Genomic DNA, 72089 nt, shown 5'->3' on the forward strand with positions numbered 1-72089 from the left:
CACTCCACTCCACTACATTCCATTACATCTGATTCCATTCCACTCCTTTTCACTCCTCTCCACTCCACTGCACTCCACTCCACTCCTTTCCATTCCATCCCATTCCATTCCACTCATTTCCACTGCAATCCACCCCAGCCCACTCCACTCCACTTCATTCCATTCCATTCCATCCCATCCCATTCCATTCCTCTCCATTCCACTCCATGCCACTTCACTCCACTCCATTCCATTCCAGTCCACTCCATTCCATTCCATTCCGTTCCATTCCACTGCATTCCGTTATATTCCTTTCTTTCAAAAGTATCTCACTCTGTCACCCAGCCTGGAGTGCAGTGGCACAATCTCAGCTCCCATTCCATTCCATTCCATTACATTCCATTACATTCCGTTCGATGATGATTCCATTTGATGATGATTCCATTCGATTCCATTCGATGATGATTCTTTTTGATTCCATTCTATGGTTCCATTCGATTCCATTGTGCGCCGTGGAACAATCTCAGCACACATTTCTTTTCTCCATTTCATTCCATTCCATTCCACTCCACTCCACTCCATTCCACTCCATTCCACTCCACTCCACTTCAATCCACTCCACTCCACTCCACTACATTCCAATCCATTCCATTCCACTCTACTCCATTCCATTCCACTCCACTCCACTGCACTCCACTCCACTCCATTCCACTCCTCTCCACTACACTCCACTCCATTCCTCTCCACTCCATTCCACTACACTGCATTCCACTACACTCCCTGCACTTCGCTCCACTCCACTCTTGTCCACTCCACTCCATTCCATTTCATTCCACTCCATACCACTCCCACCCACTCCACTCCACTCCATTCCACTCCACTCCACTCCACTTTACTCCACTCCATTCCATTCCACTCCATTCCACTCCACTCCACTTCACCGCATTCCATTCGATTCCCTTCAATGCCATTCTATTCCATTCCATTTGATTCCATTCCATTCCATTGGATTCCATTCCATTCCATTCCATTCTATTCCATTCCATTCCACTCCATTCTATTCCACTCCATTCCACTCCACTCCACTCCACTCCATTCCACTGCACTCCATTCCAGTCTACTCCACTCCACTCCATTCCATTCCATTCCACTCCATTCCATTCCACTCCACTCCACTACATTCCACTCCACTGCAGTACATTCCATTCCATTCCACTCCACTCGATTGCACTCCATTCCATTCCACTCCACTCCATTCCATTCCAGTCCATTCCACTCCACTCCACTCCACTCCTTTCCATTACATTCCAATCTAAGTCCATTCCATTACACTCCATTCTAAATCCATTGAATTCCCTTCCTTTCTTTCAACAGGATCTAACTCTGTTACCCTGGCTGGAGTGCAGTTCACAATCTCAGCTCACATTTCATTTCACAATTCCATTCTATTGCATTCCATTCCACTCCACTCCACTCCCCTCCACTCCGTTCAATTCCCTTCCCTCCCATTCCATTCCACTCCACTCCATTCCACTCCACTCCACTATACTCCATTCCACTCCACTCCCTTCCATTCAATTCCATTCCACCCCATTCCATTCCACTCGATTACACTCCACTCCACTTTCCCGCATTCCATTCAATTCCATTTGATGCCATTCGATTCCATTCCATTCACTTCCATTCCATTCCATTCCACTCCACTCCACTCCATTCCACTCCGCTCCACTCCAATCCATTCCATTTCACTCAACTCCATTCCATTCCACTCCACTCCACTCAACTCCACTCCATTCCACTCCACTCCCCTCCACTCCGCTCCACCCCTTTCCATTCCACTCCACTCCACTCTACACCATTCCACTCCATTCCATTCCACGCCACTCCATTCCATTCCACTCCACTCCACTCCACTCCATTTCACTCCACTCCATTCCACTCTACTCCATTCCATTCCACTCCATTCCATTCCACTCCATTCCACTCCACTCCACTCTATTCCACTCCACTAAATTCCACTCCACCCCTCTCCACTCCACTCCACTCCACTCGATTCCATTCCACTCCATTCCATTACATTCCACTCCATTCCATTCCATTCCTTTCTTTCCACAGGATCTCACTCTGTCACAAAGGCTGGAGTACAGAGGCACAATCTCTGCTCACATTTCTTTTCACCATTTCATTGCATTCCATTCCATCCCCTTCCATTCCACTCTATTTCACTCCACTAGACTCCACTCCACTCCATTCCATTCCACTCCATCCCATTCCATTCGACTCCATTCCACTTCACTCCAATCCACTCCACTCCACTCTATTCCATTCCATTTCACTCCATTGCATTCCATTCCTTTCTTTCGACAGGATATCACTGTGTCACCCACGCTGAAGTGCACTGGCACAATCTCAGCTCACATTACATGTCAACTTTCCATTGCATTGCATTCTATTCCATTGCATTCCATTGCATTCCTTTCCATTCCATTCCATTCCACTCCATTCAATTCCATTCTATTCCACTCCGTTCCACTCCACTCAACTCCACTCCACTATATTCCATTACATCCGATTCCATTCCACTCCATTCCACTCCTCTCCACTCCACTGCAGTCCACTCCACTCCGTTCCACTCCATCGCATTGCATTCTGCTCCATTCCACTGCACTCCACTCCACCCCATGCCACTCCGCTTCATTCCTTCCCATTCCATTCCTGTCCATTCCACTCCACCCCACTTCACTCCACTCCAGTCCACTCCATTCTATTCCATTCCACTGCATTCCATTCCATTCCTTTCTTTCGAGATTATATGACTCTGTCACCCAGCCTGGAGCGCAGTGGCACCATCTCAGCTCACATTTCATTTCACCATTCCATTCCATTCCATTCCATTCCACTCCTCTCCACTCCACTCCACTCCACTTCATTCCACTCCACTCCCCTCCAATCCATTCCACTCCTTTCCATTCCATCCCATTCCATTCCACTCCTTTCCACTCCACTCCACTCCATTCCACTCCACTCCATTACATTCCCTTCTAAATCCATTCCATTCCATCCCTTTTTTTCCACAGGATCTCACTCTGTCTCCCAGGCTGGTGTGCAGCGGCACAATCTCAGCTCACATTTCCTTTCACCGTTCCATTCCATTCCACTGCACTCCACTCCACTCAATTCCACTCCACTCCACTCCAATCCATTCCATTTCATTCCATTCGAATCCCTTCAATTCCACTCCTTTCTTTCGACAGGATTTCCCTCTTTCACACAGGTTGTAGCACAGTGGCACAATCTCAGCACACATTTCTTTTCTCCATTCCATTCCACTCCACTCCACTCCACTCCATTCCATTCCATTCCATTCCACTATGTCCCATTCCATTTCACTCCATTGCATTCCATTCCTTTCTTTCGACAGGATATCACTATGTCACCCAGGCTGGAGTGCAGTGGCACAATCTCATCTCATATTACATGTCAACTTTCGTTTGCATTGCATTCTATTCCATTGCATTCCATTCTATTCGGTTCCATTCCATTTAATTCAGTTCTATTCCATTCTTCTCTGTTCCACTCCACCCCACTACATTCCATTACATCCGATTCCATTCCACACCATTCCCCTCCACTGCACTCCACTGACCTCCACTCCACTCCATTTCACTCCGTCCCATTCCTTTCCGCTCCTTTCCACTGCACTCCAGTCCACCCCTCTCCACTCCACTTCATTCCATTCCATTCCATCCCATTCCATTCCTCTCCATTCCACTCCACTCCACTCCACTCCAGTCCACTACATTTCATTCCATTCCATTCCATTCCACTGCATTCCATTCCATTCCTTTCTTTCGAGAGTATCTCACTCTGTCACCCAGCCTGGAGCACAGTGGCACAATCTCAGCTCACATTTCATTTCACCATTCCATTCCATTCCATTCCACTCCACTCCACTCCACTCCATTCCAGTCCACTCCACTCCTTTCCATTCCATCCCATTCCATTCCACTCCATTCCTCTCCACTCCACTCCATTCCATTCTATTCCACTCCATTCCATTCCATTCCTTTCTTTGGACAGGATCTCACTCTGTCATCCAGGCTCGTGTGCAGTGGCACAATCTCAGCTCACATTTCATTTCACCATTCCATTCCATTCCACTGCACTCCACTCCACTCCACTCAATTCCACTCCACTCCACTCAATTCCACTCCACTCAACTCCAATCCATTCCATTCCATTTCATTCCAATCCCTTCCATTCCACTCCTTTCTTTTGACAGGATCTCCCTCTGTCACACAGGCTGTAGTGCAGTGGCACAGTCTCAGCACACATTTCTTTTCTCCATTCCATTCCATTCCATTCCATTCCGCTCCACTCCAGTCCATTCCACTCCACTCCATTCCACTCCATTCCATTCCATTTCTGTTTTTCCACAGGATCACACTCTGTCACAAAGGCTGGAGTGCAGTGGCACAATCTCAGCTCACATTTCTTTTCACCATTCCACTACATTCCATTCCATCCCCTTCCATTCCAGTCTGTTTCACTCCACTCCACTCCACTCCATTCCATTCCACTCCATCCCATTCCACTCCATCCCATTCCATTCGACTCCATTCTACTCCACTCCACTCCACTCCAGTCCATTCCATTCCATTTCACTCCATTGCATTCCATTCCTTTCTTTTGACAGGATATCACTGTGTCACTGAGGCTGGAGTGCAGTGGCACATTCTCAGCTCACATTACATGTCAACTTTCCATTGCATTGCATTGTAATCCATTGCGTTCCATTGCATTCCATTCCATTCCATTCCTTTACATTCAATTCCACTCCGTTCCACTCCACTCCACTCCAGTATATTCCATTACATCCTATTCCATTCCACTCCTCTCCACTCCACTCCACCCCACTCCACTCCACTTCATTCCATCCCATTCCATCCCTTTCCATTCCACTCCACTCCACTTCACTCCACTCCACTTCACTCCAGTCCACTCCAGTCCATTCCATTCCATTCCACTGCATTCCATTCCATTTCTTTCTTTTGAGAATATCTCACTCTGTCACCCAGCTTGTAGCACAGTGGCACAACCTCATCTCACATTTCATTTTACTATTTCTTTCCATTCCAATCCACTCCACTCCAATCCATTCCACTCCACTCCACTCCATTCCAGTCTACTCCACTCCTTTCCACTCCATCCCATTCCATTCCACTCCTTTCCACTCCACTCCACTCCATTCCTTTCCATTACACTCCATTCCATTCCATTCCTTTCTCTTGACAGGATCTCACTCTGTCACCCAGGCTGGTGTGCAGTGGCACAATCTCAGCTCACGTTTCATTTCACCATTCCATTCCATTCCACTGCACTCCACTCCACTCAATTCCACTCCACTCCATTCCAATCCCTTCCATTCCACTCGTTTCTTTCGACAGGATCTCCCTCTGTCACACAGGCTGTAGCGCAGTGGCACAATCTCAGCACACATTTCTTTTCTCCATTTGATTCCATTCCATTCCATTCCTTTCCACTCCACTCCACTACAGTCCACTCTACCCCATTCCACTCCACTCTACTCCACCCCATTCCACTACACTCCATTCTACTCCACTCCACTCCACTCCACTCCACTCCACCCCATTCCTCTCCATTCCACTCCACCCCATTCCTCTCCATTCCACTATATCCCATTCCATTCCATTCCATTTCACTCCACTGCATTTCTTTCCTTTCTTTCAACAGGATATCACTGTGTCACCCAGGCTGGAGTGCAGTGGCACAATCTCAGCTCACATTACATGTCAACTTTCCTTTGCATTGCATTCTACTCCATTGCATTCCATTGCATTCCATTCCGTTCCGTTCCATTCAATTCCATTCCATTCCACTCTGTTCCACTCCACTGCACTCCACTACATTCCATTACATCCGATTCCATTCCACTCCATTCCCCTCCTCTGCACTCCACTGACCTCCACTCCACTCCATTCCACTCCGTCCCATTCCTTTCCGCTCCTTTCCACTACACTGCAGTCCACCCCACTCCACTCCACTTCATTCCATTCCATTCCATCACATTCCATTCCTCTCCATTCCACTCCACTCCACTTCACTCCAATACACTTCACTCCAGTCCACTCCATTCCATTCCATTCCATTCCTCTGCATTCCATTCCATTTTTTTTTGTTTTGAGAATATCTCACTCAGTCACCCAGCCTTGAACTTAACAGTTAAGATTCAAGTAGTGAAAAATGATAGTATTTAGGAAGATCTAGAAAATTTAATCTGTATCTGTGATGTGTGAGAAGTATTAGAATAATGCTTGAATTCCTGGTTGGGCAAAGATTTCTATTGAGACTGGAAACAATAGAAGTGAGCAAAAAAGAATTTAAATTATAGATACTTGAGTTTTATACCTAGGCGTTCGAGAAATACATTTTGTTAATATCAAAGCAGTTCTCACAAGAGTGTACAAAATTCCCTAATTGTGTCTATGTGGAGAAGACATAGACAAACAGAGAATAGCAAAACAGAAATAGCAAAAAAGCACAAATAAACTTTACCTGTATTTTTATGTAAAAGCCAATTAGAGTAGGAACACATGAAATTTGTGTTTTATCAAAATTTTTTTCTCATAATATAGTTGATTATATTACTGGAAAAAAATTGAAGCATTGATATGTTCACAAAAAATAGTAAAATATAATATCAAAACCATGGGAATGCAGCGAGCAGACAAAATATACCTAAACACCGAAACTGATTTTGCCCTACGGACATGTACCAAAATGAATGAGTGCAGATTCCTACTGTCATACATCACATAGGACAGTAAAGAGAAACATAGTTTTTCCCAAGATAGGGCATCACACAGGAGCTCCTCCCTAAAGCTAGGACCAAAATTTCTATCCTCAGTATAAAGAAGAATCAGAGGTAAATTAATCCCATTTCACATTCCCTGGAAATGGCAAATAAAAATGTCTTGAGATTGAACAGATTTGAAGAAACCCAATCATTAATGATTTACAGCAATTAATTTAAAAATAGTTTAGATATGCAGTCCGAACATACGTCCAAACACCTTTAGGCCAAGAATTAACATAATGAGGTCCCAGAATGGTGGTGCCTTTAGTAGACTCACAAAAAAATTCAAATTCTCTTTGGCAAGTTTTCTTCTTACTAATACTCAAAAGTGCACAAAAATAATTTTCAGAGAAAAATAAATCTTTGTCATTCAAAGGCATCTAAGTACACAAGGAAATGATATTCCACCATTTGAAAGGAAAGCAGAAAAAGAATACAAACAGATCCACAAAGGTTCATTAGTAGAAAGATCACTGTTAGATTATAAAGCACATTTGCTTTAAAAAATTTTAAAATAAAGAGAATATATTTTAGAAGACCAAATATTGATGTAGCAAATTTGAAAAGTAGTTTGTATAAAAATATAGTATTTTAAATTAAAAACTCAAAAATGAACTCATCAGATTAGACATGGCCATGGTGAGAGTTCATAAATATTTCAGAACGCATTACAGAAAATTTAAAAAAATGCAAAATGTGGACAGAATAATTAAGAGACATGGAAGACACAGTGAGAAAGTGTAGCATGTGTTTAGTGAGTGTTCTCATAGAAGAAGGGAACTGGGAAGGGACAATATGTGATGGTATTTTGGCTGAAAGTTCTCCAGACTTTTGTAAGACACTAATCTGCATATTCAAAAATTCCATGCATGCTAAGCAAGCTACAATGGAGATAAACCTACACCTACCTATCTCCTAGAGAAATAGTAAACAATCAGGAAGGGAAAAATATCTCAATTAGCACTAGAAAAATCAAATTACTTTTAATCAAATTGAAATCTGAAAGAATGAAAGGTAAAATAAACAATATTATTTGTTAAGAATAATAATGCCATTCTGAAATTCTTAACCAAGAAAAATATTCATCAACCTATGGCTAAATAACATATTTAGAGACAAAAAACAAAACGCCTCCAGCAGAATTCCACCAAAGAAACTAAAAAGAAACTCTGAAAACATGCTTCAGAAAAGTTAAAGTTCTGAAATCGAAGTATGAACACAGAGCAAAATATATTGTAAACATACAGACAGATCTAAATAAAAAATTAGGTGTTGAAACAAAAATATATTTAAAATTAGATAAGCACTGCAATATGTATGCTAGGAAGCAAATTATTAGGGCTGAAGTATTCAAAGACCCCTTAATTGTCTGACAAGAGCAGAAAGGTGAGTATGACGTTGCAACTCTTTATTTATTTATTTATTTATTTTAAGAAGGAGTCTCACTCTTTCGCCCAGGCTGGAGTGCAGTGGCACCATCTCGGCTCACTGCAACCTCTGCCTTCCAGGTTCAAGCAATTCTCCTGCCTCAGCCTCCTGAGTAGCGGGGATTACAGCCACGTGCCACAATGCCTGGCTAATTTCTGTATTTTTAGTAGAGACGGGGTTTCACCATGTTGGTCAGGCTAGTCTCCAACTCCTGACCTCGTGATCCACACGCCTCGGCCTCCCGAAGTGTTGAGATTACAGGCATGAGCCATGCGGGCGACCGACTTTGGAACTTTAATAAATTCACTGGACATTATGCATTTCTCTGTTGTTATTTTTGAAAACAATAAAAATAAAGTCATAATTTAAAAACAAGAAGACAGAAACTGATAGGAGAAAATGAGACATTATATATATATATGCAACAAATTAATAAAACGAATTAAGTATAAATGATCAAAGATTAACTTAAACCTAAGTAGACAATGTTTTTGTTAAAATACAAAGATTGGCATAATTAAAAAAACCATCTCTATCATAATTACAAGAGAGGTAACTAATATATAAATTTACAGAAACTTTGAAGTTCAAACAATACAGATACTGTGTATATATGATATACATACAAACATACTACATGAATATAATTTTTTAAAACTTGCTATATAGACAAAATAGAATGTAAGTTAGAAACACTTATTAAAATAAGTTAGTCTAACCAGTGTGACAAAAGTTTTAAGTTATTAAGAAGATGTGATGACTTAAATGTGCATTAGCCTGATACATATATACATATATACACACACACCACACACTCTCTCACATACACGCACACACGTATTTAGAGAGAGAGTCAAATTATATAAAGCAAAAATATCAGAAAGTAAGTAGAAATGAATAAGCTCTCAAATCATTATAGACATTTCAAACACATCTTTCAGTAATACATAAAAGAAAAAATTAAAAGAGTAAGTTTTAAAAAAAGCTAGTGGATTTTAAAAAGGGCAAATGTTATATAAGAAACATGAATATTATAATTCATGTTATTTTCATGTTCATAGAGAATACTTACAAAAATTAACATTTTCTAGACCATACCACAAATTCAAACAATTTTCACGGAAATGACGTGACACAGAATATATTTCTTAAACAAACAGCAATGAAGGTAGATAACAATACAAAAAAGAAAGCTAGAAACTTAGGTCTAATAATATTGGTTCGAAGCTATTTTAATGAATATTGAAATATTTTAAAGTCAATACAAATGAACCAAACACTTTTGTAAGGCCACTAAGATGCATGTGTAATGTGTAATGCCTCCTTTTATAAGGAGTAAATCTGTAACATCACCTGGGCTATTTGACAACTGCAAAGTGAATGTGAGAAGGAGAGAAACAGTGAGAGAGAGAGAGAGATAAAACCAGTAAAATAAACATAAAGAATGAAGGAAATAGCCAGGCGCCATGGTTCACACCTGTAATCCCAGCACTTTGGGAGGCCGAGTCAGGTGGATCACCTGAGGTCAGGAGTTTGACAACAGCCTGGTCCAACATGGAGAAACCCACTCTCTACTAAATATACAAAAATTAGCCTGGCATGGTGGCATGTACCTGTAATCCCAGCTACTCGGGAGGCTGAGGTGGGAGAATTGCTTGAACCTGGGGGTTGGAGGTTGCAGTGAGTTGAGATCATGCCACAGCACTCCAGCTTGGGTGACAGAGCAAGACTCCGCCTCAAAAAAAAAAAAAAAAAAAAAAAGGAGGAACCAGTACATGAAAAAGCAGAATTAAAGCAACTGAGTATATATTTAAAAATGCAAAAGCCCACTTTTTCAGAAAAATATTAAAATATTAAATATAGCAAATATCTAGGTAGAGTGATGGAGAAAAATACAGAAAATGCACAAAAAACCAATTACCTGGAATGCGAAGGTTACAAAACGTCAGCAGTTGTAGATTTTAAATAAGCAATGACTTTGAGTTCAACCATGATTGGGCATATTGAAAAGAATCTCTCAGAAAAAAAGAAAAAGAAAACTGTTATAAAGCTATGTACAAAATGTTAAGCACTATTAAAGTCTTCCAATTCTACCAGTTATGGAGTTATTGGTCTTGGACTAACTCTCCTGAAAAGAAAAAAACAAAACAAAACTAAACTAAACTAAAAACCTGGATAAAATAGCCTACCGTGGGCACTGGCAATGCAACCAAGCAGGTAGGGCATGGGTGCTACATTCTCTTTGTCAGAACACAAAGCATTCATACGTTCTTCTCACCCTCACTCTCACCTTTTAATCTTAGATCTACTATTAAATGTATTCAACATTACTATCAATCCTTTGGTCAAAATTTCTTTACTCACATTTTGCTTGATGCACTTGGATAGACTGTTCAAGAAAGTGTGAGTAGTGAATTCCTCAAACTCTTGCATATTTAAAATTACATTTTTGAACTTTGATACTTGAAGTGTATCTTGGGTAACGGGTGGGCTTTAAGCCAATTTTGGCATACAAGGGGTTGAGTTTATTAGGCATCAGCAACTCTGAAAATCGTGGGGATGCAGGCTTAATTTCAACACTATTCTAAATACTTGAAAGATATTACATAATTCCTTAATAAACTCCTGTGTCTATCAATGGTTCACATTAGCTCAATATCCATGATTAAACATTTATAAAATCAAGGCACTCTTATTTAGTGGAGACTTGCTGGCTATTCTATGAGAGGAGGTATTGTTATTGTAATCTCATCCTCTCATAAAAGTGTATCATATTACTCATAACCAGCCCTTCATATTCTATTCCTATTTTGGTATTTTAAAATAAGATATCTTTGAAACACTTCAATTCAAAGAGGTAATCTGAATAGTTTTTAAAATGTCAATGAAATGCCATTTCTTCATGCTTGAACAAATAAAAATTGACTAAAGTGCTTATCTTCAAACTTTCTGGAACATTTTTTATCTAAATTCTAAGAACAATCACAATAGGTTTTAACCACAAATGTGAGAATGTTCTAAATGTTAGGGTGGAAAATTTTTAAAATAATTTTATAGTAATTTTTTTCATCATAGTGATAGTGTGCTAAATTTTTTCAAGTCAAATATTTCTGTGGACATTTAAATCAAGATCCTAAGAAGCTGTTTTAAGTCCAAAATTTAGTTTCATATACAATGATATTATATATATATTTGCATATAAAATTAATATATGTGAGCCATATTTCATAGTTGAGAGATTATTATTTCAAAGATTCTTGATTATATAAAATGCCAATTACTTATAGGCACACATGCTTTAAATAATTACAAAGGCAGCTGTGGTTGATTCTACTCTTGCTACTGGCATTTATATGGACATCATATTATGGTCTGAAGAATATTTAGGCAAATTTATCCCTCATATGATCAGAAGAACAATGCAAGATAGTTTATATCTGAAAGAAAAAAAATCTTTATATGGCTCTGAAAGCCTAAATCATTAACAACTTGAATAATAATTAGCATAAAAATACACAAACATGCCCTCTTCCTAGCATTAAGTACACAGTGATAAGAGAATCAAAGCATGTGGCTATGTGCATGTTTATATTTCAAGACGCAGAGCACTCCATTCCTCTTCTCTGCCCTTTCTAGATGGCACAATTCCTCATGAATCTAAGTGCAGTCATAGGGTGGATTAGAGTGACCTGCCATTTGTTTGCAACTGATCTCTATTTTGGAAGTAATTAAAGTAAAAATACATTTTTAAAAGATAATTTCAAATTTCAGTGCAAACTAGCATGGTTTCACCCCTTTTCTTTGTAACATTTTTTCTAAGGTTGGAAAAGTAAGGTAGGCTTTAGTACGATTTTTAATAATGAGTTTTCAAAGTGAGACGCAAAATGGTGGCGCCAACACATTTCAGGTCTGCTACATTTTGAATACGCTTACTGGAGAAAAGACCTTCTCCTCATTTTTCTCTTACAGGAAAGGAAATAACATGTACAGTTGACCCTTAAGCAACATGGAGATTGGGGTGCTGGCCCCACTGCACAGTAGAAAATCCACTATAACTTTGACACCCCCAAAACTTAACTACTAATAGCCTACTGTAAGCCTTACAAATAACACAAGCACTCAATTAACCCACATTTAATACGTTATATGTCTTATATACTGTATTCTTAACAAACATGCCAGAGACAAGAAAAAGAAAATCAGAAGGAAAATATATTTACTAGTTATTAAATGGAAGTAGATGATCAAACAGGTCTTCATCCTCATCCTTTTCATGGGTAGGGTGTGGAGAAGGATGTAGAATTGTTGGTTTTGCTAAGTGGACCTGCACAGTTCAAACCCCTATGGTGCAAAGGCCACCTGTATAGCCATTGAATAGCAATTTATTTTTAGAAATTAACCTCACTAAAATACTCTCAGAAGGATGCCAAGAAAAAAATGAATAAGTATTTTTGGTTCATCTATTTCATCATTCCATTTCATTTCCTCATTTCATCATTTCATTTCATTCATCTTTTCATTTCATCATTTCATTTGATCATTTCATCTCATCATTTCATCTCATCACTTCATTTCATCATTCCGTTGCATCGTTTCATCTCAACATTTCATTTCATCATTTCACTTCATCTCGTTTCATCATTTCATTTCATGATTTCATTTCATCTCATCATTTCACTTCCTCTCATCATTTCATTTCATCTTTTCATCTCGTCATTTCATTTCATCAATTCATCATTTCATTTCATTTATTTCATCATTTCATCATTTCATTTCATCATTGCATCATTTGACTTCATTTCATCATTTCATATCATTTCATCATTTAGTCTTTTCATTTAACCATTTCATCATTTCACCTCATCATTTCATTTCATCATTTCATTTCCTCATTTCATCATTTCATTTCATTTCATCCTTTCATCATTTCATCTCATCATTTCATCCTTTCATTTCATTATTTCATTTCATCATTTCATCTCATCATTTGCATTTACTCATTTCATCATTTCATTTCATTTCATCATTTCACTTCATCTCATCTTTCCATTAATTCATCTCATGATTTCATTTCATCTCATCATTTCATTTCATCTCATTTCACTTCATCTTTTAATCTCTTTTCATTTCATCATTTCATTTCATTTCATCTTTTATCTCATCATTTCATTTGATCATTTCATCTCCATCATTTCATCATTTCATTTCATTATTTCATCATTTAATCATTTCACTTCATTTCATCATTTGATTTCATTTCACCATTTCATATCTTTTTTTCATTTTATCATTTGAACTTTTCATTTCATTTGATCATTTCATCATTTCATTTCATTTCATTTCATTTCATCATTTTACTTCATCATTTCATTTCATCATTTCATTTCATCATTTCATTTCATTTCCTCATTTCATTTCACCATTTCATCATTTCATCATTTCATTTCATCATTTCATTTCATCATTTCATTTCATCTCATCATTTCATCCTTTCATTTCCTTATTTCATTTCAAGTCATCTCATCGTTTCATTTCATCATTTCACTTGATCTCATCATTTCATCATTTCATCTCATGATTTCATTTCTTCTCATCATTTCACCTCATGACTTCATTTCATCTCATCAATTCAACTTTTCATCTCCTCATTTCATTATTTCATTTCATTTCATCTTTTCATCTCGTCATTCATTTCATTTCATCATTTCATTTCATCAATTCATCATTTCATTTCCTCATTTCATCATTTCATTATTTCACTTCATCATTTCATTCCATCATTTCATATCATTTCTTCGTTTCACCATTTCATTTCATCATTTCACTTCATTTCATCATTTCATTTCACCATTTCATCATTTCATCATTTCATTTCTTCATTTCATCATGTCGTTTCATCATTTCATCATTTCATTTCATTTCGTGTTTTCATCATTTCATTACATTTCAGTGATACATGTATTTAAGTGCTAATGCGATGCCCAGGAGACACCCTATTTCCCTTTGTAAAACACCTCCTTCAACAAAAAGCAACCTCTCATGGCTGGCTAAGTCTACAGGGATACCAGCCTCTCTTCAACCACCCAATTTCATTTAGAATCTCAAACAGCACCTCAGTTTCATAAAAACCTAAAACATAAACACAACACTTGGTTGTAAGTGAGCCAACAATTTCTTGTCTCTTTCTCTGCTCAAGGCTTAAGGCCATGTCTCCCCAACTACTTTCAGTGGAAGAAAAGATCCCCTGAACAAATAAATTTGAGAACTGTTGTTGCAGGGCTTCTCAGAACCTTCAAAACACAAATCCTCATCTGCAGGGATCTTCAGGAGGGAGATGGCTGATGCAGCACAACTTTCTTTCACAGAAGCATCTTGCAGAATACAGTATGAGATACAGAAAGGCTGCACTGAGTCTTTTTAAGGGCCTGGGCCTTGGTGGGGGTGGGGTAGGAGCTCTCCAGATAGCATCTAATCAGTGGAAACATTCAGGTTGCATTTTTTTTTCCTTACTGGCAAAACTGTGCGTGCACCATGAATGAAGCTGGTCTCCCTTATCCATATCAAAACTAAACCCTAATTATTTGGCTAAATTGAGACTCAACACCTCCAGGAGCCATGCAGAAGAAAGCCCCACCACACTTTAAAGTAGCTTACCTCATCATATTTGAGGAAAGCAAAACGCTTATGACCAGTATGCTACTAATACATGTCTACAGATAATGACGTAGGAAAAATTATTTTTCCCAATCATAGGTGGCATAGTCCGCATTTTGCATTATGCTTCCCCCCCTTTTTTAAATTTGAAACACAGGTCTTTTCCTCTTCTTTTTTTAAATTTTAATTTAATTATACAAGACAGAGTCTCAGTATGTTGCCCAGGCTGGTCTTCAACTCCTGAGCTCAAGCGATACATCCATCTCTGCCTCCCAGAGTGCTGAGATTACAGGCCTGAGACACTGTGCCCGGCCTTAAACACAAATCTTAATTCATTCTTACAATTATCCTGAAGTTAGAAAAATGAAAGGGGAAGAAACATGGCAAGCAGGTAGGCTGACTTCGGCTTCATTATTTGAAGGACAGTTTGCTCGGTTAAAACACACTACTGCCCACAAACGCCAAGACAACAGAAAAATACAGACTTACATAAATAGATTTTATATGTGACAGCAGTTTGAATGGAGACTTTTTCAATGCAGATGACAAACAGCTGTGCTTGGGAATAAATGACAACGAATATTTTTTGTCTCAACAGCTGTCCTGAGAGCATGTCTCTACATCTCTACCTGCATTCTGGAATCAGGGAGAAAGCCAAAATGGACAACAAGACACTAGAACAGCCGTGTCCAACCCTTTGACTACAAGGACTTTTCCGCCTATCTGTGGTGGTGGGTATCATGAAAATTATGCACAAACCTTTTTTTATTTTTTAAGCTCATCAGCTATCATTAGCAGTAGTGTATTTTATCTGTGGCCCAGGAGAATTCTTCTTCCAATGTGGCCCTGAGAAGCCAAAAGACTGGACACCTGTGCACTAGATCAAAAGGCTACTCCATCTGGAAGCAATTGTAAAGAATTTCTGACATTATCTTGGCATGAAAACCAATGGATAGTGGGACAGAACGCAAAATCTTCAAGAATATATATCTATTTTTTTTTTTGAGTCAAGGTCTTGCTCAGTGGCCCAGGCTGGAGTACACTGGTGAGATCACAGCTCAGTGCAGGCTCAAGTGCTTCTCCCACCTCAGCCACAGTAGTAGCTGGGACTACAGATGCGCACAACCACCTCTGGTTAATATTTTATTTTTTGTAGAGACGTGGTCTCACTATGTTGTCCAGGTTGGTCTCAAACTCCTTGACTCAAGGGATCCAGGACAGGGTAACAGGTGTGAGCCACCACACCTGGCCATGTGCATGAACTTTTAAGACAAACACAAGGCCCCATGAAAGTTAAGGTTTTCTCAACTAATTTCCAGGGGATCTTTTGGTGCAAGGATGAGAAGCCCTTAAAAGTACACAGACAACTCCAAAGATTCAAGACAGTTCATTCGGGCTGAGCCAGCCCACTGGGCACACTGACCTTCAAAAAAGGCCCACCCATGACATACACCAGATGGCTCTCCAAGAATCTCTTCAGTCCTCAGGGTCCCTAAGGTACTGGACAGAGCTAGGAAAGCAAACCCATCTGCTTCTTCCTGCAGGAAACCCCTTGAGGTCAAGACCCCCACAATCAGACAAGGATGGAGTGGCTCAGCCTCAGTCAACAGGCCAGACTCAAAGTCGTATAATGTCTTAACCAAGGGTGCGGGCCTCCAGGTCTGACTCCCAACTCAGTTCTCCTTTAATAACCACACTTTGTTAATTCTCCTTAACAGGGGTTCCTGGCAAGTTAGTTCTCACTCAGGCCTTCAGTTTCCTCACCTACAAGATGAGAGGGCTGGACCAGATGGAAATTCTGGGGGTAAGGGGATGTCCGTGTGCAGCCAAACCCCTCCACGGGACCCTGGAGCCTCTATCCCAGTTCCCACCATGCACCCGCCCCACAAATCCTGCCCAAGGTGAGGGCTGGCCCCGGGTCCTCCAGCTGCAGCATCAGCGAGTGCAGGAGGGAGGGAAAGTCTCCAAGGGAGTGACGCGGGCTCAAGGATGCAACTCGGCCAGGAGTGAACTGGGGCCCTGAGGGTGGTGTCCGGGCTGCTCCTAGAGCCCAGCCAGGGTCCCCAAACCCCTTATCTCCAGGGTCTGTATCTCCTGCTGGGTGAGGTCATTGGACACAGCGCACTTGGTGCACAGCCCGTGTAGGCTGCCAATGGAGAGGCCGATGAGCTTTTGGAGTTGCCCCTACTGCTGCAGCGCCCGGCTGGCCGCGGCCCTTGCGCCACCCTCCGAGGCCTTCGTATCACCCCCGCCACTGCCCTACTTCTCTCCCATCGCCTCCGCGCACAGCGCTGCTCTATGCAGGCCACAGCAGCCAAGGCAGGGAGCCCAGGACTCGGGCGCCTAGGCAAGGAACCCCCGAGTTGGTAGAGCTGGACCAGGAGTGCCCCTCAGCACTACCATTGCCAGGACGCCAGTAGAGCTGGCAGCGGAGTCTGCCCTTCCCTCCCTCAGAGCCGCGGTGGCTGAGGCAAAAAGCCGAGGTGGAATAAAGCCCCGTCAGTGGGCACAAAAAGCAGCAGCGGTGGGGGCAAAAAGCCAGGGCGGCGGGGGCAAAAAGCCGCATCGGTGGGGGCAAAAAGCCACGATGGCAAAAAGCCATAGCGGCGAGGGCAAAAAGCCACAAAAAGCCACGGCAGCGGGGGCAAAAAGACGCAAAAAGCCGGGCCGGCGGGGGAAAAAGTTGCGGTGGCAAAATCCGTGGCGGTGGGGGCAAAAAGCCATGGCAGCGGGGAAAAAAGATGCAAAAACTGTGGCAGTGGGGGCAAAAAGCCTCAAAAAGCCACGGCAGCGAGGGCAAAAAGCCGTGGCTTAGGGGACAAAAAGCCGCGATGTCAAAAAGCAGCAAAGGCTGGGGCAAAAAGCCGCGGCGGCAAAAAGCCGCGGCGGCAAAAAGCCACAGCAGCAGGGGGCAAAAAGATGCAAAAAGCCACGGCGGCGGCGGCAAAAAGCCACGGAGGCGTGGGCAAAGTGCCGCAGTGGTGGGGATCAAAAAGCCACGGTGGCGGGGCCAAAAAGCCAGGGCGGTGGGGGCAAAAAGCCGTGGCGGCAAAAAGCCGCGGCGGCAGAGGCAAAAAGCTGCCACGGGAGAAAGCCACGGCGGCGGGGGCAAAATAGTGGAAATGGGGTAGAAGGCCCGCACAGCTTGGCATTGCTGTAGTGTGATGTGATAGGAAAAGTGCAGCTGAAGACAAAAAAAGATGTAAGTAGGCTTGACTCAGTGCAGCTAAGAACCCAGATGTTATCTTGAGGGAATTAACTAATAAGCAGTTTAAATCAGAATGGTGTGTTCTGATTTGTTTTTTGTACGTTCACATTTGGCAGGCATAGATACTGTTTGAAGAGAGGAAAGTCAGTAGATAGAGGTAACAAACTTAAATATGTGCCAAGTCTAGAAACAACAGACTAGGGGGATAAGGACCTTTCAAAATAAAATGCAAGATTTGAAAACTGATTGGCTGGGGGATGAAAAAAAGGCAGGTCTTTAAGGTAAATCCCTGTTTTGCTTTAAGTTGTCAGGTGGTGGTTTTATCACATACTGTAGAATATGTCATCTCTGTTTTGAACATCTTGAGTTAAATTGTCCTAACATATCTTATGAATTTGATTTTCTTCCCTGGGAAGCTAATATTTCAAAAACTTAAAGAGTACAGACTTCCAACTTGTATTCAATTTATAAAATTATCCCTAGGCTGCTGGTTTCAGGAGGAGGCTCATGAATATTCTATTTGCAGAGAATGTATCAGGAGTTAACAACAGCTTCAATATTTGTGGACGACCAGTTAACTAAGCCACCTCTTAGTGTCTTCAGATGGGAAATCTTAGCTGAAGATATTCAATAATGAACCAACAGTGACTAAAAAATTCAATATTTAGGTATATTTCATTGTAATTAATTTGAATTTAAGTAGCCATGTACAGCTAGTGTTTACTACATTAAACAATGCAAATAAGAGGAAAAATTAATAACCATCTCTAATACCACATGCCAAAATCCTCATCAATTTATTCTAGCTAAAGGAGTTTATCAGAAGCAGCAATTGAAAGCACCAACTAAACCAGCTGGGGTCAATTCACTGTCATTCTCTCAGAACCATCTCTTCTCTGAACAAAAGAAGTAGAAGAGTTAATTGTGAATCTGCATTTTCCTTGCCTATTTTAAGGTTTTGATGTTGACACTAATTTGTGAAATCCCTCCTGTGGTGTGATATTTCATTTTCCTTGCTTTTTGTTAGGACAAGACTGCTTCAGCTCTTAATTTAAAATTATGTTTCTCCCTCCTAGGTTGAGTGAACTTAGAATGCATTCTCTGAGATATCCAAGTTTTTGTTAATATGAATTTGGGGGAAAAAGCATACTTAATTAGCTAAGACTTCTTATTCTAGGCTTGACCCTGTGTTCAACATCTTTTGAATTCGTAGTTGCATAGGCTGCTCTCTGACACTGGTTAGTGATCTGGAAGCTATATTAACGTTAGGGGAGGTGGTGTATGAGCATTAGAGGTATCCTTGCAAGGAAAGACTTGTCTTATCTCAATACATCTTTTTTTTTTGCACACAAGATAGTCAATGTTAGAGTCTTCTAAAATCTTCCTATTTCCAAGTTGCAGAGTACCATTGATTCCTAAACAAAGATCTAATTTTTGACGCAGAGACATGGCAAGGTAGTGAATCACCATTATAATTTAACAATCTTCAAGATAAAATTATCTCTCTGACATTTAGATTTTGCCCAGTTATTAAGATATTTGGCTGTTTCGTTAAGAATGGAAGACTCTAGTCTCTTGAGCAGAGACTATAAAGGCCTCGGATGATCACTTTTAATTTTATGCTCTTTTCTTTAACATCTTCAACACAGTTGGAAGCAGCCGATATTCCCCAGAATTGTTGTGTTTTTGAAACCAAATGCATGGTTCAGTGGTAGAAAACTGGGTTGATCCAAGCTGTTTTCAGTAAACACTTCATTTTGGGTGACCTAATTCATATTAAACAATCTCTAGATCCTGTCTTCAAAACTAACTAGCTAAGATAACCTACCCTAGATTTTCCCCTTTTAGGGTCTGTTAGCTGCAGTCACTTTTGTGAAAATGATTGCAAAGAAAAAATAGAGATGTAGATGGGGAAAATCTTTTGACTAATTTAAGCATAGTGGTATTTCATATGAGAATTTATGTTACACACATTTGAAAAGTACAATGGAGTCTCCTGGTTGAGCTTTTAAAAAAAATAGCGTTTAGGCTAAAAAGGGAAGTGCTACCTCTCCTAAAATCAGAAAGATGTTACAGTAATTCTCCATTCTCTAGAATTGTCAGGAAGCTCCTTTGTGATGATTTACTTTTGCTCTTGGGAGTGTGAGCCTGTGTAGTCGTGGAATCATCAATTAGAATGATGGCTTTCTGATCCCAAAGTCATTCGTTTTGAAAGCAATATTTTTCATAAATTTGAAAGTGAGAAGTTTTGATCTTGCCATTCCCAAGTAACTCTCTTAATAAGAGGCATCAGCATGATTCAGTGACAGCTGTCACCTTCCAGTGCTGAGAGTCATCTTTGAGTTCTCCACTTCACTCCCTACACTCCAATTTAGCTGCAGTTCTCTTGGCCAGTCCTACGAAATACATCCATGGCCTAACGACTTCTCACCACTAATACCACTCATACTCACAACATTCTCACCTAAGTCACTACCTTTTTTCTCTGGATTACAATAGCCTCCCAATTTATTTTATATTCCTATCGCATTTAAAATTAATTCAGAATAATCCCATGATTATCAAAACCCTACATGCTCTTCCACAACATGATTTACTTCCAAGATATCTCTTCAACTTTTTTTCACTGTACTGGACTGGTGACTAATAGTCATATTTTTGTTTTTGCTCAAAAAGTCTTGACTTGTAAATTTTTCAGTTTCTCCTTTATCCACAGGTAACTCTTTCCTCATAAGACGAATTGCTTGTTTCCTTGAGTTCTGCTCTCAAAGATACCCTTCATTTTCTACCTAATATTAATAACTTTAGTCACTCATTATTCCATTACTATGCTCTATAGTGTATACAATTTCTGTTCTTTGCCATGTTATTAAATTATTTATTGGTTCCAGTAATGTATTCCATAAATATTGTACACATAAAAATTATGTTATTTTTATTGCTGTATGCTCAGCTGCCCAATAACAGTTTGAGGATTTACATATTTGTTAAATGCACAAATACATTCTTTCACAAATATTAGTTTAATAATTTTATATTAAACTCCCTATATAGTTACAATATGAATTAGATAATTCAGAATAAACATTCCATTGGAAAAAAACTAAACAATTTGTTATAAAACATCCTTAAAAGCATCAGAAAGTTAATACAGCAATGAAGAATTACAGCACCAAATTTAGAATGGTATGGAGGCCTGTTTGTGAGGCTTATGTTTGGGTTATCTCTTTACTTAGAGTGATTATAAATCTCAAAAGAGAACTAAAGGGAGAAATAACCATATCAATTCACATGGCAAGGGTATTTAAACATCTCTTAGTAATTGAGAAAATTAAAAGGAAAGAAAAAAGAGAAAGGGAGAAAGAGAAACAGAGCGAAAGGGATAATAAAGGAGAGAAAGAAGAAGACAAAGGAAGAGGAAGAAAAGTAAAAAGGAGGAGGAGGGAGAGGGAGGAAGAAAGAAAGGTGAAAAGAAAGAATGGTAAAGTTTTTAACAACAAAATGTATCCTTCTAGAATATGAATGTTGGTCTATTTGATGATGTCCCACAGATTCCTTAGTCTCTGCTCATTTTTTATTTTTTATTCTTTCTATTTCTCTGAGTCAGTATTTTCCATTTTCTTATCTTCAAGCTCATGACTTCTGTGTGTGCAAATATACTCTTAAATCCCTCTGGTGATTTTTAAATTTTTATCATTGTAGTTTTCCACTCCAGAATTTCTGTTATCTCTTTGTTGATATTCCTACTTTTTAATATTTTTTCTGATTCCTTGATTTATTTGTTTATGTTTTCCTTTTGACATTTGAGTATAATTAAGAAAGTTGTTTTAAAGTCTTCATCTAGTAAGTTTGATGTCTGGGTTTCCTTAAGGATATTTTCTGTCAATTTATTTTGTTCCTTTGAATGAGCCACACTTTCCCATTCTTTGTATGCCTTGTAACTTTTTTTGAAAACTGGACATTATAATAATTATAATTACTATGTGGTTGCTCTGTAAATCAGACTCCACCCCCTACAAACACACTAATGTTTTGTGGTTTTAAATTTTATTTACTTATTATATTGTTAAGGTTTTTATTTTTAGTGAAATTTTCCAAAGTGATTTACAAAACTGTTTGCTTTATAAGGTGTGGTCACTGAAGTCTTTTTGTTTCCTTAACAAACGTTAAGCTAATGTTTTGACAGTGATTTCCTTGTATGTCAGGAACTAAGCAAACAGGCAAATACAACAAAAACAAAAAGAAAAACAAGTAATCCTTATCCAGCAAAATATGTCTCTAGGCCATGCAGACTGGCTTAGTGCTGGGTTCTTTAAAGCCGGCACAAAGTGTGTGTTCACTCTTGCACTGAGTGAAGTTCAAGTTCACTCTTGCACAGAGCTTGCTCTGAGGGGAGGGATCAGCCAAGGTAAAAGTGTAGGGTCTTCTTATGACATTTGTCAGCAAGCGGCTTAACCTATGCATACATGTGACTTTCTAGACTCTCCCATGTATGTGAATGATTTTGAATGTCTTAGTTTTTCAAATACTCTTCTCCAACTTTTCTTCCTGTGCTGAAGGTGATCTACTATATGCGTAAACTCTAATTTTTGCCCTAAGCATCTGTGGTTTGTTAGGTCTCCTTGCAGAGTTTCTTAATAATGTCAATTCCTTATCTGTTCTGTATTCTAGCAACACAGAAAAAGAAAAGCCTTTCATTAGTCCTTTAGGTATCCCCCAGACCAGTCAGAACAGACACATAATAATTTTCGGGTAAGATCTTCTCTTGTTCCTTTGGACAATGGACCAGGGTTCCTCACGGGGAACGTGGGCTTCTGACACTTCAAAACTGCCAATTTGCTGGGTCAAAGGCAAGTTAAAAATGTCATAAAGTTTTCCAGTTGTCTTTTTCTTGAATCTTCTTTCGCTTGGCTGTTGTAATCTTTTGACCATTTTCCAGAGTTTTGGCAAAGTTTATTCGGACAGTTTCTCTTAGTTGTGTGATGTTTCTGTGGGGAAATGAAAGATTGCATCTGTCCCCATTGCCATTTTGCTGATGCTCCTCTTCTGCCAATTTTTGCTTCATGTTATTATGCTTTGTTATTAGTTCATGTATTAGTTTTCTAGGTCTGCCATAACCAAGTAACACAAACTGGGTGCCTTGAACAAAATAAATTTATAGTCTTATAGTCCTGGAAGCTAAAAGTCTGAGATTGAGGTGTCAGCAGGGATGGTCCCTTCAAGGGCTATGAGAGAAAGTCTGTTCTATGCCTTGTTTCTAGCTTCTGGTGGTTTAGTGGCAGTCTTTGGCATTCCTTGGCTAATCTCTGCCCTCATAATCACATTGTACTCTCCCTGTGTGTATGTCTCCCTCTACTCAAATTTCTTCTTTTTATAAGGACATCAGTCATATTGAATTCAGGCTCATCTGATTTTATCTTAACTTGATCACCAGCAAAGAACCTGTTTCCTAATGAGGTCATATTCAGTGGTTAGGATTTCAGCATCCATATAGAGGAAACAATTTAGCTCATACCTGTGCATACATGATTGTAATAGCTATGTCTTCCTAAAGCGTTGACCCCCGTATTACTACAATATAAATTTTTAAAATCCTATTCACATTTTTAACAGTCTATATTGTGTGTTATGAGTATAATGAGTTCAGTGTTCTTATGATTGCTCTTTGCATGATATTTTTTGTCATCTTTTTACTTTCAATCCATTAGTATCCTTGCATCTCAGCATATATTGGGATCACTTGTTTTAATCCAGTCTGACAATCTCTGTCTCTTGATTGGATTTTAATCTGCTCACATTTAAGATTATAATTGGAAAAAAGATTATAATTGGTATAATTCTATTTATGTCTGCCATTTTACCGTTTGTTTTGTATACATCTCAAATATTTTTCTTTATTGTTTTATTTTGCAATGAATGAATATTTTCTAAAATAGGGAACTTTAGATTACTAATGAATTATTTTACTACATATTTTTGAGGATTTTTGTTGTTGTAAGTTTACCATATAGGTATATGGAAAATTAATTATTCAAATCATCTTCCAACTTATACTAGAGAAATTTTAGTAATTCAGAGAAATATCACTCTTATACAAATCTCTTTTATTTCCTCCATTTTAAAGTATGATCACTTTACACATTACATCTATTAAAGTTATAAAGCCAACAATACATTTTAGTAATTATTACTTTACCATCTAGAGTGATTACCTTATGACAATACATTTTTCTTCCAACTACCTCCTTTTTGATGTTACTGGAAAATATGTTATAGACATATTACATTTCTACATGTCAAATACTCAGCAATACATTATGCACATATTATCATTATTATTATCATTGAGACAGAGTCTCCCTCTGTCTCCCAGGCTGGAGTGCAGTGGCACAATCTCCGCTCACTGCAAGCTCCATCTCCCAGCTTCATGCCATTCTTCTGCTTCAGCCTCCCGAGTAGCTGGGACTACAGGCGCCTGCCATCACGCCCGGCTAATTTTTTGTATTTTTAGTAGAGACAGGGTTTCACTGTGTTAGCCAGGATGGTCTCGATCTCCTGGCCTCGTAATACACCCGCCTCGGCCTCCCAAAGTGCTGAGATTACAGGCATGAGCCATCACGCCCGGCCATTATACACATTTATTTTATAAACAATTTATGATAAAGAGAAAACGTGCATTTCTACTGTCTTTTATCACGTTAATATTACCTATACCAGTGCTTTTTTAAAAATGTGGATTCAAATGACTGTCTTGTTTAACTTGCTTTTAGCCTTAGGAATTTATTTTGGTGTTTTTTGCTTTTTTTTTTTTTTTGTATGATAGGTCTGCCAGCAACAATTTCAGTTAATATTTCTGTTTATCTGGGTAAGTCTTTGTGTTATCTTCATTTTTGAAAACTAATTGCTGGATAAGGAATTGGCAGCTGACAGTTTTTTTTCCTTTGCATATTTTGAATATATTATTCTACTGCCTCTTGCCTTCCATTGTTTCTGTTAAGTCAGCTGTTAATCTTACAAAATGTAGGTGCTCAAAAAATAAACATGTGCATGAATATTTACAGCAGTAATATTCATACAGTCAAAAAGTGGAAACAATCCATATGCTTGTTGACTCACAAATGGACACCCAATTTTCAGCTGTAACAAAGAATGAAGTACGTATACATGGTATAATATGGGTGAAATTTGAAAGCCTTATGTTAAGTGCACAAAAGGACAAATATTACTTGACTTTATTCACATGAAACATCAGGAATTAACAAATCAATTGGAGTATAAATCAGATCAGTGGTCATTAGGGCTCAGGGAAGCAGAATAGGGTGTAAAAACTTTATGCATAATGGGTTTTTAGAACGGATATGATGAAATTGTCCTGGAACGTTGTGAATATACTAAAAGCAACAGTGTTGTATGCTTTAAAATGGTTATTAATTTTATACTATGTGATTTTTACCTTAAAAAACAAAAAAGAGAAAATAGCTTTACCCTATACATAATAAACTCAAGATGTGTTACAAATTTATATGTGAAATCCAAAATACTATAATATTTAAGGAATAGCTAAGTAGAATAACACTAAAATTTAACATAATGAAATATTTCCTTAAAAAGAAAAAAGCACAGTAATTAAAAGGGGAAATATAGTTAATATTGTTTCTCTCCATTCAGCATGCCATTAACTGAGTAAAAAATCAAGCTGCAATTATGTAAACTACATTTTCTAAAACCATAAAGAAAAGAAGAATTGAAAAGGGATTTGGGAAAAAAATCCAAAGGTACTCTCAACTACACAAAAAAAGCTTAGTCTCATTAATCATTATGAAAATGCAAATTGTAACTGAAATAAGATAAAACTACAATTCAAAGAGAAAGCCTAAAGTTTCAACCCCCAAAAAATTCTCGGTTTTGGAGAGCTGGGATGGAATAGGGCTCCTAACCTTACAACAATGAAAGAACCAAACTAACTTCAAAGTCATGACTTTATTTTTATAGCAACCAGGCTTGCCAAGAAGTGAGTCAAAATGTGAGGGAAAACAAGCACCTGCAAGGAGAAAGAGGATAGATGCATTTATATAGGACAGATGCAAATAAACACCACTATGACAAGTAAAGCTGGAATAATCAATAAATTCTTAAAGACAAAGTGGGGCTGGTGAGATTGGGAGACCGCTGACAGCTGCAGAAGTTGGGAAAGATCCATCATCTTGAAAACTTTTTCCCCAGAAACCCACTGTGATCTCTCAAGCAACTGGTAAGGAATCCAAGAGAGTCTGTGTATGATACAGATCAGGGAGAGCAGAACACTTGGGAGGTGACCAGGTCTTGGAGGCCGAGCCCTTATGAATGCGATGAGTGTCTTTATAAAAGAAGTTCAATGGAGTTCTTGTGTGCCTTCCACTATGTGAGGACATAGAAAGAAGGCACCATCTATGAACCACGAAATGGGCTTTCATCAACACTGAATTTGTGAGCATCTTGACCTGAGATCTTACAGCTTCAAGAAGTTTGAAAAAAGAAATATCTGTTGTTTTTTAGTCACCCAGTTTATGTTACTTTGTTCTAAGAGTCCAAATAGACCAAGATATTCCACTTAATATGTAGGGGAAGGCAACAAAAACTGCCACACTTAGAATACACCTGATGCTGGGAGTATGAAAACAGGAAAAACAAAACAAAACTGCTCTTGAAGGTGAAGGAGGAATATCACTGAGCTCACCAACACAGCCAGGAAAAGAACAGAAGTGTGAGAAGGCTACATTCCTGAGACCCTGAGAAAAAGTACCTGCATAAGCCTGAGATGAAATTACCTACCCTAGTTATAATTGAAATCCCAAAAAGAAAAGAGGAAAAAATAATGGAGCAAAAGAAATATTTTTCTTTTTTTTTGGTTTTATTACATTTTATTTATTATTATTCCTCTTTCTTCATTTATTATTATACTTTAAGTTTTAGGGTACATGTGCACATTGTGCAGGTTAGTTACATATGTATACATGTGCCATGCTGGTGTGTTGCACCCACTAACTCGTCATCTAGCATTAGGTATATCTCCCAATGCTATCCCTCCCCCCTCTCCCCAACCCACAAGAGTCCCCAGAGTGTGATGTTCCCCTTCCTGTGTCCAAGTGTTCTCATTGTTCAGTTCCCACCTATGAGTGAGAATGTGTGGTGTTTGGTTTTTTGTTCTTATGATAGTTTACTGAGAATGATGATTTCCAATTTCATCCATGTCCCTACAAATGACATGAACTCATCATTTTTTATGGCTGCATAGTATTCCATGGTGTATATGTGCCACATTTTCTTAATCCAGTCTATCATTGTTGGACATTTGGGTTGGTTCCAAGTCTTTCCTATTGTGAATAATACCGCAATAAACATATGTGTGCATGTGTCTTTATAGCAGCATGATTTATAGTCCTTTGGGTATATACCCAGTAATGGGATGGCTGGGTCAAATGGTACTTCTAGTTCTAGATCCCTGAGGAATTGCCACACTGACTTCCACAGTGGTTGAACTAGTTTACAGTCCCACCAACATTGTAAAAGTGTTCCTATTTCTCCACAACCTCTACAGCACCTGTTGTTTCCTGACTTTTTAATGATTGCCATTCTAACTGGTGTGAGATGGTATCTCATTGTGGTTTTGATTTGCATTTCTCTGATGGCCAGTGATGGTGAGCATTTTTTCATGTGTTTCCAGAAATAACACCGCATATCTACAACTATCTGATCTTTGACAAACCTGACAAAAACAAGCAATGGGGAAATGATTCCCTATTTAATAAATGGTGCTGGGAAAACTGGCTAGCCATATGTAGAAAGCTGAAACTGGATCCCTTCCTTACGCCTTATACAAAAATCAATTCAAGATGGATTAAAGACTTAAACGTTAGACCTAAAACCATAAAAACCCAGAAGAAAACCTAGGCATTATCATTCAGGACATAGGCATGGGCAAGGATTTCACGTCTAAAACACGAAAAGCAATGGCAACCAAAGCCAAAATTGACAAATGGGATCTAATTAAACTAAAGAGCTTTTGCACAGCAAAAGAAACTACCATAAGAGTGAACAGGCAACCTACAAAATGGGAGAAAATTTTCATGACCTACTCATCTGACAAAGGGCTAATATCCGGAATCTACAATGAAATCAAATTTACAAGAAAAAAACAAGCAACCCCATCAAAAAGTGGGCGAAGGACATGAACAGACACTTCTCAAAAGAAGACATTTATGCAGCCAAAAGAAATATTTTTCAAAATAACTGCCAAAAATATTCTAAAAGAAGTGACAGAAAATCAAACTTCAGATATAGGAAACTCAGAGAATGTCAAATAGAACAAAAACAAATAAGAATTACATCTTGAAATATCTTTAAAAAATCAACTCTAAATTTTATATCTTGCTCCAAATATATAGAGATATAAATAGGTTATCATCAAGATATGGAGAAAGCCATATCATGGAAACACTAAAATAAAGCTGTGGAAGGACTACATTGATATTAGACACAACAGAGTTCAGAACAAGAAATAGTATCAGAGATGAGAGATAATAGATAATAGAATAATCAATTCTCAAGAAGATGTAAACATCCTACTAATTAGGGTATGCAGTTAACAACAGAACCTCCAAATACATGAGGTCAAACACGAAAGAAATCAAAGGTGAACTAGAAAAATCCAAAATTACATTTGCAGACTTCAATACTTTTGTCTTAGTAATGGACAGACTAGGCACAAACTCACTAATCATATGGAAGATAAGAACAACAATATCACCAACAAGACATCAAATCTTCAATGGCAGATACTCTTTCCTTTCAAGTGAAAAGAAAAACAGTATGGCATATTCTCTAATAAACCCAGAATTTCTAATACTTGCGGTCTTCCTTCCTTCTTTCCATCTTCCTTTCTCTTCTCTTCCCTTCCCTTGCCTTCTTCCTTCCTTTCTTCTTTTCCTCTTTCTTTTATTTTTCCTTTCTTTTCTTTCTTTTTTCTTCTTCCTTCCTTCTTTCTTTCCTCTTATTCTTCCTCCCCTCCTCCCTCCCTTCCTTTCTCCCTCCCTTCTTTTCTTCCCTCTTTTCTCTTATTCTTTTCTTTCTCACTTTCTTGCTTTCTTTCCTTTTTTTTCTCCCTTCCTCCCTCCCTCCTTTTCTTCCTTCCTCCCTCCCTTTCCTCCTTTTTCCTTCCTTCCTTCCTTCTCCTCTTTATTTTCTTTGTTTCTTCACCTTCCTCCCTTTTATCATTCTCTCTTCCTCCTTTCCTTCCTCCCTTCCTCCTTTCTTTCTTTCTTTCTCTTTCTTTCTTGTGTTCTTGCTTTCTTTTTTCTCACTTCCTCCCTTTCTCCCTCCCTCCCTCCCTCCCTTCCTTCCTTCTCTCATTTCCTACTTCTTTTCTTTCTTCTTTCTTTCCTTCCTTCCTTCTTTCCTTCCTCTTTTTTCTTTCTTTCTTTTCTTTCTCTTTACTACAATTCATATTATCTAAAAAAATTAAGAGAGGGAGGCAGAAAAATAAAGAAAACTTTAATCTGCAGGTAAATAGATTATGTCTGCTGTAGACAAAAGAATGGTCTCCCAAAAATGTTCACGTCCTAATACCCAGAGTCTAACATACAAATATGTTAGGTTGCATGGCAGTGGAAAATTAGATTTCAAGTGAAATTAAGGTTGCGATAAAATGATGGAGAGATTATCTTAAATGGGTGGGATCAATGAAATCACAAGCTTCCTTATAAGTGAAAGAAGAAGGCAGAAGAAAGACAACCATGGAGGTGGTGGCATGTGAAATTACTCAACATCACTGACTTTTAAGATACAAGAATGAGGACCCAGCGCGGTGGCTCACGCCTAATCCCAGCACTCTGGGTGGCCGAGGTGGGTGGATCACGAGGTCAGGAGATCGAGAACATCCTGGCTAACATGGTGAAACCCCATCCCTACTAAAAATACAAAAAATTAACTGGGCATGGTGGCACGTGCATGTAGTCCAAGCTACTCAGGAAGCTGAGGCAGGAGAATCGCTTGAACCCGGGAGGCAGAGGTTGCAGTGAGCTGAAATCGTGCCACTGCACTCCAGCCTGGGCAACAGAAGGAGACTCCATCTCCAAAAAAAAAATGGATATAAGAATGTGGTCATGTTCCAAAGAATAAAGGTGGCCTCTGGATGCTGAAAAAAATCAAGTACATAGATTCTGCCACATAGCCCTCAGAAAGACTGCAGCCTTGCCCAAAACATGATGTTAGCCCTGTGAGTCTCATTTAAGGCTTCTGAACTCCAGAACTGTAGGATTAACCGTCACTTTATTGTAAGATATGAAGATTGTGGTAATTGGTTACAGCAGCAAGAGGAAATTTATATAGTAATTGTATCACGAAAATGAGAACCAAAATTTACAACTGCTTTTAATACTGCACTTGGATGTTTGAAATCACGTATATGGAAATGATCTCTATGTGCATGAGGGAGGATAGCAAATTCATGCCAAAATAACGCAAATGAAAATCTTACACTCATTTCTATGTAGGTTTGATTTAAACTTTGGAATTAAAATGAAATTACAAGATTATGATATTTTGATGAAATTAGACTAAAATGAACAACAACAAAATAAGAACTTACTTATATTCTTTATATGGTCAATAAAGAAGTGATAGTGGAAAAAAGATCAAATGAAGGTGATGATTTAGGAAGTTGGAAAGATAGCTTAAACTACAAAATCGTATATAACTAGTGAACACTTAGACACACTGATTGATGAACTTCAGCTTTTGGCTTGGTGACAGCATAAAGTGAGAGCAGCTGAGGTTTGCAAATTTGTAATCTCCTTGTGGAAAAACAGGGGAAAACACATCTCAGCCTAATAAGATTTATCTACCAAAGAGTCAAGACTTGATCCATTTGCCCTTGTAATTCAAAAGCTCATTCAAATACTGATTTGATGTATTGTGTGAACAAGCATTGCTGATTATCATCACATACCTGGCATTCTCTTTTATCTGATATCTAAAATATTTGGTAATTCCTGGACTTTCTCTTTTCAAACCCAGTATGGTTTAATTTCAATCTTAGAACAGTTGTCTTTGAGAAATTCTTCCCTCTAGTGCATCTGTGAATGGGCATAGCATGGTTACATACATACTGTCACCCCAGAGAACAATTGTTAAATTAAAGCCAAAGTTTAAAGCAACAGCTTTAACTCACTGGTTTTACTAATGCTTTCCTCCCCAATAGCCACAACAATATTGATACCCTCACACCTTTTAACATAAAGCTTGGTGTTGTCTATTTTTCAGGTGCTGTCATCTATATGATCTCAGTATTTTAAAAATCAGCTTCCAGCCCATATGATGGCTCATGATTGTAATACCAGCAGTTGAAGAGGCTGAAATGAGGGATTCTTGGAGCCCAGGAGTTCAACAGCAACCTGGGCAACATAGCAAGACCCAGTCTCTATCAAAAGTTAAAAAAAAAACAAAAAACTTGGGCATGGTGATGTGCACCTGTTGTCCTAGCTATTTGGGAGGCCAAGGTGGAAGGATTGCTTGAGCTTGGGAGGTTGAGGTTGCAGTGAGCAGTGATTGCACCACTGCACTCCAGCCTGGGCAACAAAGCAAGAACCTATCTCAAAAAATATATATAATAAAAATAAAAATCAGCTCTCATTGATTGCTACATAAATATGCACAGGTGATGTCCATGCAGACATAAATAATTATATATCTGACAATGAGTCCATATGACCTTCAAAATGTGAAATGCCTATCTGTGTAATTGACTGGTTAGTCTCATTAATGATTACAGATTCAATTCTAGTTTCTTGTTCTGGATAAATTATATAATCTAGCTTTTCATTTCACTTATTTAGTGATAACAACAGGAAGAATGACAAGATATCTATTTTGGAAAATTACTCTGGTAGGAGTAAAGATGAAACAATGATAGAATTCCATGGAAAACTAGAAAAAAGTATGGTCTTCTGATATTCTATCACATCACAAACTAAAGGCCTCATAAAACTCAGATATTTTATCTAAAAATGTTATTTTCATCTTAGAAATGATCAAAGCATGAGACCACAATTGTATTACAATGTGCTTGTATCACGGGCACAGGTGCTAAAACGGAGGGGAAAACATCATTACTGATAATTTAAACGTATGTTTTACTTTCCATCAACATGAACCTCAACTTGATATGATGCAGATTGAAGGAAATCACCCATAATTCCATATTAAGAAGGCCTGTGATATTTTATGGGAAAATAAATAGAGAAAATGCTAACAGAAACCCTATTAAGCATTAAGCTTTATGGAGCAAAGACAAATCCAGTGGTGAAAGATACACACTCGAGTTGTTTGGTGTCTTGGAACAATATGGTTTAGAGGTGACTGGTGGGTGAGGAGAACATATGAGAGTTCACCAAACAGAAAAGCTCAATAAGGCAATGCCTCTTCCTGACCATATCTCTTACTCAGATAAGTATATAATTTATTGTCCAGTAAAGGGTATATTTAAAAATCATATTAAAAGTCATGCAGTGAAGTTGTCCAGGGAAATCAAGACTTAACAGTCTCACTCTGACAATAATGAATAGGGGGGTTCCCTCAAGATAGACTAGGACATGACCGCACACTGGCAGGTAGTAGTACCAGAAAAGAACACATGGAAAATCTTTACCTTATGCTTGAGGTAGGGACCAGGCTAAAGTGAAAACCAGACATAAAATTCTATCTAAAATATATCCACAATCGAAGAAAATATGTGGTGTACAGGCATAGAATGTCTTACTGGATCATTGAAATAGTAAGATAAATTCAAATTTTTACATTGTTTTATTTTCCTCCAGTTAGGGCTTGAGGTTTGTCTCTGGAGAGTGACTGTCAATTGGAGCCCTGCCTTTCTGGGGTTCTAGGCAGTGGGTTGTGGACGCTTAACATGTGCCTTTCACAGGACACTTCCTTAGCCCAGCAGTGGACAGGTGTGCATCTCAAGACCAGGCCTCCCTCTCACAGAACATCTGTTGAGACTAGGAGTTTCCTGGTCACTGTTTCCTGGTCACTGTTGCCTGACCTGTGTCCTGTGTATTTCTGACAAGAGCCACTCTGAGAGACCCTGGCCAGGAGGAGAGTTAGGTTCCAGCATAGGTCAGCTCAGACACATGGAGGCCACAGAACCAAACATGGGAAATCACAGAAGTAGGTTTATTACTCACAGATCCAGAGAGAAGAGGGTAGCTGAGAAGAGGGTTTAGCTGTGTCCCCAGCCAAATCTCATCTTGAATTCCCACATGTTGTGGGAGGGAACAGGTGGGAGGTAATTGAATCATGGGGGCAGGTCCTTCCCACGCTGTTCTTCTGATAGTGAATAAGTCTCACATGATCTGATGGTTTTATAAAGGGGAGTTTCCCTGCACAAGCTCTCTTTTCTTGTCTGCTGCCATGTGAGACGTGCCTTTCACCTTGTGCCATGATTGTGAGGCCTACCTACCCATGTGGAACTGTGCATCTATTAAACCTCTTTCTTCTGGAAATTACCTAGTCTTGGGCATGTCTTTACCGGTGGTGTGAAAATGGGCTAATACAGTAGCACACCTCATAGGGCTGAACAAAATGGGGAAGATGAGTGGTGAGCAAGAGAGAGAAAAGGGGTCTGTGGGACTCCAGCCTTTATTTGGCCCAGAACATTACCCAAATAAGCTTTCCACGGGGCTCTAGTCAGTGGCGTGAGTGCCAGAAGGCACATTTCTTGGCTCCTGCTGCAACTGAGCAGGTCACTCTGGCGTGTGGGGACTGTCCATGTGGGCTGTGAGGTCTGTGGGGTGAGTCATGTAGGTTGTATCCAACGGTTCCATAGCGGGTAGTCACCAGGAGGAGGCAACTGTGTAGGGTCAATATCTGGGCCAGCCACACTGAGGAACAGTGAGGGTTAGAACTGGAAATTGTCAAGGGAATCTGAACCCAGCTACCATATGAGAGAGTTCAACTTACGTTCAATGTGAATGCCATGGCAATATTAAAAGGTAAGAAGTCGCTCCATACGTGCTTGAGGTAAATAGGAGAAACCTAGAATTTATGTAAACAGTGAGAAGATTGGATACGTTTTCCATCACATATTTTAATACTAGCAGCATATTATATATGTCAATCCATCAGGCATTCAGAATTACATGCTCATGAAAATTTTTTGCACCACCAGACAAAAGACAAGGGTAGAAGAATTTGTAACCCTAAAAACACTAGTAAATTCAAAACAGAAGGACCTTTATGTCTTAACATATCTGTGTTGTGAAAGGCTGTCCTGTGAAATACGGAATTTCTTAAACATATTTTAAAAATAATTGGTGTCAATATTTTTTAGAAATCCATTTAAATTTTCTCTTGCTATTTTATAATGCCTATTTATTTATTTAGTGGTTCTGCTAATTTTGATGTATATCCTAAACTTTACATTTTCTTTAAAGTATGTTTTATACAACTTTACGTAAAATGTTTCAGTGTCTTCACATTCTCTCCCTGTCCTTTTGTTTTGCTCTTATATGGTGGCCTTGAGCCTTTTCTCTGACTTTTCAAACCTAGTAAGACTGAGACACTAAAGTAACTTTGCCTGTGGTTTGGTAATGCCTTCTAAAGCACATCCTAAGCTCTTGTGCATACAGGGGTCTCCTTTGAGCTCTATGCTTTTGAGATCCCATATACCTAAATTCCAGTACTCCAAGTCAGTACTGCTCAGTTTTAATTACTAAGTTTAAAAATGTATTTTAATAGCAAGTTAGTTTAATGCACTCTTGCTTCTTTCTTTACTGCTGGTATACATGTATATTCCTTTAAATGAATCTTGGAATTTATTTAAAAAGTTTAAATTATACAAATGAAACTGTATATTGTGAATTCATAGGTGAATTTGGAAAGAATTTGTCTTTATGATACTAAATCCTTTTTATCCAAGAATCATATGTGCCTTTATATTTCTTCCAGTCTATATTTATATCACTGAGTAAATATATAGAAATGTACATACATACAGCTGTAGTTACAGATAGATACAAATATAGATATAATATGTTAAATCTATATCTATCCCATATAACATATATACATGTTATATGTGTGTGTATATATATATGTTTGTGTTATTAAAGAGCTCCCTTAAAATTTTTCTTTTATTTCCTGTATAATTTTAGGTCGAGCTTGAATTTTCCTTGTAGAAACAAGCAAATATTTATACTAGTTTTAATACTGAGGTTTAGACATTCTATCTTATTTTAGCATTGAATATTTTCACAATTATTATAAATATTATCTAATATTAATGTACCTGTGAAAAATATTTAAAATTTTACCTTTGGGTTATTTTATTGTTGAATTTAAATTCCTTTAAGTATGGTAGTAAATTTCTATTTTATGCTTTCTCTATGCATATGCAAATTAATCTATCCACTTCTCTATCTCTATGTAGTAACATTAAAATCAGGCCTCTCTTCTTCTAATGGACATACGCATGTTTGCATATAGAATATCAGACTTTTTATAGCATTTAAAATCTTTAAAGACATGAATATTACCTTTTAACAAATATACTTTAGCATGTACTGAGAATCCTCTATTTATTTTTTATTTGGGCTAATCAATATGATTATTAATATTATTGGATTACCAAATTTGGAATCACACTTTCATCCCCAAGGTGGATATTTGTTTTATTTTTTTGCCAATTTCTTGTCTTACTGTTTCAAATATTGTTGGATATTATTTTTATTCGGCATTTTAGTATCAATATTTGTAAGTGATGTACTCTAAATATTTTTTCTTCAATATCTGGTGGGTTTTATAATAACAGCTATATTGGGTTTGTAGTAGACATTGACAAAAATTATTCCTGTACGTTTTATACCTGTATGAAGGAAACTAATATATTTTACCCCAAAATATATTTCCTTGATATATTTCAAAATAGCTATTCAGAAGGGCTGGAAATGCAAACATAGCTGCAAAGCTGTCTTGAGGAGATTTGCATCGGTAGAGAATCTGCCTTGAGGCAGCCAGGCTTTCTCTGAAGTCTGCCCCCTTGTCTGGATCTAGGAAAGGTTAACTGAGAGTCTGAGGTCTCCAAAGGTCTGAAAGAAACATTTTCTGTCTCGTCTCTCTGAGGACTGCTCCCAGTGAGGTTTCACCTACGTAATAAGTCCACTGCTGCTAGCCAGGGTGCTTTTCTCACATAACCTTTCTTTTTTTTCCCCCCTGTGATCCAAGACCCCATTCTTTCTGTAAACTTCATATGGTAGATAAGCTTCTGCACCCATTGTGTGTCTGGGTCTTCATTCTAAGGGCTCCAGTGTACACACATTGCAGAAACCTGTATGCCTTTTCTACTATTTATCTGCCTCCTATTAGTGATTTTCAGGGAAACTTCAGAAGGCAAAAGGGACATTCTCTTTTAGCCCATACCCAGACAAAATCCCGCAACATACAACTGATTCCTAATAGCTTAAAATCATTTTGAAAAATCCATATATTTATAACCTTTTCTTCCCTCTATGATTTCTGCTCAGCTTGGGTTTTGTTTTTTATTCCATTTACTTCATCCTCGAAAAGATGTGCTTTATGTCTATTTATTCTCATTTATTGACATCGAGAAAAGAAAATAACTTTCATGTGAGAAATGCAAGTCCTTTGAAATAATCAGGCCCAGAGAGATATTCAAATGAGACAGCAGTTCTGTCCTGCTCCTCTTTGAGCTGTGTGTTCATCTAGGCTGCTTGCTGTTGCCACAGTAGCTATAAATTAACAAATAATGCCACACCAGACACTATAATCCACACCCAATAATAGTGTAACTGTGTATAGCCAGTCACTAATAAATATTATTTCCATAAGACAATGAGAATTTGTGACAAACCTATTTGCATCATCCCACTTCTTGTCCCTTTTTTGCCTTTAAGAAACTGTTTGTTGGAAAGCTCCAAAGAGAGTCCATATCCAAGGATACTTGGGTCTGTTTCTTCCAGGCAGCTGTCCTCATTTTGGCTCAAGTAAACTCTTTGAATTACGTTTTGTGCTTCAGCCTCTTCCACTTAGATTAACAACATGGATTTGTTTCACCATGTACAGCAATTAAAATGTTTGCACTTTTCCCTACGAGAGCATTGATGTGTTTTTCTGAGCACTTGGAATAGCTACATAGTGTTTACTTTAAAGATTATGGTTTCTCAACCTTGGTGCTACTTACTTTTAGGACCGGAGGATTCTTTGTTGTGGGAGGCTGCCCTAGCAATGCTAGGTGTTTCGTTTGACCTCTAAATTTCACACCTCCACTAGTCTTGACACCTCCAAAATAACCCTAGACATTGACAAATGTCTCCTGGGGAAAACTCTCCCCCAGTTGGCAGCCAAACTTCTTGAAATATTGGAATTGTCAATTGAGTTTTTATGTTATCCAAAACAAATATTTTTCTTTGTTTTTAAACATCTGCTTCCATCTACTTATCTACTTAGTTTTACTTTTATTTGTAACTTAATTCCATCAAGGAGAGAGAGTGCATTCTCTGTTATGCTAAATTTTTGAAGAATGTATTGATTTTTTATGACCTGATATATGGATGATATGTAGATATTACATGTTTGTATTATCAAATTTCAGGGTGATAATAAAATAAATACTTATAATATTTATATTGTCAATGTATATTAGTTATTTTCTTTCTTCACTACAGGAGTTTTTCAACCTATAGGCTATTTCTCAATTCTAGGTTATCCAGTAGATTTTGAAATGTTATGATTAAATATCTACTTCTCAAGCATTCATCTTTGCAAATGACTCAATACCAAGCTCCTATAATGCACATCATATAAAGGGCAGATTAGTCAATATATGGTTCAGAAATAATTATGTAATATTTATAAGAAAATTAAAAATTTAGATCCTGAACTCAGATAACAATAATCCAAATTAAAATTTGATTTAATTACATAATTTAAAATGACACCAGAATACTAGTAAAAATGTACATGTTTATATAATCCTTTTTAGCTGTAGGACTTTATTAGCATAAATTCAAATACAGGAACCAAAGTAAGATTGAGACCTATAGTAAAAGGTTAAAATGTACACATTATAGGGTCATGATTAAACTAATTTAAAGCATAATAACATGGAGAAATATTGCAAAACATACATTTTACTGAATTAATTGTTAATATCTAATCATTGAGTGAGAACAAAGGTAAAGAGTAGCTACACACACATACACCCACACACAAGTGCAATATTGTCAAATAAATGTGATGTTCAGCTACACTAGAAATCACACCTGTCTTTTCTTCATAGAGACTAAAGATTAAAAATCACAATAATATTTACTGTACATATGGAGGTAAAGATACTCAAAATATTACCCTAAAATACATTTTTTTTTTTTTGAGATGGAGTTTTGCTTTTATTGCCCAGGCTGGAGTGCAATGGCACAATTTTGGCTCACTGCAACTTCAGCCTCCCAGGGTCAAGTAATTCTCCTAGCTCAGCCTCCCAAGTAGCTGAGATTACAGGCATGCGCCACCACACTCGGCTAATTTTTTGTATTTAGTAGAGATGGGGTTTCACCATGTTGGTCAGGCTGGTCTCCAACTCCTGACTTCAGGTGATCTACCCACTTCAGCCTCCCAAAGTGCTGGGATTACAGGCATGCGCCTGGCCAACTTTTTGACATATTTCAAGATGGCTACTCTATAGACTGGAAATAGCTTCTTCTACAAGAATAGCTGAAAAGCTGTGTTTGTTGGGGAGATTTGCGTTTGTAGAGAAAATCTGCATTGATATAGACAGGCTTTCCCTGAGGTACTCCCTTGTCTGGGTTTAGGAAAGATTAACTGAGTCTGGCACGTTTACATTTTTAAAAACCATTTCCTATCTATACTTCCCAAGAGGAGGGCTGCTGCCTGTGAGGTTTCGTCTATGTAACAAGACCACCTCTGCTGCCAGGCTCCTGTTTCTTCCTTGTCATCACCTCTCTTCCGCAAACCCTGATTTACCAACCTAGAGCTCTGTGTTTTCCGTAATCTCAAGACAGCATAGGCGTGTTGACTACCTTGCCTTTCCTGGAGTTTTTATATATATAGTATATATTTTTATATCTATTTATAATATACAAATATTTGTATATATATATTTATATATTATGTAAAGTCCAAGTGCATACTTGTGCACATAATTATATCTGTAAACCTTTTTTCCTGTTAATTTGTACATTATCAGTTTGTTTTATAGACTCATATAATTAAAGCTTCAAGGGAAAAATTTAAACTTTCCTATAGAGAAAAGACAAATATATATGTGACAAATAATATGTAGTGTGTAAGACGCTTTTTAAAGGTATATTTGCAATTTGTGTCAAAACATTCAAATATACATTTGTTACTTTAACTATAAAATTTCAAATAATTTAAGCCAAATACATAATATATGCAGAAAATTTAGCAATATATCTATGTAGCGCCTTACTGTGCATTACTGTAACCAGCTGTCTAACATAAAGAACTAACTAAGGTAGCATCTACTTTTCAAATATTGCATTTTTTCCACAGACCTATTAAATAAGACAAATAAAATTTAAACTTTATTTTTAAATTTGCAGAATAGTAGTTTTCAGCAGATGGTTTATTTTAGCAAATTCCATCTTCACATTGTGCTATGCTTTTATGAGTTCCAGCTGTTAATGGATAATATTTTACTGCTGAATCTATCATGTGTGATATAATTGCTCATTATGTGCCTTAAAACACAAGCAATATAGTTATTTTCAACTTGGAGCAAATTAAAATCTTATCAGCAATGTAAAAAATCTAGAGTTGTCTTCTTCTGGTTAAATATTTTAAACTTGTATTTTTCTCTTTATGTTTTTAGTAAGTTGTCTTATCAAGAAGAAGAACTCAAGCTGATTATTCTATTTTTCTCTTCCATCCAGCTCGTAGGTGTGTTAATAATTTCATTTCTCAGAAAATGTTCTTTCATATCCATCTTACAAGATGAGAGACATTTTAACAACTTCCATTCTGATGTGATACCAGTAATGGAAAATATTCCAGCTTCATGAACATGGTGATACAAATAGTTATCCGTCTAATCTCTTTCAGTGCCAAATGTTTACTTTACTCAGTGAATTACTCAGTTGACTGGTAATTTCTTCTGAAATCACTATAAGAGGATCAGAGGTCTGGCTGTTGTCTGTACCTCATATGACTCCCAGTGCAGACAATGGTTTCTGTCGAGCACAGACAGTTGAAAGGATTGACTTCCTGCCTAGAATAGTTTCTGTTGTTCTTCTTATCCTTCTTGTGGAGATTTCAGATTATCTGAATTGCTTTTCTATCTTAAGAAAAAACTCAACAATTCTCCCACCTGAGAGGAATGTAAACTGTAGTGAGTTAGCGGAAGCAATCCGTAAAGTTTTTACATTGTTTGTTGTAAAATGCAGTGTTGGTGTCTCCATCACTAACCTTTTCTATCCGTCATTGCTGTTTCTATGACTGCAATAGGATACCTCTAGGCAAATCTGTATTTCCGAGACAGAGTGCCCTTTTGGTGACCTATAAGTACACTCAATGGTAGGCTGAAATACTACTTTTTATCTGTGGTGAAATGGAATCATATCGGTGACTTTTTTTAAAAGGAAATTTAACTCTTGCTATGGTTTGAATGCTTGCCCCTTCCAAATCTCATGTTAAAATTTGATACCCAATGTTGCAGGTGGGGCTTACTGGGAGGTGTTGGGTCATGGGGATGGACCTTCATGAATGGATAATACCCTCCCTTAGGAATCTCAAGCTATCCTCCCTCCTAGGTGCCCTCAGGAATGAGTGTACCATTCTTTATTCAAGTATAATTGCCCCACCCATCCTTTTTGAGATATTAATTACATGTATGTTACACTGCTGCATATTGTCTCACGTATCAGTGAGATTCTGGCTTTCTTATTTTAGTTTACCCTTTGTCCTTTAGTTTGTAAAGCTTCTATTTTTTTCTGTAAATTTTCTGATGTTAGGGTAAAATCCATTACTTATTCTATATCGTGGAATTTTTATTTCGAATATTTATTTTTCATCTATACATGTCACATTTTTCATTTTATAACTTCTATTTTCTCCTATGTTCAATTTTCATTTAAGTAATTTGACATATATATGTATTTATCTATATGTATTTATAAAATATATTTACTTTAAGGACCTTGAAAATTCCTTCTTCTCTGTCATTTATAAATGACTTATTTTTATCCTGTTAACATATATCTTAGTAATATATATCTTCCGGCTTCTTTGCATGTCAGAGTTTTTCTGGGGGGGTGGGTATTTTGATGTTATGCTATTGAATATCTAGATTTTATTGGCTACCTTTGAACAACGTTGTGGCAGGCAGTTCAGTAACTTCAGGATGATTATTTTTCTGTTGTTGTTTTAAATCTTCTCTTTAAACTTTGTTGAGTTAGTGTAGAGCCATCTGTAATTTGGAGCTAAATGAGCACTGTCACTAGGGCATGAACCTCCAGTGGTCTTTACTGAATACCCTGGATATACAGAGGGGATTCCCTTCTCTGGCTGGTCAGAACTGACATGTCTTTACATTTCGATTAGGGACTTGGGAGAAACCTTAGGCTTATTCTTGGTTCCTTTTTCTGTAAACTTTCTCTTCTACTACACATTCCAGCTGCTCAACCTTTTCTGATTTTTATCTGGTTCCTCAGTGCAATGACAATGTCTGCTCTCTCTGGGATTCCTCTCTACTGCTGTCACGGAGAACCTGGGAATAAAGCAGGACTCATTCTGGTTCCTTCTCTTCTCTTGCAGAGCACAGTCCTGTGCTGCCTGAAGTTCAGTGCTTCAAAAAAAATTTCATATATTTTGTCCAGTTTACTATTCTTAAACTCTAAAAGAGTAACTCCAGTCCCAGTTACAGCATCATGTTCTGTAACTCTACTCCTTGTTGCTTCATTCTGCCATTGTCTGGTATGATCGCCCCTTTCCCTTCTGTAATCAGGCCAAGAGCATAATATAATAGTAGTTATAACTGCACAGCTTGCCTCCGTTGTGTAAAAAAATCACTGAGACTTAACTGTGTCTAACTTTTTAAATGTGACTATGAGTACAACGAAAGCTATATTTTGGTTAATATTCACATTGCATGCTTTTCCATTATTTACTTTCAACATATGTGAAATATAAATATAAATTATAAAAACTTTTAAGAGAGTCCATTTAAAAAAATCTGGTCTGATTATGTTTTAACTGGTTTATTACAACGTGCATTCTTGACTTCAGGGTCTAATATAATTGGTACACTTGTCTATTTGCAAAAAAATATACTTGACAATATTTTAAAATTAATCTTTCCAACTCACAACTTAGATGCTTCTGCTGTTGTATGGAAGATACATTTTAAACTTTATGAGATAGCATTCTGTTATACAGCCGATATCCAATTAAATTTCTCTCTATGTTTATTTCTTTCATTAAAAAAAATCGTTCTTGTACCTGCAAACTTTCATCAGGGATCATGGCTCTTCTACCTGAAGAATAATCTTTAGTATTTCCTTTCCTGTGGGTCTGCTTGGGAGAAATTCTTTATTGTATCTTTGCTTTTGATGGATATGTCCACCAAGTAGGCAGTTCTAGGTCGGCACTTATTTTATTTCAGGACTTGAAAGATAACAATACCTCACTTGCTGGCTTTCATTGTTTCATTTGAGAAGGTTATCAGTCAACTCTTTCTGTTTGTAGTTAGCCCAATTTTTTAATCAAGTGCTCCTTACATTTTTCTTTTACTTTTTAGAAATTGTCCCACTATGTTTCTAGGTGTGTCCTCTGTGTGTGTTTTCCTTTGGTTTGCAAAGCCTCCTGAACCTGTGGTTGAACATTATTGGTCGATTTTGATAAGACCTCTAACATTGCCACTTAAAATGCTGTTCAGACCAGCTTTTTTCTCCCTCTTAGATTTCAACGTGTTAGATGATTACTGTATCCTTTATATTTTTAAATGACCTTTCTCTACTTTTTTTTTAGTTCGTTAATCTGTGTTAGTGTATATTTTGTTTTTTTTATTTTATTTTATTATTATTCTTTAAGTTTTAGGATACATGTGCACAATATGCAGGTTTGTAACATAAGTATTCATGTGCCATGTAGGTGTGTTGCACCCATTAACTCGTCATTTAGCATTAGGTATATCTCCTAAAGCAATCCCTCCCCCCCTCCCCACACCCCACAACATTCTCCGGTGTGTGATGTTCCCATTCCTGTGTCCATGTGTCATTTAGCATTAGGTACATCACCTAAAGCTATCCCTCTCCCCTTCCCCCACCCCATAAAAGTCCCCAGTGTGTGATGTTACCCTTCCTGTGTCCATGTGTTCTCATTGTTCAATTCCTACCTATGAATGAGAACATGCGTTGTTTGGTTTTTTGTCCTTGCGATAGTTTACTGAGAATGATGATTTCCAGTTTCATCCATGTCCTAACAAAGGACATGAACTCATCATTTTTTGTGGCTGCATAGTATTCCATGGTGTATATGTGCCACATTTTCTTAATCCAGTCTATCGTTTTTGGACATTTAGGTTAGTTCCAAGTCTTTGCTATTGTGAATAATGCCGCAATAAACATATGTGTGCATGTGTCTTTATAGCAGCATGATTTATAGTCCTTTGGGTATATACCCAGTAATGGGATGGCTGGGTCAAATGGTATTTCTAGTTCTAGATCCCTGAGGAATCACCACACTGACTTCCACAATGGTTGAACTAGTTTACAGTCCCACCAACAGTGTAAAAGTGTTCCTATTTCTCCACATCCTCTCCAGCACCTGTTGTTTCCAGACTTTTTAATGATTGCCATTCTAACTGGTGTGAGATGGTATCTCATTGTGGTTTTGATTTGCATTTCTCTGATGGCCAGTGATGATGAGCATTTTTTCATTTGTTTTTTGGCTGCATAAATGTCTTCTTTTGAGAAGTGTCTGTTCATGTCCTTCGCCCACTTTTTGATGGGGTTGTTTGTTTTTTTCTAGTAAATTTGTTTGTGTTCATTGTAGATTCCGGATATTAGCCCTTTGTCAGATGAGTAGGTTGTGAAAATTTTCTCCCATGTTGTAGGTTGCCTGTTCACTCTGATGGTAGTTTCTTTTGCTGTGCAGACGCTCTTTAGTTTAATTAGATCCCATTTGTCAATTTCGGCTTTTGTTGCCATTGCTTTTGGTGTTTTAGACATGAAATCCTTGCCCATGCCTATGTCCTGAATGGTAATGCCTAGGTTTTCTTCTAGGGTTTTTATGGTTTTAGGTCTAACGTTTAAGTCTTTAATCCATCTTGAATTGATTTTTGTATAAGGCGTAAGGAAGGGATCCAGTTTCAGCTTTCTACATATGGCTAGCCAGTTATCCCAGCACCATTTATTAAATAGGGAATCCTTTCCCCATTGCTTGTTTTTCTCAGGGTTGTCAAAGATCAGATAGTTGTAGATAAGCGGCATTATTTCTAAGGGCTCTGTTCTGTTCCATTGATCTATATCTCTGTTTTGGTACCAGTACCATGCTGTTTTGGTTACTGTAGCCTTGTAGTATAGTTTGAAGTCAGGTAGTGTGATGCCTCCCGGTTTGTTCTTTTGGCTTAGGATTGACTTGGCGATGCGGGCTCTTTTTTGGTTCCATACTTACTTTAAAGTCGTTTTTTCCAATTCTGTGAACAAAGTCCTTGGTGGCTTGATGGGGATGGCATTGAATATAGTTCTCCTTGAAGAGATCCTTCACGTCCCTTGTAAGTTGGATTCCTAGGTATTTTATTCTCTTTGAAGCAATTGTGAATGGGAGTTCATTCATGATTTGGCTCTCTGCCTGTTATTTGTGTACAAGAAGGCTTGTGGTTTTTGTACATTGATTTTCTATCCTGAGACTTTGTTGAAGTTGCTTATCAGCTTAAGGAGATTTTGGGCTGAGACAATGGGGTTTTCTAGATATACAATCATGTCATCTGCAAACAGGGACAATTTGACTTCCTGTTTTCCTAATTGAATATCATTTGTTTCCTTCTCCTGCCTGATTGCCCTGGCCAGAACTTCCAACACTATGTTGAATAGGAGTGGTGAGGGAGGGCATCCCTGTCTTGTGCCAGTTTTCAAAGGGAATGCTTCCAGTTTTTGCTCATTCAGTATGATATTGGCTGTGGGTTTGTCATACAAGCTCTTGTTATTTTGAGATACGTCTCATCAATACCTAATTTATTGAGATTTTTTAGCATGAAGCGTTTTTGAATTTTGTCAAAGGCCTTTTCTGTATCTATTCGGATAATCATGTGGTTTTTGTCTTTGGTTAGGTTTATATGCTGGATTACATTTATTGATTTGTGTATGTTGAACCAGCCTTGCATCCCAAGGATGAAGCCCACTTGATCATGGTGGATAAGTTTTTTGATGTGCTGCTGGATTCGGTTTACCAGTATTTTATTGAGGATATTTGCATCAATGTTCATCAAGGATATTGGTCTAAAATTCTCTTTTTTGGTTGTGTCTCTGCCAGGCTTTGGTATCAGGATGATGCTGACCTCATAAAATGAGTTAGGGAGGATTCCCTCTTTTTCTATTGATTGGAACAGTTTCAGAAGGAATGGTACCATTCCTCCTTGTACCTCTGGTAGAATTCAGCTGTGAATCCATCTGGTCCTGGACTCTTTTTGGTTGGTAAGCTATTGATTATTGCCACAATTTCAGAGCCTGTTATTGGTCTATTCAGAGATTCAACTTCTTCCTTGTTTAGTCTTGGGAGAGTGTATGTGTTGCGGAATTTATCCATTTCTTCTGAATTTCCAAGTTTATTTGCATAGAGGCGATTGTAGTATTCTCTGATGGCAGATTGTATTTCTGTGGGATCGGTGGTGACATCCCCTTTATCATTTTTTATTGTGTCTATTTGATTCTTCTCTCTTTTCTTCTTTATTAGTCTTGCTAGTGGTCTATCAATTTTGTTGATATTTTCAAAAAACAAGCTCCTGGATTCATTAATTTTTTGAAGGGCTTTTTGTGTCTCTATTTCCTTCAGTTATGCTGTGATTTTAGTTATTTCTTACTTTCTGCTAGCTTTTGAATGTGTTTGCTCTTGCTTTTCTAGTTATTTTAATTGTGGTATTAGGGTGTCAATTTTGGATCTTTCCTGCTTTCTCTTGTGGGCATTTAGTGCTATAAATTTCCCTCTATACACTGCTTTGAATGTGTCGCAGAGATTCTGGTATGTCATGTCTTTGTTCTCGTTTGTTTCAAAGAACATCTTTAATTCTGCCTTCATTTCATTATGTACCCAGTAGTCATTCCAGAGGAGGTTGTTCATTTTCCATGTAGTTGAGCGGTTTTGAGTCAGTTTCTTAATCCTGAGTTCTAGTTTGATTGCACTCTGGTCTGAGAGACAGTTTGTTATAATTTCTGTTGTTTTACATTTGCTGAGGAGACCTTTACTTCCAACTATGTGATCAAGTTTGGAATGGGTGTGGTGTGGTGCTGAAAAAAATGTATATTCTTTTGATTTGGGGTGGAGAGTTCTGTAGATGTCTATTAGGTCCGCTTGGTGCAGAGCTGAGTTCAATTCCTGGGTGTCCTTGTTAACTTTCTGTCTCATTGATCTGTCTAATGTTGACAGTGGGGTGTTAAAATCTCCCATTATTATTGTGTGGGAGTCTAAGTCTCTTTGTATGTTACTCAGGACTTGCGTTATGAATCTGGGTGCTCCTGTATTGGGTGCATATTTAGGATAGTTAGCTCTTCTTGTTGAATTGATCCCTTTACCATTATGTAATGGCCTTCTTTGTCTCTTTTGATGTTTGTCGGTTTAAAGTCTCTTTTATGAGAGACTAGGATTGCAACCCCTGCCTTTTTTTGTTTTCCATTTGCTTGGTAGATCTTCCTCCATCCCTTTATTTTGAGTCTATGTGTGTCTCTGCACGTGAGATGGGTTTCCTGAATACAGCACAATGATGGGTCTTGAATCCTTATCCAATTTGCCAGTCTGTGTCTTCTAATTGGAGTATTTAGTCCATTTACATTTAAAGTTAATATTGTTATGTGTGAATTTGATCCTGTCATTATGATGTTTGCTGGTTATTTTGCTTGTTAGTTGATGCAGTTTCTTCCTAAGCTCGATGGTCTTTACAATTTGGCATGCTTTTGCAGTGGCTGTTACCGGTTGTTCCTTTCCATGTTTAGTGCTTCCTTCAGGAGCTCTGTTAGGGCAGGCCTGGTGGTGACAAAATCTCTCAGCATTTGTTTGTCTGTAAAGTATTTTATTTCTCCTTCACTTATGAAGCTTAGTTTGGCTGGATATGAAATTCTGGGTTGAAAATTCTTTTCTTTAAGAATGTTGAATATTGACCCCCACTCTCTTCTGGCTTGTAGAGTTTCTGCTGAGAGATCAGCTGTTAGTCTGATGGGCTTCCCTTTGTGGGTAACCCGACCTTTCTCTCTGGCTGCCCTTAACATTTTTTCCTTCATTTCAACTTTGGTGAATCCGACAATTATGCATCTTGGAGTTGCTCTTCTTGAGGAGTATCTTTGTGGCGTTCTCTGTATTTCCTGAATCTGAATGTTGGCCTGCCTTGCTAGATTGGGGAAGTTCTCCTGGATAATATCTTGCAGAGTGTTTTCCAACTTGGTTCCATTATCCCCGTCACTTTCAGGTACACCAATCAGACGTAGATTTGGTCTTTTCACATAGACCCGTATTTCTTGGAGGCTTCGTTCATTTCTTTTTATTCTTTTTTCTCTAAACTTCCCTTCTTGCTTCATTTCATTCATTTCATCTTCCATCACTGGTACTCTTTCTTCCAGTTGATTGCATCCGCTCCTGAGGCTTCTGCATTCTTCATGTAGTTCTTGAGCCTTGGTTTTCAGCTCCATCAGCTCCTTTAAGCACTTCTCTGCATTGATTATTCCAGTTATACATTCATCTAATTGTTTTTCAAAGTTTATAACTTCTTTGCTATTGGTTTGAATTTCCTCCTGTAGCTCGGAGTAGTTTGATCGTCTGAAGCCTTCTTCTCTCAACTCGTCAAAGTCATTCTCCGTCCAGCTTTGTTCCATTGCTGGTGAGGAACTGCTTTCCTTTGGAGAAGGAGAGGCGCTCTGCTTTTTAGAGTTTCCAGTTTTCCTGCTCTGTTTTCTCCCTATCTTTGTGGTTTTATCAACTTTTGGTCTTTGATGATGGTGATGTACAGATGGGCTTTTGGTGTGGGTGTCCTTCTGTTTGTTAGTTTTCCTTCTAAAAGACAGGACCCTCAGCTGCAGATCTGTTGGAGTTTCCTAGAGGTCTGCTCCAGACCCTGTTTGCCTGGGTATCAGCAGCGGTGGCTGCATAACAGCGGATTTTTGTGAACCACAAATTCAGCTGTCTGATCGTTCCTCTGGAAGTTTGGTCTCAGAGGACTACCCGGCCGAGTGAGGTGTCAGTCTGTCCCTACTGAGGAGTGCCTCCCAGTTAGGCTGCTCGGGGGTCAGTGACCCACTTTAGGAGGCAGTCTGCCCGTTCTCAGATCTCCAGCTGCATGCTGGGAGAACCACTACTCTCTTTAAAGCTGTCAGACAGGGACATTTAAGTCTGCAGAGGTTTCTGCTGACTTTTTGTTTGTCTGTGCCCTGCCCCCAGAGGTGGAGCCTACAGAGGCAGCAGGCCTCCTGGAGCTGTGGTGGGCTCCACCCAGTTCCCACTGCCTGGCTGCTTTGTTTACCTAACCAAGCCTGGGAAATGGTGGGCACCCTTCCCCCAGCCTCACTGCCACCTTGCAGTTTGATCTCAGACTGCTGTGCTAGCAATCTGTGAGACTCTGTGGGCGTAGGACCCTCTGAGCCAGGTGCAGGACACAATCTCCTGGTGTGCTGTTTTCCAAGCCCATTGGAAAAGCACAGTATTAGGGTGAGAGTGACCTGATTTTCCAGGTGCCGTCTGTCACCCCTTTCTTTGACTAGGAAAGAGAACTCCCTGACCCTTTGCACTTCCCGAGTGAGGCAATGCCTCGCCGTGCTTCAGCTTGCACACAGTGCGCTGCACCCACTGTCCTGCACCCACTGTTGGGCACTCCCTGGTGAGATGAACACGGTACCTCAGATGGAAATGCAGAAATCCCCTGTCTTCTGAGTCACTCACGCTGAGAGCTGTAGACCAGAGCTGTTCCTGTTCGGCCATCTTGGCTCCACCCCTCATTTCATTATTTCATTTCATCATTTCATCATTTCACTTCATTTCATCATTTCATTTCATTTCATCATTTCATCCCATTTCTTCATTTCATCATTTCATCTTTTCATTTCATTTCATCATTTCATTTCATCATTTCATTTCCTCATTTCATCATTTCATCATTTCATCATTTCATTTCATCATTCCATTTCATCATTGCATCATTTCATTGCATCATTTCATCATTTCATTTCATCTCATCATTTCATAATTTAATTTCATGTCATCATTTCATTTCAACATTTCACCATTTCATTTCATATCATCATTTCATTTCATCAATTTATCATTTCATTTCATCATTTCATCATTTCATTTCTTCATTTCATCATTTCATTTCATTTCATCATTTCATCATTTCATTTCATTTCAGTGATACATGCATTTAAGTGCTAATGTGATGCCCAGGAGACACCCTATTTCCCTTTGTAAAACACCTCCTTCAACAAAAGGCAACCTCACATGGCTGGCTAAGTCTACAGTGATAGCAGCCTCTCCTCAACCACCCAATTTCATTTAGGACTTCAAACAGCACCTCAGTTTCATAAAAACCTAAAACATAAACACAACACTTGGTTGTAAGTGAGCCAACTGTTTCTTGTCTCTTTCTCTGCTCAAGGCTTAAGGCCATGTCTCCCCAACTATGTTCAGTGGAATAAAAGATCCCCTGGACAAATAAGTTTGAGAACTGTTGTTGCAGGAGTTCTCAGAACCTTTAAAACGCAAATCCTCATCCGCAGTGATCTTCAGGAGGGAGATGGCTGATGCAGCACAACTTTCTTTCACAGGAGCATCTTGCAGAATACAGTATGAGATACAGAAAGGCTGCATTGAGTCTTTTTAAGGGCCCGAGCCTTGGCGGGGGTGGGGTAGGAGCTCTCCAGATAGCATCTAATGAGTAGGAACATTCAGGTTGCTTTATTTTTTCCTTATTGGCAAAACTGTGTGTGCACCATGAATGAAGCTGGTCTCCCTTATCCATATCAAAACTAAACCCAAATTAATTGGCTAAATAGGGACTGAACACCTCCAGGAGCCACGCGGAAGAAAGCCCCACCACACTTTAAAGTAGCTTACCTCATCACATTTGAGGAAAGCAAAACACTTATGACCAGTATGCTGCTAATACAAGTCTACAGATAATGCTGTAGGAAAAATTATTTTTCCTAATCATAACTGGCATAGTCCACATTGTGCATTACACTTCCCCCACCTTTTTTTAAATTTGAAACACAAGTCTTTTCCTCTTCTTTTTTTAAATTTTAATTTAATTGTACAAAACGGAGTCTTAGTATGTTGCCCAGGCTGGTCTTCAACTCCTGAGCTCAAGTGATACATCGGTCTCCCCTTCCCAAATTGCTAAGACTACAGGCCTGAGACACTGTGCCTGGCCTTAAACACAAATCTTAATTCATTCTTACAATTATCCTGAGGTTAGAAAAGTGGAAGGGGAAGAAACATGGCAAGCAGGTAGGCTGACTTCGGCTTCATTATTTGAAGGACAGTTTGCTCCGTTAAAACACACTACTGCCCACAAACGCCAAGACAACAGAAAAATACAGACTTACATAAATAGATTTTATATGTGACAGCAGTTTGAATGGAGACATTTTTAATGCAAATGACAAACAGCTGTGCTTGGGAATAAATGACAACGAATTTTTTTATCTCAACAGCTGTCCTGAGATCACCTCTCTACATCTCTACCTGCATTCTGGAATCAGGGAGAAAGCCAAAACAGATGACAAGACACTAGATCAGCCGTGTCCAACCCTTTGACTAAAAGGACTTTTCCGCCTATCTGTGGTGGTGGGTGTCATGAAAATTATGCACAAACCTTTTTTTTTATAAGCTCATCAGCTGTCATTAGCTATAGTGTATTTTATGTGTGACCCAGGAGAATTCTTCTTCCAATGTGGCCCTGAGAAGCCAAAAGACTGGACACCTGTGCACTAGATCAAAAGGCTACTCCTTCTGGAAACAATTGTAAAGAATTTCTGACATTATCTTGGCATGAAAACCAATGGATAGTGGGACAGAATGCAAAATCTTCAAGAATATTTTTTGTTTCTTTGTTTTTTGGTTTTGTTTTTTTTTTTTTTTTTGAGTCAAGGTCTTGCTCAGTGGCCCAGGCTAGAGTACACTGGTGAGATCACAGCTCAGTGCAGGCTCAAGTGCTCCGACCACCTCAGCCAAAGTAGTAGCTGGGACTACAGATGTGCACAACCACTCCTGCCTTAAAAGTACACAGACAACTCCAAAGATTCAAGACAGTTCATTCGGGCTGAGCCAGCCCACTGGGCAGACTGACCTTCAAAAAAGGCCCACCCATGACATACACCAGATGGCTCTCCAAGAATCTCTCCAGTCCTCAGGGTCCCTAAGGTAGTGGACAGAGCTAGGAAAGCAAACCCATCTGCTTCTTCCTGCAGGAAACCCCTTGAGGTCAAGACCCCACAATCAGACGAGGATGGAGTGGCTCACCCTCAGTCAACAGGCCAGACTCAAGGTGGTATAATGTCTTAACTAAGGGTGTGGGCTTCCAGGTCTGACTCCCAACTCAGTTCTCCTTTATTAACCACACTTTGTTAATTCTCTTTAAGAGAGGTTCCTGGCAAGTCAGTTCTCCCTCAGGCCTTCAGTTTCCTCACCTACAAGACGAGAGGGCTGGACCAGATGGAAATTTGGGTTGTAAGGGGATGTCTGTGCGCAGCCCACCCCGCCCACGGGCCCCTCGAGCCTCCATCCAAGTTCCCACCATGCACCCACCCCCATAAATCCTGCCCAAGGTGACGGCTGGTCCAGGGTCCTCTGGCTGCCGCATCAGCTAGTGCAGGAGGGAAGAGAAGCCTCCAAGGGGGCCACGCGGGCTCAAGGATGCAACTCGGCCAGGAGTGAACTGGGGCCCCAAGGGAGGTGTCCGGGCCGCTCCTCGAGCTCAGCCGTGGTCCCAGACCCCCTTACGTCCATCGTCCATATTTCCTGCTGGGTGAGGTCGTTGGACACAGCGCACTTGGTGCGCAGCCTGAGCAGGCTGCCGATGGAGATGCCCATGAACTTCTGGAGCTGCCCGCACTGCTGCAGCACCCGGCTAGCGGGGGCCCCTGCGCCTCCCTCTGCGCCACCACATCACCCCCACCACCTCCCTCCTTCTTCTCTCCCATCGCAGCCGGGTGCAGCGCCACTCTATGCAGGTTGCAGCGGTCAAGGCGGGGAGCTAGGGGCGCGGGCGTCTAGGCAAGGAACCCCCGAGCCGGGAGAGCTGGACGACGAGTGCCCCTTGGCGCTGCCCGAGCCAGGACGCCGGTAGAGCTGGCAGCCTAGTCGGCGGATCCCGCAGTCAGAGCCGCGGCGGCGGGGGCAAAAAGTGGCGGGGGGGGGGGTGCAAAAAGCCGCAAAGGCAAAAAGCTGCGGCGGCGGGTGTAGAAAGCCATGGCGACGGAGGCAAAAAGCCGCGTTGGGAACAACCTGTGGCGGCGGGGGCCAAAAGCCACAAAAAGCTGCTGTGGCGGGGGCAAAAAGCCGCGGCGGCGGAGGCAAAAAGCCGTGCGGGCGGGAGCAAAAAGCAACGGGGGCGGGGGCAGAAAGCCGCGGCGACGAGGCCGAAAGCCGCGGCAGCGGGGGCAAAGAGCTGCGGCGACGGGGTCAAAAAGCCGCGGCAGAGAAAGCCGCGGCAGCGGGGGCAAAAAGCCGCAGCGGCAAAAAGCTACGTCGGCGGGGGCAGAAAGCTGCGGCGGGAGAAACCTGCGGCGGCGGCAAAAACCGGCGGCGGCGGGGGCCAAAAGCCGCAAAAAGCCGCGGCGGCGGGATCAAAAAGCCAGCTGCTCCCCTGGGATTCCTCCAATTACCCTGTTTAAAGCCTCTGCTCACTCATGCGCTGGAAGAGGGATGTCAGAGATGCAGTCTACTCTTCCTAAAGGGCTGACAGGGCATAAAGACAAGATTGATTATCCATGGAACATTCCTACAGGAATGCACCTATGTGCAGACACACTAATAAGCAGTGTGTCTTGCAGTGTGTAAATGGCTGAGATGCTATTTATACTTCTTTACACAATACATTTTTAAATGTTTTGTTGATGTATTCTCTATCATTTAAAAAAATCATCACTTTCCCCCTAAACAAAGAGGATTTTTATCAGAAACTTATGGGAAGCCCCTTGCTCTACCAGATTCCCACCCTCATTTCTCCTGAAGGAAGAAAGAAAACCATCTCTATTGATTTCTCCTCTCATCCTCTAGGACTAAAACCAGAAAGCTGCATGGTGCCTGGGTGAGACTTAGAGAAGACCCTGTCTGTAGGAGCAGGAATCTCAGAGCCTTGGCTGAGAGGCATGGTCCTGAAATGAGATGGAGTCCCCCATGGAGAGCACACGTGGAAGTCCACACCTGAGGGCTCACTGCTCCTCACCACAGATGCACTCCCCTACTGAGTCCTGAGACCTGAGTGCACCCCATAGAGTAGGACTCAGATGAGGGGATGCAAATCTCCACCAGCTCCACCCTCCTCTGGGTTCAAAAGCCGAGAATGGGGCCTCGCTCAGTGACTCCTGTGCCCCACTATGGACACGTTTTGCTCCACACTCCTGCTGCTGACCACCCCTTCCTGTGAGTGTTGTGGTCAGGGACTTCCTCAGAAGTGAAACATCAGTTCTCTCCTTTGTGAGCTTCATCTTCTTATGTCTTCTCCACAGGGGTCTTGTCCCAGGTCACCTTGAAGGAGTCTGGTCCTGTGCTGGTTAAACCCACAGAGATCCTCACGCTGACCTGCACTCTCTCTGGGTTCTCACTCAGCACTTCTGGAATGGGTATGAGCTGGATCCGTCAGCCCCCAGGGAAGGCCCTGGAGTGGCTTGCTCACATTTTTTCGAATGACAAAAAATCCTACAGCACGTCTCTGAAGAACAGGCTCATCATCTCCAAGGGCACCTCCAAAAGCCAGGTGGTTCTTACCATGACCAACATGGACCCTGTGGACACAGCCACGTATTACTGTGCATGGAGAGCACAGAGACACGGCCCAGGATGCCTCCTGTACAAGAACCCAGGCTGCGTCTCAGTGGTGCTCCCTCCCTACCTCTGCAGAACAGGAAAGTGTGACTGAGATGTCATTTCCTGCCAGGGCTTGTGTTTCCTATACCAACCAGACTCAGATACCTGTCTGTTTTCCTATTCTGTATTATTAAATGGCATGCTCCCTGTTAGAGATCCATGTAAGCAGAGGCTGTATCCTGTTTGACAAAGATTGAGCATCTAAGATTCCCATTACCTCGGCCACATGCATCACTGATATGTGGCCACTTATTTCTTGAGCTCATATCCTTCCAAGGGGCTGAATACAAATATCTATAACATATGACATTCTTAAACTGCAGGAAATAGTGTTGGAGAAGAATGTGGAGATAAAAGAGCAGGACGATTAATTAAAATCCAGATACCATCTTTTCTTGCAGAGACAAATTTACACTAATAAAGTAATTTTATGAAACAACAGGAAAGATGGAATGTGTCCTCATCATGGAGTGTCTCACTTGCAGTGCACAAATAAATTTCTAGAAATTTTATAGGGAAGGTGTGATAGATGAGGCTGATTTCCACACAGGGGGTGATTAAATACCCAGGTAAGTATAAAATCCAACACTTGAAAAGGAAAATGCCTCAGCTTGACATCAGAAACCCATCTCAGTAAGTCTGAGGAGCAATGTGGAAAAGAAATGAAAAATTTGACAACACTTTTCTTATGAAATCCCTAGCTCACGTTTGAACAGGACTATAAATCATGCTGCTATAAAGACACATGCACACGTATGTTTATTGCTGCACTATTCACAATACCAAAGACTTGGAACCAACCCAAATGTCCAACAACGATAGACTGGATTAAGAAAATGTGGCACATATACACCATGGAATACTATGCAGCTATAAAAAATGATGAGTTCATGTCCTTTGTAGAGACATGGATGAAACTGGAAACTATCATTCTCAGTAAACTATCACAAGGACAAAAAACTGAACACCACATGTTCTCACTCATAGGTGGGAATTGAACAATGAGAACACATGGACACAGGAAGGGGATCACACTCTGGGGACTGTTGTGGTGTGGGGGGAGGGGGGAGGGACAGCATTAGGAGATATACCTAATGCTAAATGATGAGTTAATGGGTGCAGCACACCAACATGGCACATGGATACATATATAACTAACCTGCACATTGTACACATGTACCCTAAAACTTAAAGTATAATAATTAAAAAAAAAAAAAAGAAAACAGAATTGTCCACAATTTTAGGAAAGCCATCGCATGACAACAAACCACTACAATGATAGGAGCATCACTGAGTCAACGGAGTTCAAGCAGTGAGCAGAGCAGTATTGAGACCCCAGGAAAATCAAGGCTCTTGGGTACATTTTACAGAACCCAGAATTGAGCCACATAATCTATGGCCAAGTGATCTTTGACAAAGTTAACAAAAATTAACCAATGTATACACCAGGGAAAGGACACCCCATTCAATAAAGGGTGCTGGGGAAATTGGATAGCTATATGCACATGAATTAAACTGGACACCCACCCTCAACATGTAAATAATTAACACAAAATAGATTAAAGGTTTAAATGTAAGACCTCAAACTGTAAACCTATTCAAATAAAACACCAGGACAACTCTTCTGGACACTGGCCTAGGTAAATAATTTACGACTAAGAACTCAAAACCACAAGCCAAAAACCAAAATACAAAAAGCAAATAATAGACAAATGGGACTTAATGAATCTAACAAGTTTCTTCACAGCAACAGAGTGAACAGACAAAGTGCAGAATGATAGAAAATATTTGCACACTGTGCCTCTGACAGAGTACTAATATGCAGAATTAACAAGAAACTCAAACAACTACAAAAGAAAACAAGAACCAAATAACCCCATTAAAATGAGCAAACAACTTGAGTAGACATTTTTGCAAATAACACATAAAAATGGAGAATAGATACATAAAAAATGCTCAACATCACTAATCATCAGGGAAATGCAAATTAAAACTGTAGTGAGATATCATATCATTCACAATGGCTATTATTAAAAAGTCAAAAATAACAGATGTTGGAGAGGATGAAATGTAAAGTGAACTCTTAGACACTGTTGATGAGAATGTGGATGAGTACGACCTCTATAGAAAACCGTATGGATTCAGTATGATAATGACTGTGCATTTGTCATAAACAGCTCTTATTATTTTGAGAAACATTCCATCAATACCTAGTTAATGAGCGTTTTTAGTATGAAGGGGTGTTGAATTTTATTGAAGGCCTTTTCTGCATCTATTGAGATAATCATGTGGTTTTTTTTCCATTGGTTCTGTTTATGTGATGGATTATGTTATTGATTTGCATATGTTGAACCAGCCTTGCATCCGAGGTATGAAGCCAACTTGAACATGGTGGATTTGGAAACCGGCACAAGACAAGGATGCCCTGTCTCACCACTCCCATTCAACATAGTATTGGAAGTTCTGGCCAGGGAAATCAGGCAAGAGAAATAAATAAAGGGTATTCAAATAGGAAAAGAGGAAGTCAAACTGTCTCTGTTTGCAGATGACATGATTATATATTTAGAAAACCCCATCATCTCAGCCCCAAATCTCCTTAAGCTGATAAGCAACTTCAGCAAAGTCTAAGGATACAAAATCAATGTGGAAAAATCACAAACATTCCTATACACCAATAATAGAAAGACAGAGAGCCAAATCTTGAGTGAACTCTCATTTACAATTGCTACAAAGAAAATAAAATACCTAGGAATACAACTTACAAAGGATGTGAAGGACCTCTTCAAGAGAACTACAAACCACTGCCCAAGGAAATAAGAGAGGGCACAAACAAATGGAAAAACATTGCATGTTCATAGATAGGAAGAATCAATATCATGAAAATGGCCATATTGCCCGAAGTAATTTATGGATTCAATGCTATCCCCATCAAGCTACCATTGACTTCCTTCACAGAATTAGAAAAAAACTACCTTAAATTTCATATGGAACCAAAAAAGAGCCCATATAGCCTAGACAATCCTAATGAAAAAGAACAAAGCTGGAGGCATCATGCTACCTGACTTCAAACTATACTACAAGGCTACAGTAACCAAAACAGCATGGTACTGGTACCAAAACAGATATATAGACCAATGGAACAGAATAGAGGTCCCAGAAATAATGCCACACATCTACACCCATCTGATCTTTGAAAAACCTGACAGAAGCAATGGGGAAAATGATCCCCTATTTAATAAATGATGTTGGGAAAACTAGCTAACCATATTCAGAAAACTGAAACTAGATCCCTTCCTTACACCTTATACAAAAATTAACTTAAATGTGAGACCTAAAACCATAAAAGCCCTAGAAGAAAACCTAGGCAATACCATTCAGTACATAGGCATGTGCAAGGACTTCATGACTAAAACACCAAAAGCAATTGTAACAAAAGTCAAAATTGACAAATGAGATCTAAGTAAACTAAAGAGCTTCTGCACAGCAAAAGAAACTATCTTCAGAGTGAATGGGCAGCCTACAGAATGGGAGCAATTGTTTGCAATCTATCCATCTGACAAAAGGCCAATATCTAGAATCTACAAGGAACTTAAACAAACTTACAATAAAAAAAAACAACCCCATCAAAAATTGAGGGAAGGTTATGAACAGACACGTCTCAAAAGAAGATGTTTATTCAGCCAACAAACATATAAAATAAAGTTCATCATCATTGGTCATTCAAGAAATGCAAATCAAAACCAGAAAGAGATGCCATCCCATGCCAGTTAGAATGGTGATGACTAAAAAGTCAGGAAACAAAAGCTGCTGGAGAGGATGTGGAGAAATAGGAAAGTTTTTACACAGTGGTTGGTAGTGTAAATTACTTCAACCATTGTGGAAGACAGTGTGGTGATTATTCAAGGATCTAGATAGAACTAGAAATACCATTTGTCCCAGCAATCTCATTATTTGGTATATACCCAAAGGATTATAAATCATTCTGCTATAAAGACACATGCACACATAATTTTATTGCAGCACTGTTGACAATAGCAAAGACTTGGAACCAACCCAAATGCCCATCAATGATAGACTGGATAAAGAAAATGTGGTACATATACACCATGGAATACTATGCAGCCATAAAAAGGATGAGTTCATGTGCTTTGCATGGACATGGATGAAGCTGGAAACCATCATTCTCAGCAAACTATCACAAGAACATAAAACCAAACACCACATGTTCTCACTCACAAGTGGGAGTTGAACAATGAGAACACAAGGACACAGGGAGGGGAACAAACATCACACACTGGAGACTGTCGAGGAGTGGGGGGCTGGAGGGGTTAGCATTAGGAGAAATACCTATTGTAGATGATGGGTTGGTGGGTGCAGCAAACCACTATGGCCTATGTATACCTATGTGACAAACCTGCACATTCTGCACATGTATCCCAGAACTTAAAGTAGAGTTAAAAAAAAGAAAAAAGAGAGAGAGAGAGAGAGGAAACAGTATGGAGACTTTCCAAAAAATGAGAAACAGTACTGGCCTTTATTCTACCAATCCCACTACTGGGTAACTACCCAAAGACAAAGAAATCATTATTTCAAAAAGATACCCACACTTCTATGTTTACCACAAATCTATTCTCAATAGCATATATGACAACCTGAGTGTCCACCGACAGATGATTTTATAAAAGAATATAGCATATATGCACAATTTAATACTAGTCAGCCACAATAAGGAATGAAACTGTGTCTTTTGCAGCAAGATGCCTAGAACTGGGAGACATTATAATTAGTGAACTAACTCACAAACAGAAAGCCACATATCACACATTATTACTTATAAGTGGGAGGAAAACAGTGTGTACACAAGGATATGGAGAGAGGGATTATGGACATTGGAGACTTAACAGAATGGGAGGGTAGGAGTTGGGAGCATGATGAAAAATCACCTAATGGGTACAATGTACGTTACTTGGGTGTTGGGTACACTAAAGCCAATACCACTGTAGTATTTCCGTGTAACAAAGTTGCACCCACAGCCCTTAAATTTATACAAATAAAGATAAAAGCAATTACAATTGAAAATATAAAATTATTAAGCATTGGGAGATATACCTAATGCTAGATGACAAGATGGTGCAGTGCACCAGCATGGCACATGTATACATATGTAACTAACCTGCACAATGTGCACATGTACCCTGAAACTTAAAGTATAATAATAAAAATAAATAAATAAATAAATAAATAAATAAATAAACAATAGTTGACCAAAGATCTTGAAAATTAAAGTTTAAATCATGATCAATAAATGAAATTAATATCAGTTGAACTTCATTTAACTTAAAATCCTTTTGTACTCAAGTGATTTTAAGAGAATGAATGTCAAGTTTTAGATGAGAAGATTTGCAAATCATATCACCACCTGTGTAATTATAGTAAGAAACTTCAAAACTCAACAGTGAATAAAAGAAGAGGCAACCCATGGATAAAATAGGCAAAGTTTTGTGCAGGCATTTCATTAAAGAAGATGTACAGATTACACATAGGCATATAAACAGGATCTCAGCAGGATTTTTCATCAGAGAAATTCAAATCAAGACCACAATAAGACACCCAAACACCCTTTTTAGAATGGCGGAAGTTAAGAAGAAAGATGGATCACACCAATGCTGGTGAGCATACCAGGTTTCTAGAGTCTAAAACATTGCTAATGGGAATGCAAATAGAAACAGCTACACAGGAAAATAATTTTTAGTTTCTTGTAAAATTATATATGCCCTTAACACATTACCTAAAAATACCCCTCCTGAATATTTGCTTCAGAGAAATATAATTTTATATTCAAACAAAACCTCTATGCAAATATTCAACATAGTGTGTGTGTGTGTGTGTGTGTGTGTGTGTGTGTGTGTGTGTGTGCATGTGTTAGAAACTAAAAATAACATGAATGTATGAAAATTCAAATGGGCAAAGAAGGTAGGCACCATCTATACGTTGAATACCATCAGCATAAAAACTAACAAATGACCGATACACAAACTATTACAAGTGAACTCCAGACATTACGCTAATTGAGAGAAGCCAGTCTCAAAGACCAAAGGGACATAGTTGTAAGAAACACTGCCATTCTCAGATGTCAGTTGTATGGGCTGAGCTTTCTCTGTCTCTTTCCTGACCAGGCCCAGATGCTGAATTCCACCACTTGCAGATTGAAAATTCTGTTCTTTTCAACAAAGCACTAAGGTTTGAATTGCATCACAGACTAATACAGACAAAACTGGGCTTGTTTGAAGAGTGTCTGATATTTGTTCTGACCCCAGAAGAACTCCAGGTCTCTTCCTCCTTGGTTTTCTACAGCCAGCCAGCCAGCAGGCCTGCAGTTTAGCCATTGTCTCCCATGCATCCACCTGTTTCTTTCCAAGGACCTTCCTTTCACCACAGCCTCCAATATTTTGGAGAGCACACTCAAGCTTTGAACTTTTCCACATTCTATTGTAAATGAATGTAGGTAGTTTAAGACCAGATTCAAGATTCTATATTGTGGCTAAATTACAGCAGCCCCTCTTTCCTGGGACAGAGCTCCTAAGTAAGTTTCTGCAGATGGAGACAGATGAGCTTTTTCGTCCCTCAGCATAGGAGCTGACTGCTCAGGGGAGGGTTAGGGAGAAGTTTCCCACTTTATCAGCAAGAAGTTCTTTTTGGGGTGGACTCTCTGCCACAGGAGCAGGGCTGCGAACCAGGGACCCAATGTCCTCCGTGGTGCTGCACCCAGGGAAGAGCCTCCAGCCATAAGTGGGGCTGTGTGGAGGAAGTGAGTCTTTTATCAGTAGCTCTTGTCCAGAACTGAGCCTCAGCAGCTCATTCTGTCAGCAGGGTCAGAGGGCCAATGTCCTGGTTCCTAGGGAGCAGCATCCTAAAATGGGAGCTGGCATATATGAGAATAACAAAACCTACGAATTCAGAAGCCCTTTGGTTTTCTTTCCAGAAAATATAATTTCATTTTCTGTGGGTGTATGAGAACACCCTAGCAAACCGTATACACACCCACATTGATGTTTACAGGTCTATGACACTTTTATCTCTGTAAGTAAAAATTATTGGTCACTGTGATCTTTTCTGCAACTTTGCCATTTCACTGAAGGTGAGGACAGGTCCTTCTGCATGGGTTCAAACAAAAGGCTCAGAGACCACCTGGAAAGTGAGGAGCTCACCTGGTTCTGGATGTTTGGTCTGTCTCTTCCCCTCTGTTGCCCCACAGAAGGTCAGCCCACTCTTTCCAGGTACTAAGAAGAGAGCCCAGGTTTGTCCTGATTATATGACTCACCCAGCTTCTGATGACTCTCCTGTTACCAAAATCCATGGATGCATATTTATTATGTAATTCACTAAACTAATATCAAATACCAAAGTTGCAATGCCCCACACCAGAAGATATGTTCATGCAATTCAGTGGAGGAGAGGCCTTTCAGAGACAGAAGGATCAAGCTAGATTGGTCAATATATGAATGAGGAAAATAGACTTGATTCTTGTTGTCCTCAAGTACCCGTGTCACAGGTGTGATCTGTCAGGGCAGGAGCAGAGTTCTTTGTGTGCTCAGAAGGGAGGGCTCATGGAGGTTCCCCCTGGTTCCCAGGAAAGTAAGTGAAGTAATCTTGGTGATGAGACTATTCTCCAGTTATGACCTATTATAGAGTTTACATATGAAATTGTCACTTCAGTCTGCCATCTACATCTTTTATCATGAAAGTGTACAGAAATTAGGCCACATCCTCAGGATCACACGTTGAGGAGAATGCAGATAGGCCCCACTGCTTTCTCCGAAGATCTTCAATAGATCCCAGGGTTCAAAACTGCTCAGAATGGCAGCTCTCAGGTGCTTCAGTTAAAATCACCCACTTCCTGGGACTGGAAGTTTCCCTCTAACCAGGATGGATAAAAATAAATCACACTCTTGATCTTGTCCACACATTCAAAAATTCCTAAAGGCAGAGCTGATTGATGTCCTCACAGATAGACTACTGCCTTTCAGAGGTGACCTTGGTATTCAAGTTCTAGCAATTCTGAGAATTCAAGGACACCTCCATCTCTCCAGTGCTTTGCACCTCACATAAAAACAGCTTTCTCATTGGAGTGTCTTGTGTTTCCTGATATAAATATGCCACAAAATTATTTTAAATAGAATGAGAAATAAAACCCAAACTTACTCAAAACACCAATTCCTTGGAAATTATTTTGAGAGCTGGGAGTTCATGAAGAACTCCTAATTGTTATTCCAACACCTCATTGTCATTGTCAGTCTATGAGAAAATCAGCACCAATCACACACCACAAGCCAAATCAGTAAACCAAGAGTCTTCTATTGAAGATCTTAGGATCTCAGGCAAATGCTGAAGACACTGTCTCAGTAGCACCCAGCAGATCTCAGAGCTTGTCCATGTGGCCTGCTGGATACTCACATGGGACATCCAGCGGTCACTTCATCAGAGCCCCCAGTGGGCTGTGCTAGTGCCTGATGAAACCAGGATGAGGCAAAGGCATCTGCTCAGTGTCATAGAGAGTAATGGTCCCAGAAATGATCCCAATTGTCTCCATGCTAATCAAATGTGGGTTCACTGTGAGGAGCATGTCCTGTGGGTGCTTGTTCTTCAGTGAAAGGACCTCTGTCTACAAAGTGTTTGGAAGTGGAGCAGGGCATGCATTTCCTCAAGTGAGATTAGGACTTGGAGCATTAGCATCTCACTCTTGGATGGGTGATGTGCAGCACGACCAGAGTGGCAGGACAGGGGCTATCCAGGGCTGCACCTTAGGTCGCAGTGTGGGGTGGGTTGGGGACACTATCCAGGGTGTCATTGCCTGCATTAGGGGTACTGGTTGGTAGCACTGTACAGGGCTGCACTGCCCTCAGCAGAGAGGGTGGGTTATGGGTGTTTTCTGGAGCTGCAATGCCCATGGAGGAGGACAGGTTAGGGCACTATTTGGTATACGCTACTGGCGGCATTGGGAGACGGGGGTGGGGGGTGCTATTGAGGGTAGGACTAGCTGTGGGGGGGTGAGTTTGGTGCTATCAGGGGCTGCACTGCTGGCAGTGGTCAGCAGAGTTGGCATCAAAGGAAGGAGTGGTTCTCCTCTCCCTGACTCCACACTCCAGAGGGCAACCCACACTTGGTCATACTGGAGTGTGGCAGGTGCACAGCGTTTGCATGGGAATCCTCAGCACAGCAGAGCCCCCACACCCACTGTGGTTCCTGGGCCTGTGCACTCTGGGTCTGTGCCTCAGAGGCTGCCAGACACCCCTGGGGACACCACGGGGGACAGGGCCCTGTGTGTGGAGGCGTCCGGAAAAGGAATTGGCACCTGCGTGTGGAGGGCTGGCTGGGTCTGAATTTTTCTGCTTCTCCTGCTCCCCGAGGAGGGCAGACCCGGTGGGCCCAATGGTTCCTGTGGAGTGGGGAGCTGGGTGCTGTGCTGTCTCCAGCACCCACCCCAGACCCCCGTTCCCAGCCAGCTTGGGCCAAAAGGAGAGGCTGGACTTTGGAGGGTGGATGTGAGTGCCTTTGCTGAAACTGGCCCCTGCCACCCAGTGGCCAGCATGACAAGTTAAGGCTCTAACCCTTCCAGCCCTCACATCTTCCTCTAGGCTTTTCTGGCTTTGCCTGCCCAGCTGCTCCGTGCCAGGAGGAGGAGGAGACACCCAGAGCCTGCGACACCACAGCTCGCCTTGCTGTGGGTTGGTGGCAGCAATGGAGACTGCAGTGCGCCAGAGCGGTAGGAGAGCGGCCATGCTAGGAGGGCAGGTGGCTGCAGCCAGGGTTGGGGGTCAGGCTCACAGCGATGGATGGGCTGCAGCAGTGGCCAGGTGGTAGGAGCTTTGTAGGGAGGGCTGGTGCATTGGCAATGGGCCTGTCTTTGCCCTGCCCCTGCCGTGGATCTGGCCCTGTACTGCCCTGCCTTGCCCTGTACCTGCCCTACTGTTACCTGGACTCCCAGCCCTGTCCTGCTCTGGTCCCATCCTGACCTTGTCTTGGCCCTGTGCTACCCTGTCCCTGCCCTGGTCTTGCCCTGGCACTGGCCCTGCCCTGAACCTGCACTGGCCTGACCTTGGCTCTGGCCCTGGCTCTGGCCCTGCCTCTTGTCCTGACCCTGGTCCTGTCATGGTGCTGACCCTGCCAATGGTCATGGTCCTGCTCCTGTTCTGGCCCTGACCTGGTCTTGGACATGTCCTGGCCCTGCTTTGGCCCGTCCCTGCCCTGGCCCCACCATGGGCCTGCCTGTTCTGCCCTCTCCTGACACTGACCTTGCCCTGTCATGGCCCAGTGGTGCCATTGCCCTGCCTTACCCTGCGCTGGTTGTGCCTTGGCCCCGCTTGGTGCTGGCCGCTCCCTGGACCTGCCCTGACCCTGCCTTGGCTTTTGCCCTGCCCTCACTATGTCCTGGCCCTGGCCCTAGCCCTGGTCCTGCCATATCCCTGGCCCTGCCCCTGCTGCTGCCCTGGCCCTGGCCTGGAACCTGGTCCTGTCAAGGACCTGCCCTGACTCTGCCATGGCCCTGGCCCTCCTCTGCCTTTTTCCTGGCCCTGACCCAGACCCAGACCCTTTCCTGGCTCTGCACTGGCCTTTCCCTGGCCCTGAGCTGGCAGTGGTCTGCCCCTGGTCTTGCCATCACCCTGCCCTGCTGTGCTCTGGATGTGTCATCACCCTGCCCTGGCCCTACTATGCCTTTGACCCTGCCCTGGCCTTACCTTGGCCCTCACCCTAGTCTTCACTAGGCCCTGCTCTGGAGCTGGCCCTAGCACAGACCTGGCCCTGACCCTGGCCCTGGTCTTTGTCCTGCCATAGCCCTGGCCCTGCAGTGGACTTGGAGGTGTCCTGGTCCCAGCGTAACATGGATCTGCATTGGTCTGTCCCTGCCCTGCCCCTAAAATCACCTTGCCCTGCTCTGCCCTGTCCCAGTACTGACCCGGCCATACTATTTCTCTGCCCTACCCTGCCTTGGCTGTGCCGTGGCTCAGTTCTGTCCCTGGCCCCAGCCCTGCCCTGGACATGTTCTGACACTGCCTCAGCCTTGGCACTAGCCTGGCTCTTTCTTGGCATCAGCCCTTCTCTCTCTGTGGACCGGCTCTTGTCCTGTCCTGTACTGGCCATACCATGCCCTCTCCTGCCCTGCCCTGACTCATCCCTGACTCAGCCCTGGCCCAGCCTTGGCCTTGGCATTGCACCTGGTCCTGCCATATTTCTTGCCCTGTCCCTACCCTGGCCTTGGCCCTGACCCTTACCTTGCTCTGGCCCTGCCCTTGCCCTAATGCAGCCCCTGGCCCTGTCATGGCCCTGCCCTGGACCTGTCCTGGCCCTGGCCCTTCCCTGCTTGAGAACTTGCCCTGGTTCTCCTCTGGCCCTGACCCTGAAATGCCTGGCCCTACCCTGGCCTTGCACTGCTCTGGCCCTTGCCCTGACTCTGGCCCTGTCACTGGCCTAGCCCCAGCCCTGTTGCTGGTCTTACCACGGCTCAGACCCTGCCTTGGCCCTGCCCTGACACTGTCCTGGACCCTGGCTGTGCCAAGAACCTGCACTGTCCTTGCCCTTGTTTTGCTCCTGCCCTGAACCTGGTCCTGCCCAGGCCATGACCATGGCCCTGGCTGTTCCCTGGCCCTGCCCAGGTCTTGGTACTGGCCTGGCCCTGCCCTGCCTTGGCCCTATTCTTTCCTGGCCCTGCCTTGCCGGCCCTGGTCCTGCCTTGGCCCTAGCCTGGCTTTGACCCTGCCCTGGCCCTACCTTGGCCTTCACCCTAGCCTTACCTGGGCACTGTGTTGGACCTGGCCATAACACAGACCTGGTTGTGGCCCTGGCCCTGCCGTGGCCCTGTCCCAGACCCTAGCCCTGCCAGGTACCTGTCCTGGCCCTGCTCTGGGCCTGGCTTTGTCCCTGGTTCTTAGATGACCCTGGCCCTTCCCCTGCCCTTGCCCTTGCCCTGGCACTGGCCTTGGACATGTCCATGGTCCTAACCCTGGCCCTGCCCTGGAGCTGCCACTGTCTTGGCCCTGCCCTGTCTCTGGCCCTACCCCGGCCCTGGCCCTGCCCCAGCCCCTTCCATAGACCTGCCCTGGTTGGTCGTGCCCTACCTTAACCCTGTGCTACCCTGGGCCTGCTCCACCCTGCCCTGGCCCTGCCCTCCCTTTGGCCCTGCCCTGACCCTGCCTTGGCCCTCACACTGGCCCTAGCACAGACCTGGTCCTATCTGTGGCCTTGGCCTGGCATTGACCCCTGTTCCTGACCCTGGTCCTGCCATGGCCCTGGCCCTGCCAATGACCCTGACTGCCCTGGCCCTGGCCCTGTCTTGGCCCTGGCCCTGAACTGGCCCTGCCCTGACCCTGGCCCTGAAGCGGATTTGCAGTTGTCTTGTCCTTGATTTAACCTGGCCGTACCATGGCCCTGTCCCTCCCTTGGCTCTGTCCTGGTCTTGTGCTGACCCTGACCCAGCCCTTGGCCCTGCCCTAGCCTTGTCCTAGACCTGGCTATGGCCCTGCCTCTGCCCTGGACTGGCGCCGGCACTGGCATGGACCTTGGCACTGGCCCTGGCCCTTTGCTACTTAAGGCCATACCCTGGCCCAGCCCTGGTCCTGACCCTGTCCTGGCCCTACTTTGGCCTGGCTCTACCCTGGCATGCTATTCTGGCCCTAGCCCTGACCCTGTCCCTGTCCCTGTCCTGGCCCAAGCCCCATTGCTGGTCCTGCCATTGCCCTTGTCCTGACATTGCCCTTTCCTTGTCCTGGCCCTGGCCTTGTCCCAGCCCTGGCCTTGTCCCAGCCCTGCTCTGGCCCTGGTCTGAACCCTGGCCCTGCAATGGACCTGCCTTGGTCCTGCCCAGACCCTGGCTCTGGCCCTACCTCTGCCCTGGCCATACCCTTGCCCTGGCCTGGACCCCAGTCCTGGTCCTCGTCCTGCCCCAGCCATGGCCCTGGCCCTGCCCTGCCTGTGCCCTGTTCTATCCTGGGCTGGCCCTGCCATGGCCTGGTCTTGCCATTGCCCTGCCCTAGCCTGCCCTGCTTGTGCCCTAGATCTGCCCCGGTCTTTGCCCCTGTCTTGGTTCTAGCCTTAACTCTTAGACTAGCAAGGAGTATATATTTCTGGCAAAATTCCAGAAATGATTAACTAGATCGCTTATGGGCAACTGGTGAATCCACACTGATCCCTGGGATCACCATTTCCTTTTCTAAGAAGTCACACAAAACCAACCTCATGGCTTTTTTGGATCAGGCTACTGGATGGGAACACGGGAGGGTGCGGCACCTGAGCCACCACACCCAGCCTCCACATGCTTTTCAAAAACTTTCCCATGTTTAAAAAAAGTTAACCATGGGTCTTTAAAGCACCACATGCTTTAAATGCCCCTTGGTGACTTGAATGTTCTACTCAGTTTATCATGAATGTTTTTCTGGGACAACTGAACTGTTTCCAGCATATTTATTTATTTATTTATTTATTTACTTATTTTTGAGACAAGGTCTCGTTCCATCACCCAGGCTGGAGTGCATTGGTGTGATCATGGCTCACTGCAGCCCTGCCCTTTTGCCTCAGCCTCCCGAGTAGCTGGGACTATAGGCACGTGCCACCACGTCCTAATTTTTAAATTTTTTGTAGAGACAGAGTCTTGCTCTGTTGCCCAACCTGATCTCAAACTGCTGGGCTCAAGAAATCCTCCCACCTCATCCTCCCAAAGTGCTAGGATTACAGGCATGAGCCACTGTGCCTGGCCTCTCCAGCGTTCTTGAGTGTTCCTGAGTGTCTACCCAATTCCTCAATGGTGGACGTCGAGACTGCAGTTCTGTTTCTGACGTCATAAACAGTGGCCTCAGCTAGTCTGCTTTCTTTGGGCCTCCTGATCCTCTTGGAGCACCCGTGCCACTCCTATTATCTGTCTGTTTCTTTGTTGTTGTTGTTGATTTTTTTTCTTTTTTCTTTTTCTTTTTCTTTTTTCTTTTTCTTTTTTTTTTTTTTTTTTTTTTTTTTTTTTTTTTTGAGACACAGTCTCTCTGTGTCGCCAAGGCCGGAGTGCAGTGGCACAATCTCGGCTTACTGCAGCCTCCGCTTCCTGGGTTCAAGCAGTTCTCATGTCTCAGCCTCCCAAGTAGCTGGGACTACAGTCACATGCCACCACACCTGGCTAATTTTTGTATTTTTAGTAGAGAGAGGGTTTCGCCATGTTGGCCAGGCTGGTCGTCTCCTACTCCTGTCCTCATGTGATCCCCCCACCTCGGCCTCCCAAAGTGCTGAGAGTACAGGCATGAGCCACCACACCCACCCCTCTTTCTTTCCATGTTCTTTATGTCCCACGGAGAGGCTCAGTCCTTGAACGCGAGCAGGTACTCATGGCCCGAGCAGGTTAGATGGTTAGGAGTTAAAGGCTCCAGACTTCGTATGCAACTTTTCTGAGTGGTAGAGAGCCTTCCTAGTGGGTATTCCAGTACTGCTGGGATGCAGTCACCTGTGTGGATTAATATTTTGCCAGGGTGTATGGGATGGAGTGGAGCAGGAGAGCCTGAAGTGGGGAGACCAAGTTAGAGGTTGTCAGTGAGACTTGCTGGGAACCTGAACTGGGGCAGTGGTAGCAGAAGTGGGGTTGAGGGGACCGAGCTTAGAGGCCCACGTGGAGTTGAATCAGCAGGCTTTTCCAGTCTCTGGGAGTCTGAGATGATCTTGGTTCTGCTCTGGACTTTCAGAAAGCAAGGATGCAGCCCCCTGCTGGAAAGGGAGCTCTGGCTGCCCATGGAGTAATACTATCGTGCTAGGTGTGAGGGCTGGTTGCAGAGTGGGACTTCTGGCCAGGCCTGGGGACAGCAAGGAAACGAGGGGACAGGGAGAGCAGGGTTGAGCAGGGGAGGCCTGGCAGATGATCAGAATAGGGTGCTTCCGGGCAGTTGATCTTGGGTTGCTGGCTTCACAGAGGTATTGAGGCTGGGACAGAGGGAATGTGATGACAGGATGGATTCCAGCCTCCATCAGAGCGATAGAAGATCGGGGAGCAGAAGGAAGAGGGAAGCATGATCAAGAAGGAGGATGTGAGCAGGTTAGTGGCCAAGGAGGGGAGCATGTTCCAGAGAAAGCCTGGTGCTTAGCACTAGTTTTCAGTGGGACTGGGCTTAGGACACATAGGAGGTTAGCCTGAGAACCCCTGAGTAGCTCTTGTAATTGGGAAAGGTGGCCTGGCCTGAAAGGAAACATCACACCTAGAAGCAAGCCAGTACCCTTGGCCCCCATAGTCTGCTGCTGCTGCCTGGGATAGCAGTGGGAGAGTCCCAGATTCCCAGCCAAAGCCTTCTGAGCTTTTGTCCTGCCTCTGCCACTACTGTCTCAGTCCTATCACTTGACCCAGAAGCCTGGGGCTGATCTGCCCTTTCTTCTTGTCCCATGTGACTGCCCAACCATTGTGGCCATTTCTCAGTGTGTGGCCCAGCAGGGTGAGGCACTTTCACGTTTTCAGGTAGCCAACCTCCAGAAGTCTTCAGCCTGCAGAGCTGGACTCCACCCCTGAAACAGCCTGTAGATGTCACCTCCTAAGCCTCTCTCTCACAACCCTTGGGATCACTGCTGTGGTGGGGCCACCACCATCCCATATAGACCAAGTGGGCTCCCTGCCACCTGCCTTCCCCCCTTTGGCTTGTGCACCCCACTTCCAGTGGCTTGCTATCACATGGATCCTCCAGGACACGGCTCCCACGCAGTCTCTGCTTCGGCCTCCCCCTGTCATGAAGCAGCCATGTGGGTCTCATGGGAGAGCCTCACATAATACATGCTCTCCCCCAACTCAATTCTCTGAGCATTCTGGGGGTCTCTGTGCGGAACACCCCCTCCAGCTGCCGGCCCAGCCGGAACCTCCTCTTCATGAATCTCTGAGGCTTTCCTGTGGAGCCTGTTCCGAGGGGCCCACACCATGTCCCTGGCTGACCCATAGTGCTGTCCTTGGGTCCCAGGGCAGCCTGCACATGCAACTCTGAGGTGTGGCACTTGTCAGGGTTGCCCATCATGGAAAACCTGGGCTCTTCCCCTTTAGACTGTTAAGCTCAGTGCCAAGGGCCTGGCACATATGAAGGGCCGCTGAAACCTTTGGTGACTGAATGGGCTGTCCTGGGCTGACGGTGACAGCTTTAGGTGTGTGTCTGGGTTGAACTTTTTGGGCGTTTTAGACAAGAAGCCCAGCATTTCAGGTCTTAGGAGCTATGAGAGTTTGTGAAGATGGACGCATCAGGGCCACCTCCAGGGGACCATACTGGATGAGCCACTGGTTTCCGCTTGTGGAAAACTCCGGCAGTCGCTCCTGTTCCCTTCCTGCCAACCTTGCACTTCAGGGGCACAGCTAGCGAGAGGCCCTCTTGAGTCTTGGAGTATGTTGGGGACAGCAGCTCCCTCTGGGCTGGGGTTTGTGTGTTCAGAGGACCTGCACTGCCTTCTCTGCCTTACTCAGCTTAAATGGCGGTCAAGGTTAGGCCCAAAGTGCTGGTTAGCAGCCAGTCACAGGAAGGCGCCTGTTTGTGTGGAAGCCCCCTGAATTTTTGCTGATCTGAACTTGATCCACAGGCATCTTTTGTTTCCTCCTTACCCCTCCAGGGTAGAATCCCATCGCTTTCATTAGCCCAGATGGAGCTGCCCGTGCTTCTCTGCTGAGCTGCTTTTTCTTCTTTTTTAGGTTGAGTCATCTAATCACAGACTACCTTTGCCTAAGTTGTCTTACCTCACTCAGTTGCTCTCTACCCTCCAGCTTACCCCAAACCCCTCAGATAGCTGGTTTTAAAAAAGATACACAGCAAAACCCCAGAAACCCAGCTGGTCTATGTCACTTGTTCTCAAGAAGAAGGGAGGACAGGCGAGACCCACACTTGCCCCTTTGCCCTGTGCTTACTGCACTGTCCTCAGGATGGGCGAGCTCCATCTGGGTCGTGGGCTGGAGCTGCCACAAGGCATGTTCTCATTTGAAACGGCCTCCATTTCCCCCAGCTCTAGCCCTCCTCTTCCCATCTTCTCCAGTGTCTGTGTGCTGGGAGGCTACAAGGAAGGCAACGCAGCTGTATGAAAATGGACTTGGGGCAGCCCTTTGGGGCAGCCTTCTCGGGTTTGCTCTAGGTGACTCTCCCAGTTGTAACCTGTTTTCCTGATTCCAGACTGGTGGGTAAGAGTTGCTCAGGGCAGTGGAAGCCCTGGTGTTAGTCATTCTTCACTGAAGCCTTCCTGAGGCGTCACCTGACTTGCTTCCTTGCCCCGGCGCTGCCTCATTTTTTTCTTCCACAGTTGGGGCATGTTCACGCAGAGTCCACTGGCCACCCTGCAGTAGGCCTGAAAAGTCAGCAGGTGGCGCTGGGACACCAGCTTTCTGCCGGCTGGGGGCAGAGGAGTGAGCTTGTGTGAACGCCATGTATATACAGGGGCTGGGGGTTGAATGACTTGACTCACCTGAAACCCGTCAGGTCAGCAGGGCAGGCCGGGGGTGGCCACAGCATGGAATCTTTTGGTCGGGACTTGCTTCTTCCCCATTTCCTATTAAGCCCATGTCCTCTTCCCCTTGCTCATGGGGGAAGACAGGGCTGCCGAAAAGTGCTTATGAGCCATGGCTCTCCCCACTTGATATGGTTGGCCCTGTTTCTCTAGAGT

General features: G+C 41.6%; 1 pseudogene and 1 gene segment (V, D, J or C); both read left to right on the forward strand.

Annotated features, from left to right (window-relative positions):
• The first annotated feature begins 16709 nt into the window (after positions 1-16709).
• LOC115932801 (uncharacterized) lies at positions 16710-52713 on the forward strand (annotated as a pseudogene).
• Positions 52714-53965: 1252 nt separating this feature from the next.
• On the forward strand, positions 53966-54507 carry LOC101146267 (immunoglobulin heavy variable 2-26-like). The segment is given in 2 exon segments: positions 53966-54011; positions 54098-54507. Coding segments are annotated over 2 exon segments (456 nt in total).
• Positions 54508-72089: the final 17582 nt, after the last annotated feature.

The sequence above is a fragment of the Gorilla gorilla genome, chromosome 18, assembly GCF_029281585.2.
Source record: "Gorilla gorilla gorilla isolate KB3781 chromosome 18, NHGRI_mGorGor1-v2.1_pri, whole genome shotgun sequence".
In the NCBI taxonomy this organism is placed as follows: Eukaryota; Metazoa; Chordata; class Mammalia; order Primates; family Hominidae; genus Gorilla; species Gorilla gorilla.